Source organism: Juglans microcarpa x Juglans regia, chromosome 4D (assembly GCF_004785595.1).
Source record: "Juglans microcarpa x Juglans regia isolate MS1-56 chromosome 4D, Jm3101_v1.0, whole genome shotgun sequence".
Taxonomy (NCBI): domain Eukaryota; kingdom Viridiplantae; phylum Streptophyta; class Magnoliopsida; order Fagales; family Juglandaceae; genus Juglans; species Juglans microcarpa x Juglans regia.
The window spans coordinates 19,841,793-19,913,881 of NC_054600.1; the positions used below are offsets into that span (position 1 = coordinate 19,841,793).

General features: G+C 37.1%; 2 protein-coding genes and 1 non-coding gene across 5 annotated transcripts; 2 read left to right on the forward strand and 1 right to left on the reverse strand.

Annotated features, from left to right (window-relative positions):
* The first annotated feature begins 30,925 nt into the window (after positions 1–30,925).
* On the forward strand, positions 30,926–34,594 carry LOC121260763 (EKC/KEOPS complex subunit TP53RK). Its single transcript, XM_041162775.1, has 7 exons — positions 30,926–31,159; positions 32,450–32,519; positions 32,857–32,970; positions 33,077–33,355; positions 33,484–33,597; positions 34,154–34,226; positions 34,351–34,594. Exons 2-7 carry the CDS (start codon positions 32,457–32,459, stop codon positions 34,386–34,388), a joined length of 681 nt encoding a protein of 226 aa, XP_041018709.1. The 5' UTR covers positions 30,926–31,159; positions 32,450–32,456; the 3' UTR covers positions 34,389–34,594.
* Positions 34,595–37,046: 2,452 nt separating this feature from the next.
* Positions 37,047–37,888, forward strand: LOC121259078 (CST complex subunit STN1). 3 transcript variants are annotated; one of them, XM_041160566.1, is made up of 2 exons: positions 37,047–37,177; positions 37,222–37,888. In XM_041160566.1, exons 1-2 carry the CDS (start codon positions 37,118–37,120, stop codon positions 37,729–37,731), a joined length of 570 nt encoding a protein of 189 aa, XP_041016500.1. In that variant the 5' UTR covers positions 37,047–37,117; the 3' UTR covers positions 37,732–37,888. The 3 variants fall into 3 exon arrangements, with proteins under 3 accessions (XP_041016500.1, XP_041016503.1, XP_041016502.1); XM_041160569.1 differs by having other exon boundaries at positions 37,054–37,181; XM_041160568.1 differs by having other exon boundaries at positions 37,100–37,888.
* A 7,067-nt stretch (positions 37,889–44,955) lies between these two features.
* Positions 44,956–45,062, reverse strand: LOC121261767. The gene has a single exon (XR_005939988.1). It is a non-coding gene; the product is annotated as a small nucleolar RNA R71 (small nucleolar RNA).
* Positions 45,063–72,089: the final 27,027 nt, after the last annotated feature.

Consider the following 72,089-nt stretch of genomic DNA (forward strand, 5'->3'; position numbering starts at 1 on the left):
TCAAATAATATTTTTGCTTGGAGTGAGAAACTAATATTTTAATATTTACCTGAAGTGAGAAATTAGTATTTTAATATTTGGTGAATTAATTATAGTTCTCCATCTTTGACCAACTACTATAGTAAAAATCTAAATTATTTTAGATTTGTCAAATTCAATGTTAGATTTTTTTTACATAAATAATGTAAATTTTAACCAACCTTATCATTTGGCAAGCCAATAAGGATGCTCTAAAATATGTCGCTTGAAAGTGCTTTTTAGTCCTTTTTTATTTTTTGATTTTTTTCCTTTTAATGTTAAAAAACACACACAAATTCATTAGTGGTAATTCTTTTAAACATTAAAAAAGATAAAGATTAAAAAATAAAATAAAATGCACTAAGGAGCACATGGGTACTACCCTATTACTACTCATCTATTACCTTAGTACACTTCAAGTTTTTTTTTTTTAATTTTTTTATCATTTTTTTAAGTATTTTTTAACATCCTTAATCACTAAGAAAAAATTAAAAAAATATATAACTTTACTAATATTCACTTCCTTAATCATTAAGTAAAATTAAAAAATAAAAAAAATCAAATACAAATTAAATAATAGATAGATAGTAATAAAGTAATAATCCTATCATTATTCGAAACACATTTGGAGAACACTCGCATTTTTCACAAGAGAATTGATCGTTTTCAGTCGCAATCAGCCATTTATGTGGCAGTCATTTTTGTATTTTCTATTAAAAATTAAAAAGAAAATACAAACACAAAAGGGATAGAAAAACTAAACTTTCAATTTTTCTCTTTTTATATTTTTGGATGCGGTTTTAGTTTGAATATGTATTTTGTATTTTTTTTCAGTTTTTAATAAACCTTGTGGCACTATATGGTGGTGTTACGTAAAAAAAGTCATCAATTTACTCAGAGATATAAGAAGGTTGATATGTGAATTTAGAGATATTCAGATTTTTTATGTCAATAGATTGGGAAACTCAACTACTCATCTCTTAGCAAGGCATGTATGGAGACAGAAGATATTGAAATATGGTGAGAGGGTGTCCTTTTGTATCACAAGCTATTTGCCTTGATAGCAACGATACGGTGTAAGAACAATTGTTTTGTTTGAATAAAAAAAAAAAAAAAAACCTAAAAACAGTACAATTTATCTTTAGTTACGTTGAGTCGATTGAATTAAAAATTGGATATAGTTGTTAACTCGGCTATAAATTCTGAGCACTATATTTACCGTAAAAGTTTAATTCACAATTGAAATGATGGCAAAGGATTAAAAATTTTGTACGAAATTGAATTAAGAGACCATGCTTTCCAACCTTTGTAGTACTTCAACCAAAACTTAAGTGATTAAGTATTTTTTTTTTCCCCAAAATTTTCAGGATTTCTCAATAGATCAAAGAATTCTTCAAAATCAACATATTGTATTACTTGTATTGGGTTTGTGGAGCCTGATTCATTCTTGTAGCGACCCGATTTGATAATCCGACCTGATAAGGATTCATTACGATATTTTGGTAGAGTTTCAATAAGGCTTGGGCTGATATTTTTTACTCAATTTGTGACTCAAGAATCACCAGATAGAAAGTTTGCTCGATGTTAGCATGACAGATCGCTCGAACTAAGCTCAGACAAAGAGTTCACTCAACAATCACTCGACATATCGCTCAAACAAACATTAGACAGAGAGTTTGCTCGAGTGAATAATGCGATAATAGTGAAATTAGGACTTCCACCATACAACTCTATCAATATGATTATTATGAACAGTATGACCATTCTGAGCATTGTAATTTTGGCCGCAGTGCACTTTGATATTTCTAAAGAGAATAAAATCATCTACAACTCCATGAATATAGGCACGTTGTCAAACCACATAAATCTATGTCATATGATTACTTTCTTGTTTTATTTACTTTTCTGTTATCGTTTTTCATGACAACTTGACTTTCAATGATCGGTACCCAACCATATAGAGCAAATGAAACTCGAAAAATTGTAAGGAAAAAGGTCATGGTTTATAATCGAAAAATCTACCAAAAACCAACAATTCAAGCAACCTCATAACCCCTTGAACCTAACAACTAGAAAATCAAGCATCTTGAACAACCCAATAAAATGTACATTCCGAAGATCTTGAATAGATTTCTTATGAGAAATCTGGAAACACCTAGAACTAATGCTCCATAACATATGGCAGACTTGGACCAGATTTCATATGCTTTGCAACATGTCTAAATACTGGTGGAAAATGAAGTTGTGTTAAAAGCCATTTGTTCATGATTTAAAAAACAAAACCTATTTTGTCCACAACACATGTTCACAAAAATCCAAGAAGAGTCATTCGAATCGAAGTGGTGTCAACAGACACCAAAATCCAGGCAACCCCACAACACCCATGAACCTAACAAGCGAGAATCATGAGAGGAAGCCCAAAATTCAATCCATATGTACATCCCAAAATCTCATCTCAGCATTAGACAAGGAACAAAAAAAGATTTTATACCTTTTGTCCGATGTAACTTGTAGGTCGTCAGAACTTCTCCATCGATTCTTATCATAGTGCTATCGGGCAGAAGAGGAAGAGAGATGGAGAAACATCTGGAACTAAAGTGAAGAGAAATAAAAGACAAGACTGAGTTCAAGTTGACATTGAACATAGGGTGCATGGGCCATTCCATGTTTATTTTGTTATTTCCATTACATGTTGAGTTCTGGTCTTTTAATTGGATTTTAGTTATAGCGGGTTAATGGCTTGGGCCCTTAGAGTACTTTTTCATTATAGTTTATTGTTTTAATATTTCTTTTAGTCCAGGCCCATGTGAGGGATAGCTTATTAACCCACTATCCCTCACATGGGCCATATGTACTAAGCCATGGGGGCTCTATGAAAAATCATATAGAAAGTAATAGAAGCTTCATTTTTTCCTCCTTCACTATCTCTATTCTTCTTGGAGGATTCTCACCCTCAGACTGAGCTATTGTTACATATCTTAAGGGAATTGTTACATTTGGAATTAGAGAGACACCAGCCTCAAATCACTATGGCTACGGGCACCTGATTGAACCAGTTATAGGATGGATTGACTGCTTTGAAAAAGTCGACTGATTCCCAATAACGGAACCTTAAAATAGAGAGATGGCCTTGAAAAGACAAAATGACTCAGTGATGCAGCAGTTGGTAGCTTTAACTTTAAAGACATAAAAGAAAAATCAAATACCTAACCTTGGCAAATTGTCCTCTAGTGGTCCAGACTAGAGATGATGGGAACAACTCCTATGGTGGAGAGGTTCATACTAGATCTGTGAGATTGGATTTTTTAGTGTTCTATGGAGAAGATCCCATGGGATGGCTATATATGGTACATCAATTTTTTGCTTACCACAAAACTTTACTACATCATTGTATTAGATTATCTTCCTTTCTCTTGGAGGGACAAACCCTCATTTGGTTCCAAAAATTAAGAGAAACTGGGGTATCGGACTGATTGGGACTCTTTTGTGAGGACCCCACCTAACACAAAAGGGGACATGCCATTTCTTGAGTTAAGTGGAAAGAAAGCACGAGAACCCCTCCATTGGTCTAAGGAATTAGCAGTGGGTGATACAGAGTACAACTAGTCTAACATCTGGGCAAGCAAGCACCTTGTAGGAGGTCCGACTGACATATCCCAGAGTGAGGTGGAGATGAGTCTCTCAACCATTCCATGTGAGCTAGAAAAGTCACTCACTGTGAGGATGAGAACGAGGAGCTGAAGAGGCAGGTGAACTTGAACGCAATACGAGTTACACACCTAAGGAGAGATAGGACTACTTTCCCAGAACGAGTGACGATCAAGGATTAACCAAACCAGACATAGGAACTTTCTGAGATAACATGAAATGGCTCGAAAAAGTGATAGTGTCGTACGCAGAAGCCCAACCTCCATCTGACAGGACACATCTGGAGTGGCTTTGCAATGAAATGTGAAGGCTTGATGAGTCACGTCAGCTGACGTAGCATTACGACTTAAGCCGTGCTTAAGGAAAGTTAGAGGACCAAGCGTGCAGGTCATGCTTGGTAGTCTGTCTCTGTCATCCTACAGTGTGATAGAAGAGGATTAAAGGAAATCCTTACTGCAGATTTAGAGTCAGAGATCCTTCAAAATGGACATTTGATAATCCAACTCTATTTAAAAGGATCTGGACATGGGACAAAATCTCACTTTTGAGACTTTATTCACCAAGAGTTTGTGAAGGCACAATTGTTTCAGAAAACAAGGAGAAGAAAGGCAACAAAAAAACTTTCAACGCATGAAGGTAGGTTAGCTTCTAAGACAGTACTGGGTAATATGTGATGAATGTGTGTAAAGGCATTGCATATTTCTATAACTTCTCCCATCATTCTACAAGGATGAATAAGATTTCAATTATTATGTTTATATCTATATTTAGTCACTGATTTACCATGCTTTCAATGTTTTCTATATTTTAACTGTTTTCAATACCTGGCGTTGAAACCATGTGTGGTAACCCTTGATCTTGGTGTGAGTGTGTATGTCTATGTGTGAAAATCCAATAGCGTAAATCTATACTAATGGTACGGGAAAGAGAATGCCTTAGGATTATTCCACGAAATGTTACCACGTACATCACACGATAAGGATTATGCATTGTCGGGAGTGGGATGGAATTGTGTCATACTTGGCCATACCTGATAGTTAGGATGTGGGATCCCTCAGCACATAACGTGTTAGTGTCTTGAGTTGGTTGGTAGGGTAGAGAAGCATCCCTGGAACAAGAAGTTTCTCTGTGTGAGAGGTCTGTGTGATGAAGGAATTCTTGTTTGGCGAATGAATGAATGTGTGGCGAATATCTATGTGATGAGCACATGTGTGGTGGAAGATTGTTACTGGGTTGAAATAGGTCGACTATTAAATTTTATAGGTTTTATACTTATATGGGGATAGATTATTTCTTTCCATAATATTACTAATGTGTTTTTTTTTTTTCTATTTTGCATAAAGAAAGGGAAACATCTTGAGATGGTGATTCCTTGTCAGGTCTATGTATATAAGTTTTAACTACGATGATGATTCCTCGCCAGGCTTGAGGATGCACATAGCTATAAGAGAGATGATGATTCCTTGCCTCACATATATGTGTCCATCCAGTATTTATATAAAAAGTTTTCACAGCATCTTTGGTAGCATTATCACTCATTAGTAATCTTGTCATAGCTATCTAACATGCATATGGTTTCATTCTCGAGACCATAGACTTTGATGCAGGTTCAGACCCCGGTATGGTGCTTGAGTAAGAAGAGTCAATCCTACCCGAGTTCTAAATTACGGAGACAAGAACCCACCTTAACATCAGTACCTGTCATAACTACCTTATGCCTCCGTTAGGATGCCCAGTAATAACTCTGGCGACTCTTTGTAATTAGTCCACCATCTCATGGTGGCTAATCTTTTATACGATTGTGTAATATTTTGAGGTTTTAGTGAAGGGCGAGAAGCCCCTTATTCATAAAGTTTTGTGTTATGGTACTTAATTGTAAACGTTGTCACCGCAACGTGTTCTACTTAAATTCTGCTGTGATTTCAGCTAAACATCTTACACGTGTACTTCACTCTGAAAAATTGCACGCCTATTCAATCCCCTCTTGGGTGTTGACAGATTGGCCAGAATCCTTGGCACCACAGATCCTCGCCTAGACTTTCATGAGAAATGGGATGCCACACCTTTGTGAAGGCTCTATTAGTTAGGTTTGGTCCTAATGCCTATGATGATCCTATGGAATCATTGACTAGATTGAGGCAAATGGGTATGTGGAAGAGTACAAGGCTCAGTTTGAGACCTTGTCCAATAGGTTACGAGGACTTTCAAACCCTTAAAAGTTAAGTTACTTCCAAAGTGGGTTGAAGAATGAGGTAAGACTTCTATTGAGAATGTTTAATCCCTCTAATTTGACAACAACTTATAGCCTAACTAAGATTCAGGCAGAAAATGTGAACTTGTCCAAAAAATACCACAAACCACCCAAATCCTATTCAACCCAATTTGGACTACTGAAAAATTCAACTCCTCAAAAATCCACCTTACCTGTCCAAAGAATCAACCAAACACAAATGAAGAAAATGAGAGAAAAATGAGTTATGTTACTATTGTGATGCTAAATGGAACCTTAGATATAGGTATCAAAATCCAAAATTATATCGATTAGAAGAAGTTTTACCTGAAAATAAGGTTGAAAATGAGCACAAGACAGTTCCACCCGAGAAGGAAGGAGAGGGAAAATTGGTAGAGTTAAACACTGCCAAGGAAAATCTTGAGATTTTTCCACATGCTCTAATAGGGTCTTACAGTCCTAAGACCATGAGGGTCAAGGGAGCAATAGGGTCAACCTGGGTTACTATCCTTATTAATATTGGATCCATTCATAATTTTTTTAGATCCAGCAGTGGTTGAAAAATCTAGACTCCCCAAGATTTTATTGAAAAGGTGAAAGTTGAAGTAGCCAATGAGGATTTTACTTCCTAGTGAATGAAGAGTGAAGGGGTCAAGATAAAAATATTGAAAACCAAATTTTCCTTGGATATTCATATTCTATTACTAGCTGGATATTGCATGGTTATGAGAATTCAATAGCTCAGGGAACTAGGACCCATCCTCTGGAATTTTAAGGGATTGACCATGAAATTCACTTATGGAGGGCAATAGAATTAAAAGGGTTAGCTCTAGCTCAATTAATTGAATAAGGCTCCCTTAACCAATGCAATAAATTTGAGAAAAATGGGATATTGTTACAAGTGCTAGATGGTGAAGGTAATATTGAGTAGATAGAAAAAGGTGAGCACTCAGTAGCTATTCAGTCCCTATAGGAGCTTTATAAAGATGTTTTTCAAGAATCAAAGGGTTTATCTCCATTCCAAACCAAAGACCATGCTATAGGTCCTTATTCCTCCCCTGTCCTCTTGGTGAGGAAGGCAGATGGCACGTGGAGACTATGTGTGGATTATAGATGGCTTCACCAAGTTACTATCAAAAACAAATTTCTTATTCCAATGGTGGAGGAGTTAATAGATTAGTTACATGGAGCAGTGATATTTTTCAAGCTAGACTTGAGATCTGGGTACCACCAAATCAGAGTCAGACTTGATTTTAGAACCTATAATTGGCACTATGAGTTTCTGGTAATGCCCTTTAGGCTTACTAATGCTCATTCCACCTTCCAAAGTTTAATAAATGAGGTATTTAGGCCCCATCTTAGAAGATTTATCTTGATATTTTTTTACGATATTAGATATTATGATGTTCAATAAAAGTGAATAGGAGCATCGGGAGCATCTAAAAGTAACCTTAGAGACCCTAAGGCAGAACCAACTATATGCAAAATAGAGCAAATGCAGATTTGGGTGTAGTGAAGGTGCATACCTTGGCCATTAAATTTCAACTCAAGGAGTAAGGGCCGACCGAGATAAGCTGTTAACTATGAGATAGTGGCCCCTTAATAATTCCTTGAAGGCTTTAAGGAGTTTCCTTGAACTGACAGGATATTATAGGATATTCATCAAGGGGTATGGAGAAGTTGCAACCCCACTCACTGAGATGCTTAAAAAAAATTCTATGGATAGAAGGATTTAAGACTACCTTCCATCAATTGAAAGAGGCTATTATGCAACCCCCAATGTTGGTCTTACCCGACTTCTCCACTCTTTTTACTATTGAATGTGATGCATCGAGAACTATTGTGTGAGCTATGTTGATGCAAAATGGAATACCTTTGACTTCTTACAACCAGGCACTGAAGGGAAGGACTAAGGAGATGTCTACCTACGAAAGGTAACTTTTTGCCCTTATTTTAGCTGTACTCAAGTGGAGTCCATACTTACTTGCATAATCCTTTATGATCAAGACTGGCCAACAAAGTTTAAAGTACTTGCTGGACAAGAAGGTGGGCACCCTTGTAAAAAAAAAAAATTGGATTACCAAACTCTTAGGCTATGAATTTATAGTGTAGTATAAGAAAGGGTTTGAAAACAAGGTGACTGATGCCCTGTCCAGAAGGGAGATTGAAGAGAAGTATTCCCTATCATTGATTTTCTTTCCTATCTTGAGTTGGATGGATGAATTGTGGGTTGCTTACGCTAATAATGAAAATTTACAAAAACACATATACCAATTTTGAGACAATAAGTTGTCTCTTGCATACTCTATGAGAAATGGAGTTACTCTTGTACAAGAATAAACTTTATATCCCCACACAGGAAATTTTAAGTCCAAGTTACTTGAGCTGATGCACAGCAACCCATGAGGGGACACTCCAGGTATAATAAAACCATTCATGGGATAAGAAATGAGTTCTAATGGCCTAGCCTGAAGATATATGTTATACAGTTCATCAGGGGTTGTGATCTATGTCGGAGAGTCAAGAGTGATAACACCATGTCGACTGGGTTATTACAACCACTCCCAATGCCCCAATAGCCATGGACTCACATCACTATGGGCTTCTTTGAGGATCTTCCCAACTCCAATGGTTTCAACAGCTTGTAGGTTGTGGTGGAAAGGCTTATTAAATATGCCTATTTCACTACTCTCAAACATCCTCACACAGCCCAGACAGTGGCCGAGCTCTTCCTAACAAATATGTTCAAATTCCACACCCTACCCATCTTAATTGTATCAAATTGAGACAACACTTTCACTGATTAGTTTTGGCAAGAAGTTTTCACTTTCCAAGGGATTCAGATGGACATGAGCAAAGCCTACCACCCCCAAACTGATGGATAGTCAGAAACAATCAATAAGGATGTGGAAAAAACTACCTAAGGTGTTTCACGGGTGATTGACCAAAAGATTGATCTGTTTGGGTCTCCTTAGCCAGGGGTGGACCCACGTTAGGCTTAAACCCCCCCTAAAAAAAAAGTTTTTGAAATTTCAAAATATCCCCTAACTTTTATTCATAATTCTATAAATATAGAGAATTCCCCCTCCCCCAAATTTATAATCTCTATATGCTTTCTAAAATTTTCTAAAATTTCAAAATACCTAAAAATGAATCTTTCTAAAATTTTGGAGAGATGCATAATATATAATGCACTGTAAATTTAATACTCAAAATTGTAATGTTGATGATCTTTATAAAAAATAGTTGAAATGTTTTATCTTCTAGGCTTCATTGAGCTAGAAAAAATTTATTTAAGGTCTCAATCATCATTATATGTTTAATGTGACACGAAAATATATCGATTTTACATGAAACTTGATAAACTAACTTACACACTAGAATAAAACATGACATTCTAAAAGATCACTTAATAATTTCTATGAAAATAATAAATTTTAAATATTTTATTACAAAATACTAATAGAGTAATATTATTCCAAGAAACATTATCACCAAAAATCTAAAACATATATTAAATTATGTTTTTAAAATTTTATTTCTACATGTATGTAACAAATTATCAAGATTTAGTTTTACAATGGCTATGTTTGTATGATTTTATCTCTTTTCTATTTTACGTAAATGAGTAATACGATGAAAAAGTTGGCCCCAACTAAATAGAATTGTTGGTTCCGCCACTGTCCCCTGTCAAATGGTGGTACAACTACACCTAACAAAACTAAACAAAATTCATCCCCTTTGAAGCTCCTCGGTTATGTCCCTTGTCAAATTGTTGGTTACACCTAACAAGGCTCCTCGGTTATGTCCCAGTCACTGCTCACTTGGAAGCTGTGGAAGCCAACCTCCAGACTAGAGACCAAATACTCTAGGTCTTGTGTCATAACTTGTGCAAAGCCCGGGAACACGAGAAAAAAATATACGGATTCAAGGAGAAAAGAACAAGAATATCAGGTTGGAGAATGGGTATGCCTGCGCCAGCAACCCTATCGACAGAACTCAATCTCCCACCACCGAAGTCTCAAGCTAGCACCACGGTACTTCATGCCCTTCCAGATATTACAAAAGGTTGGCTCCGTTGCATACAAACTCGATCTACCATCCACTGCCCGAATACACTCCACATTCTGTGTCTCGAAACTCAAATGAAAATTGGGGGCTAGGTTTACAGTAGTACCGATGCTTCCACTGGTGGATTCCATGGGAACCGAGCATAGGGGGAGCTTCTCATTCGGTGGCAGGGACAAGGCGTAGACAAGGCTACTTGGGAATCACATTTCTAGCTCAAAGAGTCATATCCTCACTTTATGGGAAATGTGTTGTGAAAATGGAGGGTTTGTCATAGTGCTATTGGTTAGAAGCGGGAGAGAGAGAAGGAGAAATATCTTGAACTGAAGTGAAGAAAAGTAAAAGACAAGTCGAGTTCAAGTTGACATCAACCGTAGGGTCCATGGGTCATTCCATGTTTATTTCGTTAATTCATTACATGTTGGGTTCTTGTTGTTTTAATTGGATTCTAGTTGTAACGGGTTAATGGGCTTGGGCCCTTAGGTTCTATTTGGATGTTGAAGTGAGTTGAGTTGAGTTGAGTTGAGTTGAGATGATAAAATATTGTTAGAATATTATTTTTTTAATATTATTATTATTTTGAAATTTGAAAAAGTTGAATTGTTTATTATATTTTGTATTGGAATTTGAAAAATGTTGTAATGATGAGTTGAGATGAGTTGAGATAGGTTGATGATCCAAACGAAGCCTTAGAGTACGTTTCCATTACAGTCTTCTGTTTTAGGTCTCATTTGTATTCAAAATTCACTTCAACTCATCTCAATTCATCTCATCTAATCATTATAACATTTTCAAATTTACACACAAAATATAATAAATAATTCAACTTTTTCAAATCCCAAAACAGCTTTCCTAAATCTCCACACAAAATATAATAAATAATTCAACTTTTTTTCTACTATTTACAAACCATCTCAACCCATCTTAACTCATCTCTAAATCTAAACCACTCCTATCTTTCTTTTAGTTTGGGCCTATGTGAGGGATAGCTCGATTAGAACATTACACTATATGTACTGAGCCATAGGGCCTCTATAAAAAATTGTCCAGAAAGTAATAGAAGTTTCTTTTTCCTTCTCTATTCTCTTTATTGTTCTTGGAGGATTCTCACCCTCAAAGTGAGCTACTTTATATTTCTTAATGGCATGTTACCTTTCGTATCAGAGAGACACCGGTCTCTGTACATAAAATCAAATCAATATGGCTGAGGGCACCCGATTGAACTAGTTTGGTTTATGAGTCAAGTTGATTTTGACATAGTTTACTAAAAGTTTTAACTACCATAATTCAAACACGACACATTCATTTTGTAGAATATTCGATGCGCTCGGTTTGAATAATAAAATATATACTTATGATCAAAGAGCCAGTCTGGCTTGCCTTGATGTTGTGGTTTTTTTGTAGCTGTGTAGACTAAAATACCTTCATAGTGATTATGTTATTTGCTATAAGAGAAGCACTTCAAATCGGTCTAGCTATTAATCCCACAAAAACTGCCTTCCATTCAACTCAAGACACGTAAGAAAAAACATTGAAAGAGAAATACGCTAGACCATAGAGAATCAAGCTAGCCCCTTTCTCATCTATTCATCTTCCCTCTTCCACCAAAGCCCCCAACCCCAGGAATTCCCCTACCCAACCTGTGCGACGGAGATCGACCAAGGGTTGCAACGGAGCTCGACTTCATGGTGCAGCAGGAACTCGACCTCGAGCATGTTTCTCACGGTGCAGCAGGTCATCCCCTTTTCTTCTTCCCTCTTCCACTGAAGCCCCATCCCCAGAAACTCCCCTACCCAACCCGTGCGACGAAGATCCACTATTTGCACCCCCACCATCGATTCAGTTCCAAATCTGGAAGTCGAAGACCTTTATACCAATGATTTTTCTTTTTTTTTTCTTTTTTATACCAACGATTCTCATTCTTCATCTTTGGTTTGTTCAATCTACTTTTGTAAGATTTTATCTCAAACGAATCGATTATTCACAGCAGCAACAATGAAAAAATATTTTCTTAAAATCAAATACATTTGACAGATTGTGGTTTGAGGAGAAGGGTCAACATCGGTGGACTGGTGGATGGGCTCTGGATTTCGTGAGGGCACGAGGAGAAGATTTGGGAGTTGAGATTCAGGGGAGTTCTCATTCAGGTTGAGATTTGACGGAGTCAACGCGATTCTTGGAGAGTTCCTTCGAGTTGAGATTAGATGAAGGGGGGTGCGAGGGGAGTTCCTTCGGGTTGAAATCGCGCAGAAGAGAGGTGGCCCTTTTTTTATGTTTACTGGTTTAGAATAAGTGTGGTGGAAGTTATACATGTAACTATGTGATTGGCAGGCTGTTATTTGGCTAATAACAACCAGACCGGTCGTAAGAAATAAATTTCATTTTATTATGTAGTATCGATATCCCTCGTGTCAGCACTTATAAGACAAAATCACCTTTTCCATTTTGGGATGAGAGCACTTTCCTAAAAAGAAGATAGGAAGAAAATATAGAGATATGATGGAAAAATGAAGATAGGACTGAAAAAAGAAGATATGATAGAAACGTGAAGATAGTATGAAAAAAAAGATGTGACGGAAAAATGGAGATAAGCCGGAAAAAATGGATAGGACGGACAAAAGGAGATAGGATGGAAAAATGCAGTTACGATGGGAAAATGGAAATAGGATGGAAAAATGCAATAAGACGGACAAATGCAATAGGATGGAAAATTAAATGGTACAAAAAACTCAATAGAAAGGAAAAATGCCAGGGATACGAGCACTAATTCAATCATGCAAATCAACTCGCAAACCCATTAATGGATCTGAATACCCAATTAGAATTATATTATATAATTGTATCATATTTGGATTGATTCAAATTCATCCAAATTCAATTTATCTATAATCTTATTATTTTGCATAAAATCCATATTGAATTCAATCATGTCAAACATTATAAGTTCTATGTGGATGAGAGTCGAGCTCCCTCTTATGAGTCCTATTTCCACTAAATAGGTTATACTTGGGCATGGGTTTGGCCACTCAGCAACCCAAAGGAGAGAAAAGTGACATTTTTTTAGACTTGAAATTGAGGGGCAAGGTTTTTCCCCCAGTATTTCCAGTTTGGGGGGCTTTTCTTTTCTTTGCTCCGTGGTGCTGACTTTCGGGTTTTCCCTGTTCTTTTTTCCTTGCCAGCAAAAGAAAGATGGCCTCTCTACTCGTCTTTGTTAATCTCTGATATAGAGTCCTGATATGGCATTTTTTATTCTTCCTTAGCATATTGATCTCATTTTGGAGCATGTCTTTTTGTAACAAACCTTCTTGTAGGTCAAGAATGTTACGTAAATTCGTAACCTTAAAGCCCGGCAAAGAGATTCAACATCATAATAATACCTTATTTATTGAATCATATACTAGATTGGTAGCAAAGTTTTCTAAAATAAAATAAAAACATAATCATGTAAGCATAAACTAATCATATGCGAAAATAACACAAATTCGAAGGTCTAGGACTCCGACAAATAAATCTACTCCTGACTAGGGGTGTAACGGGTCCAGTTCGATTCGATTTTTGGTGTATTTTAGAACCGAATCGGTATACACCGGTTTTTAAAATTGAAGAACTGATACTGGACCAATTCACCTTCAAAACTAGTACTTCCGATTTTATCAGTTTTCCAGATGAACTACAAGGTTGGGTGCTTAGGAAGTCAAGCTTTGAACAACAAAACAATAAATTAAAAAAAGAATTGTCTAAATATAAAAATGATACGCAACAAAAATAAGAATTATAGTAAAACTATTATAGTGTACATATATTATTTATAAGAATCATATATGTCAGTGATAATATGATGGTTACATAAAATTAAAATTAAAATATTTTATGTTATATTAATTTTATGTTATTAGATTATTATACATGAATTTTAAGATTTTAAAATTTTATGTTATATTAATTAGAAATTTAGCATATAATATATATAATATAAATAAATCATATAACAAGTTATTTATATTTAATAATAATATATATATGAACCGGTCCGGTCCGGTGTAAGAAAAATAAAAACTAGAACCGAACTAGTTTAGAATCGATTTTGAAAATTTGAAACTAGTATCGGACCAAACCAGTTTTGCATCTGACTGAATACACCGATTCAGGCCTGATTTTTATTTTCAACCCTACTCTTGCGTCTAGCCATCATCATTTGAGATATTAAAACATTAAAAAAAAAACCAAAAAATTAGTTGAAGACTCAATAATAGTACGTCATACTCTAAATATAATTTAACTTGACCTTAAGGTTTGTTTTGAAAACTTTCATGCATAATCACACATATACACACACACATATGTATATATATATTTATATTTATATATATAGCACATGGGTTATTCAACAATAATTTAGCTAGAATTTAAGAAGTGATCATGGCAATTCATATAACATGGATTGATTGATGACTTCATGCATCTAACATGTTTCACGCATGACTCGTTAATCTTATTTTTCATTTGAATAACAGCCATCATAACATATATGCATTGGTCTGATTGTCATTGATTGCATAAATCATAGCATAACATATGATGGACCACACTTAGGTCTATGGCCTACATATCCACCCATAACATAAGACCAAGCATTGAACCTTACTTATCATTCACATGACTTCTTTCTTATCTTATTATGATGCATGTGAACATGTTGTCTTCATGATGTTCATGATTGTCATACTCATAGGCATAATCAAGTGGTTTCAGCCAGTGATGATTTAAAGAGTAATGCTAGATACAAGTCTTAAATAGACAAGTGTCATACAAGCCTTTTGTAAAATAATGGGTCCCACTAATAAATAATAGTTTTTTTACACTTTTCTAAGGTGGGGTCATTTTTTTACAAAGGCTTCTATGGGCTTGTCTATTTGGGGCTTGTACAAATCATTTGTTTGATTTTTAAAACAAAAATCTTAACCGATTACATTTATCATTTTAATAATAATAATAATCCGAATTAAAAATGCACAGCTCATTAACGAAATAGAAATTGATAAAACTCATAATAATAACAATATAGAATGTTTATGATAATATTTCAAAATATAAATAAATAAACAAAATCTCTTTTATGGCCTAATTTAGGATCCATATGTTACATATATTTAGTTCAGTTTTTTCAATGTTGTTCGTATTATAGTGGCACTTGCAAAATTTATATTTGAATGGTGTTAGTATTCTATATTATATAAAGAGAAATGATAGTTGTAGTCGTGAGTGCGCAATCGTCGTGCAATCACTTTGAAAAAAGTGAATAAATACGATATCTATATGAAAAAATAATAATTTTTTAATAGTGAACCCAATTCTTTTTCAAAACAATTGTACAACGCTTACGCACTTCACAACTGCATGTAGCATTACTCTTATATAAAAGTCTATTATATAGTATGTTCTGCCAGAAGTAGGGGTGGACAGTGGGGCCCCGCCCCCCGCTACCCCTCCCCCGTCTGCCCTAGCCAGAAGAAATTGAAAGCATGTAATCTCTTTGATTTCCTCCATGACTTGAAGTCCCCGATCAGGCAACCGAGTTAAAGTTGAAGTGTAAATCCAAACAAAAGTTAATGAGAGCTCTCGAATTCCATGGTTTACATCCAGTTATAAGGTTTAATTAGTCCTTATACTATGTGCAAAGTCTTTCTTAATGTATTATGGGTTCATTGTGATCAGCTTGAACTTGAGCATGGTTCTTAGCGATCCCGCATTCCAGTCAGATCCCTTTGCCGCCACTCTTCAACACCTACAAACCACACAACCCATTGTAGATCATGAGAAGCCAAAGAAAAGGAGTGACAAAGAATTAAAGAAAGGCCTTTAATTTGATGTAAGCATGATTTGGTTTCCAAGTCAGTCTGAATATTGTTTGGCAGACAAACCTCTACTCAATTTTGACTGTAAGAAAATGTTTAAAATTGCTTTGGGCAATGCTCAAGGCCTCTATCTTATGAGCAGTGCTACATCGATGTAGCACGAGAATGGCTCCCGACAAGACCATTAGGTCTTTTTTATTTTTTTATTTTTCATTCATTTTTTCGTATCCTTGAATATTTAAAAAAAAATCATAATATCATTAAAAAATACTTCTTTAATTACTAAGTAAAAAAAAATAAAAAATAAAAAAAATTTGTATTGGGACCCATCCTCGGGATGGATCCTCGGTGGGTTTAGCTTTTCTCCTATCTTATTTGTATAAAGTGTTTGGAGTTTTTCTCCGCGATGTCAAATCTTTCAATTTATTTTGAATAGTTAAAGAAATTGTTAAGATATAAAATAAATAATAAAATCTACTTCTTCTCATTAGTTTAAACTTTTGAGACAAGCAGTGATTTCACATAATATCAGAGCAGAGGTCTTGAGTTCAAATCCTGACTCTACGCTCTAACCAATTTAATTAAATATTCTACGTTTTTTACCACCTATCGAGGGAGAGTATATAATTTGTATACTTAACTAAACTTAATTTTTTTTCGTGATTCTAAACTAGTATAATGTGTACAATTAAGGTTCTTAATTTTAAAACTTTGGCTTTTTGTATATTTTTTGCTAATTAGGCGTGCAATACATGGTTAAAATGTATCAACTTATTAAAAAAAAAAAAAACCAACCCATAATACTTGTATTCCCGTATGGACCCTGCTATAAGGACCGATGCATCGGATCGATTAGGGCTGAAAAACCGACCGGTCGGTTCGGTTTTGGGCCCAAACCGAGACCGACCGGTCGGTTTGTTAGAGCCTCAAAACCGGCCGAAACCGACCGAATGAGGGTATGAAAATCGACCGGTTCGGTTACCGGCCGGTTCACGGTCGGTTTGTCGGGTTTGGGCCGGTTTGGGCCACTGTGTTTGGGCCGGTTTTGGCACTGTTTGGGCCATTTTAAGACCCAATTCAACCTCTTTTTCAGCTCATTTTGTTATTCAAAATCATCTACTACAAAGACTTTTTTTTTTCCAAAATTTTTAAAATTAATTAATTAAATTAATTTCTTTTTAATTTTAATCATGCCATGCATATATTATTAGTAACTAATAACTATTAACTAGTAACTACTACATATATACTACTTATATTTTATAGTCTTATTATCTTATATACTAAATTATTAATTACTAGATAAATAAAAAAAACTCCACTAGATGTTTAATACACATTACAAACAAAATTAAATTGTCTTAAGCAACAAATAACAATTGTTTTTGAATAAAACTCAAAAAATCTTCATTCTTCAGTCTGCAGTCTTCGACTCTTCAATCATCAATAGTTGTGATGTATGATGCTCCTAACTCTATAAGAAAACACCAAATAATCAAATTATCAATATTAATAAATTAGGATAATGAAAACAAATTAAATTAAATAATAAAAATAAATGAATATGGAATTGAATGAGAAAAAGTTAAAAACACATTACCAGATTCTACTACAAAGCTCTCAACATTATCCATGGAGTCTCGAATATCAATTGGCGTTGACGGATGTCGCAACCAATTCTGAGTACAAATAAGTGCCTCAACAGTTCTTGGAGCCAAGGAACTCCGAAAAGGATCAAGTACCCGACCTCCCGTACTAAATGCGGACTCTGATGCAACCGTGGAAACAGGCATGGCTAACACGTCTCGTGCAATTCTCGCAAGTATAGGATAGTTAGGCTCATTCACTTTCCACCAATTCAACAAATCAAAAGATTGACTGAATGCCTCACAACCATTTGATAAATACTGATCAATCTCTGTTTTGGTAGATGTAGATCCAGAGGCAGTCGATGCTTGCAACCACTCATAAAAAAGTTGTGACTCAAGATTGTCTTCAACATCATCTGGAGGTGCAGATGACGGAGGGGAAACATGTTCTCTGCTACTCGAGGAAGAACCGAACGTAGCATTATACTCCTCATACATGTCTGATAATAATTGTCTCACCCTCGACAATAAATCTTCAACCCAATTATGATCATAAATTTTTTTCAAGTGAAAAGTAAGAAGCCCCAACTTACTACGTGGATCAAGGAGAACTGCAATCAACAACAACAAATTCAGTCTATCCAATGAACCCCAATACTTATCAAATTTCATTCTCATGCTTATGGCCATGCTCATCAAACAAGTATTCTGACTCTCACACAGTCTAACCAACTCTTTTTGGAGCCTACAAATCTCTAAAAAACTTGTGTTTGCCGTGACATGTAAAGAACCAGAAAATCGACAAGTGGCATCATAAACATTTTCAAAAATTTTACAAAAACCCGCACTGTCTCCCACTCGTCAGCTCTAGGAGGCCCAATGTTTCCATCCTTAAAGTAAGAAAGAAAATTGTAGTCCTCACTCTCCATTCGCCTAAAAGCCTTTTTAAATTTCTCAGCAGCCTCCAACATCATGTAAGTTGAATTCCATCGGGTTTGTACATCAAGGCACAACATTTTTTTACAATCAATTTTTTCCTTTTCTGCACATCTCTTAAACTTGTCTAATCTTGCAGGGGAGGAGCGCACATATCTAACAGCATTTCTAACCATTGTAATGGCATCATCACACTCCTTAAGACCCTCATTCACGACAAGATTTAGAATATGAGCACAACATCTCATGTGCATATACTTCCCTTCCAACATATTCTCCGTCAAAAAATGTCTCAAATATGCAATTGCAGTATCATTTGAGCTAGCATTATCAACAGTAACAGTAAATATCTTATCAATGCCCCAATGAAGGAGGTACGATTCAACATATTTTCCAATGGTATCCCCTCGATGATTAGGGATTAAACAAAAATTTATAATTTTCTTCTGTAATTTCCAATCACTATCAATGAAATGGGCAGTTAAACACATATAATTAAGATTTTGTACCGATGTCCACGTATCGGTAGTTAATGAAATCCTCATTCCCCCATCTTTGAATAACTTTTTAAGTTTGGCTTTTTCAGATGCAAATAGTTTCATACAATCTCTTGCAACCGTCACTCGACATGGCACTTTAAATCTAGGTTCAAGCAACCAAACCATCTTCTTAAATCCTTGCCCTTCAACAATTCTAAATGGTAATTCATCGAGAATTACCATCTCCGCAAGCGCCATCCTCACAGCCTCCTCACTATATTTATGAGTTACAAGATTTCTTAAAGAATTATCACTCTCTCCAAACCCCTCCGAGGATACCTCACCTGCCAATGTTGTTTGGTATTTATCTAAAGGCCCACGCTTATGAGGATTTTTGAGACATGAAGGTAGATGGTTTTGCATAGTTGAAGTTCCGTTCCTCTTCGAGTGGCAAGCGTATATCTTGCCACAATAATTGCACTTGGCCTTAGGATCATCTACGGAACAACCCTCAACTTTTGTAAAATGATCCCAAACAATTGACGGATCCTTCCCCTTCCGTTTCTTAGGAAGTGGACAATTACTACTATTAGGGGCACTTGAAGTCGAGAGTTTTGGTATTTGGGAGTTCGAATCAAGATCAATTGGACTTGACGAAGAATCCATCTAACATGTAAAAACAAGAAAGAACAAAAAATCACCCCAATTGTTAATTACACAGCAGCTAGTTTGCAACGTGGCAAACATCACAAATCTAAGATTCTAATCTACATTTTAGATCGCTCATAAATCTCACAAATTATTTTACTTTCAATAAACATCACAAATTATTTATAACATAAAATTCATAAATTTTACTTTCAATAAACATCACAAATTATTTATAACATAAACATTCATAAATTTTACTTTCAATAAACATCACAAATTATTTTTTTTCAACAAAATTACATCCAAATTCCAATCCGTGAATGGCAATGCACACTGCGAAATCAATCAAAATTCTTCATCAAAATGATATTCACTATTTCAATCATCTCAAACAAAGCAAACACAATCCCTAACCCTAGATTGAAATACCAAATCAGAAAACAAAAACCCTAATCCAAAAATTGATCCTCGGATTCTAAATAAAAAAATAAAAAATACTTATAAATAAATAAATATGAAAATCATACCTAAAATGCTAAAAACAACAATGGAGAGTCGGTTTGCCGGAGGAAGTCTCGCCGCTGCTGGATGGTGGACTGCTGGGCGTCGGTGAGCCGTGAGTGGCTGGAGTCGTGGATGGCGTCGTGGCGATGCGGCGTCACGGCTCGAACTCGAAGTCGTTGAAGTCGTTGAAACCGAAGGTCCGAAACGGCGAAGCCGCGAAATCGTTAGCTGAGAGAGAGAGAGAGAGAGAGAGAGAGAGGGAGGCGGAAAGAGAGTGAGCTGTGAGAGTGAGTCTGTGAGCTGGGGGTTGGGGGCGAAGCCGCGAAGGGACAAAATATGCCCTAGGGCTGAACGGCGCCGTTCCGTATAATTTTTTTTTTCTAACTTTAAGAATTAAACGACGTCGTTTCACTTATTTAAGTAAAACGGCGTCGTTTAATAAATTAATATATTTAAAAATATATATATATACGGCGTCGGCCGGTTTTTCGGTTTTTGGTTGGTTCAAACCGCAACCGAACCGGCCGACGCCGGTTTTGATGATTTATCACCGACGACCGACTGGTTCCCTACCGGTTTCGGCCGGTTCCGAGCTCCGGCGGTCGGTCTGAGTCGGTCTCGGCCGGTTTTACAATTTTCTGTACAGCCCTAGGATCGATGGTGCATTTTCATTTCGTATTTTTTTTTTCATTTTTTTAATATATATATTTTTTTATTTTGTATTTTTTTAAAAAAAAAAAAAAAAGCAAAATGCACTATCAGTCCGATAAGCGTTTACCTTCCCGTATTTTTTTACTGTATTTACCTTCTCGTATTGAATGGGAAGGAACGGCTCCCTACTCGCTTGCTAAGTTGCTATAGTCGTAGAGTTAGTTGTATTGGATAATAGAATTTGGCTACTTCTTATCTCTACACAATACATACCATTTTTTTTTTAATTTTAGTTTTATTCTTCTTAAACTAATTGAATTATTCTATTTATTATCTATTATACCACATATTGGGTAAAAGAAAAAAAAATATAGTGTATAGTGTGTAGAGATGATTAATAGAATTTTTCCAGATGATATAATGTGATAATAGTTAAATTGTATATAATTTTACTATTTTAAATAAAACATTATCACAACTATGTACATTTACTTCTTATATTTTTATTAATCTTGAAATATTTGTTTCTTTTACAAAAATAGTAAAAAAAAAAAAAAACTTTGACAAAAGTGAGAAGAATGTCATAAATGAAAAATAAAGAATGAAAAAGGGAAAGGGCTGGATGTGCAAAGGGAACGTGGCTGGTAGGGGTGTTACGTATGGTGTGGGGTAGCCCCTCCCCACCCCCCATCTCACATGGGCCGAGGGTGGGGTTTTCTCTCCCACCCTCCACCCCGCATGTCGGGGGGCGGGGTGAACTTCCAATCCGTCCTACCTCCCGCTCACTTTAATAATGGATTACATTCTATTAGATTAAAAAATCATTCTTAAGTCTAAAAGTGATCAAAAACACATTTAGAGACTCAAATTGTAAATTTAAATTTACAAATATGACTATAGAGTTTTTAAATTTGCTAGTACAAATTTTGTGTAAGTTGTAGTGTAATACAAGAGTCTCACATTGCTTAAGTGTGAGACTTGTATTGTCAAGGCAATATATAAAATGGTCACCATATTACATTACAACTTACATAAAGTATTAAATAAAAATTTTACTTAATATATATTGCTATATTTATATATAGTAAAAATAATAAATATTTATATATTTATATTAAAAAAAAAAGGTGCGGGACGGGGTTGGACCTTACCCACTCCCTGCCCTTGCTAGGAGGCCAGATGCAGGGTGGGGTTGCTCGCCCTGCCATGTGGGGGTGAGGCAGCAGGGTGCGGGCCCTGCTACCCACCCCTAGTGGCTAGGACATGGAACAAGAAATGATAACATGAAAAAAAATGGAAAGAACAAAAAATATAAAATAAACGTGTATGAGAATTGTCTCCTCCAATGTATACGAGAAAAATGGAAATTTTCTATAGATAGAAAAGATTGAGGTCCTGTTTGATACAAAAACACTCTCAATCCATCTCATTTTATTATTATAATTTTTTCAAATTCTCATAATAAATATAATAAACACTTCAACTTTTTCAAATTTTAAAATAATAATAGTATTAAAAAATAATATTTTATTCAACTCATTTAAAATCATCTCATCTTACTATCTAAACAAGTCTTGACTCCGTGAATTCAAGAGAGAAAAGAAAAGAAAATGATGTTATGTCGTTTGAGCTTGTCTCTTTAATTTAATTGTCCATGTATTTTATTTTATTTTAATTTTTTTTTTTTACTTAGTGTTTAAGGAAGTGACTATTAGTATATTGGTAATTTTTTATTTTTAAAAAATGTTTAAAGATGTTTAAAAAATATTTTTTAAAAAAATGTAATTTGCCCTAAGGGCACGCCTAATGGTCAAACCTGGGCGGTATAGTAACACTACTCAAAAAGAAAATAAGGAAGGGGCAGGTGATTGAAGAAGAAAAACTGGAATTCTACCTCAGATTTTACAGCTATGTTTATGCTTTGAAAGTACTGTAATTTTTATTTTTCTTCAGTCTCTTTTAAATATTATGTTAATGTTCATTTACATTCAGATTTTGGAGTTTATTTTTGTCAACATGTCTAGCTAAATTTCCAACTAAGGTTGAGGATGAAACCTCATTGAAGATTAGTAATATTATTTATGAGATTAATTTGTCCCTATTATTTATGCATTTAATGATCTATTGTTCTTACTTCATATCAATTGAGAGAAATAGAATTCTTGATATGTGTTCAATCACGTTTTTCTCATAATCTAAAATAATCTTAATCAGTTGAAACCTAATTCATAATTTTGTTAAAAATAAAATCTTATATTTTTTATGATTTATTTTAACATAGAAAATTGATGATTTGATTTTATATCTTTTGAGTAAAGAAGAACATGCTTTAGATATTTTATTAAAAAAAGGTTTCAACGATGATATTTTTCATGTTAACAAGATTGATTTATGGGTTATCATGTAGATGTGCGGTAAGAATCAATGATCATAAATATATTATTATGAATTAATGAGGTGAATTCCAAGACCTTAGTTCATTCTCCATTAATAATTTATTCCTTGTTTAGCTTAGTTTGCATATTTAGAATTTATTCTAGCTCTTTTATTGTGATTAGTTTAGTAAATTAATTATTTCTTGTTTTGGTTAATTCATTGTTTAGTTTTGGTTAGTTTTTTTTATTTTATATTACAACTCATCTATTTGAACTAGATTATAATTTATTTAGTTTATTTAAATGATTTCCTATGCTTTTACAAGCTTTTATAGATTCGATCTCGCTCTTGCTAAAACTATAGTTCAGTACGATTTGTGCACTTGCAGATATAATTAAAATTTCACAATATAATGAGATGTGTCGAGTCAACTCATCCAATTAGATAGCTACATATCAATAGTATAATGTGCTTAAAGAATAAAGATGCTTGATTTTCCCTTCAAGTTATGTTTTTTTTTTTTTTCCTTTTATGGTAAAACTAATTCGGTTATACAAATCAACTTGCAAACCCACTAATGGATCCGAATGCCGGAATGTGTATACATCCAATTATATTATATAATTGTGTAATGAGTTCTACTAGGGAGCAGTCATATTTTTAACACACTGGCCAATTTGTACAGTGACATGGTTTTAAATAAATAAAACACAATTTTTTTATTCTGCTGTCCATCTTCGAGAAAGAGCAAAAGCTTTTCTGAAAGCCATAGTAGAAGCCATAACAGCTCTTCTTCGACCAAGATCTAGTCTTCCTCAAATGTGGCATCTATTCTTATCAACGACGACGGGAAAGGATTTGTTCTTCCAACGAAATTCTGTTCTTCCTCAAACTGTAGACTCCTCAAGTAGACCCCCTGCTTTGTTTCACTTCTCGATGGTGACGAGAAAGGATCTGGCCTTCTGACTTACCTAGCCTTCCTCAAACCATGGTATATAATGTGCATTCTCAAATGTTTGAAATCAAATATGAACTTAGGGGTACTACCTGCGGGGTAGCCCCCTCCCCGCCCCCCACCCCCGGGATGCGAGGGCAGGGTATCTCGCCCCTCACCCACTTCAATAATGGATTACAGTCCACTAGGCCAAAAAATTATTTCTGGGTTCAAAAGTGATCAAAAATATATTTTTGGACTCAAATTGTAAATTTAAGTTTGTAAATATGACTATAATTTAAAAAATTAGTTTTAAAATTTGGTCATGCATATTTTGTGTAAGTTGTAGTGTAATACAAGAGTCTCACATTGCTTAAGAGTGAGACTTATATCGTCAAGAAAATCTATAAAAGGGTCACCTTACTATACTATAACTTACACAAATTATTAAGTAAAAGTTCTATTTAATACATATTAATATATTTCTATATAGTAAAAATAATAAATATTTATATAAAAAAATTGGGTGTAGCGCTGGGGACAGGACAGGGCAATATCGCCCCCTGCCTGCCTCCTACCCGTGCCAATGTTTTGCCCTGCAGGGCGCGGGGGGGGGGGGGGGGGGGGGGGGGGGAGGGAGATAATGCAAATCTATTGTTGCAAATCTTACATACAAATATATTGGTGGCCAATAGGGTTTTGGGGGATAATGCAATCACTTCAGAATCTGGGTCTGAAATAAATGTTTTGAATATTGTTTCGGTCGAGACATTGAAATGAGATATTTCGGTAATAGTATCATTTTAGATAAAGTTTCGAAATAGTCTATATATGAATAAATTATATATAGATTATTAGGAGTTCAAAAATGAGCTTGCAGTTTGAAGAAATGAAAAAAACGTAAAGGTGAAATCTGTATATCGGCCGGAATTTTGACCGGTATGAAACTATATCCTTCTCTGTATCTGCTACCTGGCCGATACAGCATATTTCAACCGTATCGGCTTGTACGAAACGAAATTAAAAACCTTGTCTAAAACACCTTCAAGCATTTAGAACATAAGACAAATCTAGTTACAAAATTGAGAAGACATGAAAAAAGATCTTACCTGGGTTTCTAGGCAGGCTTCTCTTTTCTTGATCTTTTGTGACTGTTGTGGAGAAATAGTTGAAAGTATATTGAATTTAACCCACCAAACTTCTAAACTCTAGTACCAGAAGAAACACTAGCTTCTACAAAGAAGTTGAATTGGACATAGCTGCAAGAAACATGTGCCTTTGGTGAAAACTCTAAAAGAGAGAAACAAGAAAAATCCCAATAATATGATCTCTTAATTTGTTTGTTTGAAAATCTTCCGTCAGTGTATTCTTTCTTCAAGTTACCCACTTTTACACCTTTCTTCAAGTTAGCCACCGAAAGACATCATTCATTAGTTTGGCAAAAGCAAAAGCAGCCAAAAAACAGGTGGGTTAGTTATCTTTTCGCTGTAGCTGAGGCCATGCTTGAGGAGAACCGGGTTTGACTTTTGAGAAAAGCTAGGTCACGGAAAGGCAAGTCATTTCCCTCTCATTTAGAGTTTTTGGTCATTTTAGTCATTTTTCTCTCTAGTCAGCGTGGAGGTGTGGCCGGTGTGTTAAAAAAGAGAAACACTTCAGAACAGTTGGGCTGCTAATAGGGGAAGAGCAGCCCTCCATTCAGACATCGACACGTAGGAAAAAAATACAATAAGCTCCTTCGACTTCACTACACAGAATCACAATAGGCAAGATGTTGCACCGCCAGTCATCGTCTCTTTGCACTGCCCCCCAAGACGAAGACGTTGCCTTCCTCCAGTCGCCGAACACAGAAAATATGATGAAAAATCGAAGTAAACAAACTCCGATGATTTTCTATGGCAGCGTCGATCATCCACGACTCCACCTCCAATGCGACTCCACCGCTCTCTGGCTCGAATCCATTTTTCCCCAATTTGTAAAGAAAAGCCTAACTTTCACAAATCACTGAACACTACACCGGTATAATTCAAAGGCAGTAGAAACAATAAATAAAGCCCCTATTTTGTACAAAATTATTGAGAAAACCCCAAAGCATATCAGTCAGCGGACCCTAACATGCAAGATTGATTGAATGAGAGAGCCCCAAATATGCACCGGTTTGATAAATTCTCTCTCTCTCTCTCTCTCTCTCACACACACACACATTTTCTTCTTTTTCTTCTCTCCCCTAATGCCCCCCCTCCAAAAAAAAAAAACATTTCAGAGGAAAAAATTCTAAAAACTTGCTTAGTCTCTAAAAAATCACCTAAAAAACAAGTCTGTTTCTCAAGCTCATGCACAAGTTAAAAAAAAAAAAATCTAATCTTTGTAAGTAGCTCGATCTGATCTGGTCTGGAACTACACGAAGAGGGGGATGTTTTGCTTCATATTTTCTTCATCTGAGGGGTGGGGGAGGGGAGAAGATTTCTAGGGGTAATATTTCTGTTATCGTAAGTGGTGCGGTTCAGTAATGATAAAATGGAACTTATGCGTTGCATGTTTTTGTTGGAGAGCTGTTATTTAAAGAAAAATAGATGGACCAGTTATAAGTATTTCTTGTTAAAAAATAGACCGAAGAATAGAATCCCTGTATTTGGATCGACTCAAATTCTGTTGGGAGTGCTCCTTTGGAGTCCCACATCGGTGGGAGAGAATTGAGGAGCAGGCCTCAAGGCTTATAAATATGGTGCTTGGCCTCTTAGTTAATTACACCAAGTCATAAGCTTAATTAGTAACTTGTGACTCTAAGAAAAGTCCTCTATTAGCTTTTTCTTGTAAAAATGAAAGAGGTGAGAGTTAAAGTTTTACTAGTGGGAAAGCTTTGTGGGTGTCATTTGGGTGAGGAGAAAAATTATGTGATTGTAATAATTTTTCACATAGTGTATTTTCTTCTCTGGGTCTAGTGATTTTTCTCCTGTTTTTGGGAGTTTCCACGTAAATTCTTGTGTTGTTATTATTTCTCTGGTTTTCTTCATATTTCACCAAAAAGTAGATCCTGAGGGTAAATTTGGTAGGTCCAAATTTCTAATGAGTGGTATCAGAGATACTAGGTTCTTTTTGGTGGGTGGAGCTTTGGTGTGGTAGTGTGAATACGTACAGTCTAAGGAGGTTCTGTCTAGGAGATTGGTATTTAAGTGGTCCAGTGTGACCCTCCAATCTTTCCTGGGAACCTTGAAGTTCTGTCTAGGAAAGAATAATCTTTCCTGAGAACTTACTTAGTGAGTACTATTCATTTCTACGGTAAAAATTCATCGAAGCAATGTCAGGAAGTAAGGCTTCAAATTCTATCAGATATGAGGTGGATAAATTTGATGGGAGAATCAATTTTGGCTTGTGGCAAGTTCAAGTCAAGGATATTTTGATTCAATCAGGATTAAACAAGGCGTTGAAGGGCAGACCAATCCCTGAAGTCAACAGTGATACTAGCGTGACTGATGAAACAAAGAGCAGATCTGTAATGAGCAATAAAGATTGGGAGGATCTGGATTTGAGAGCAGCAAGTGCGATACGTCTGTGTTTGGCCAAGAATGTTCTTGCAAATATTCATGGAATATCTATGGCAAAAGAACTCTAGGAAAAACTCGAAGAGTTGTATCAAACAAAGGGCGTCTCAAATCGGGTGTACCTGAAGGAACAGTTTCATACACTGCAGATGAGTGAAGGTACGGCTATTTCAGATCATTTAAGTGTTCTCAATGGCATTGTCTCTGAGCTAGAATCTATTGGAGTTAGAATTGATGATGAGGATCAAGCCTTGAGGCTCATCTGGTCTCTTCCATCTTCCTATGAGCATATGAAGCCTATTTTGATACATGGGAAGGAGAAAATAATTTTTTCAAAAGTTACCAGTAAACTCTTTTCTGAAGAGAGAAGACTAGGTGGTGGAAGAAATGGTTCACCTGGAAACTTAGCATTGGTAGTAGCTGGTAATGGGAAGAGGAAGAGCTCCATGAAGATGAAAGTAGTCTGCTGGGGGTGTGGACAATATGGGCACGTCAAGAAAAATTGTCCAAGAGCAGGAGCAGGTTCGGCAAGTGGTTCCAAGTCAGTAAATGGAGATACTGGTAATGAAACTAATGTTGTGTCTCTCTCCATGGAAGACGATGTCTGTTAAAGGGACATGTACATCCTCGTGGCATGCCGCTAATTCTCAAAGTTGCCATGATAGAGGATGTGTTAATGTTAGTGGGTCCACAAGTTTGCACACAGGCATTGGTTTAGCATTAATGCAGAGTGTGTGGTGGAAATTTATGTTGATGGCTGATGAACTTCCAGGAAAGCCAAACGTGGAAGTTGCACCATAATTTTTCAGTAAGGTTATTTTCGACATAGGCCGAAATTGAAATACTTGAAATTGGTTTATTCTGAGTGGGTATGCTTCTATGGTGGAGCATGATAGCAAAATCTATGAAGATCTTCGTTGCAGTGGAGCGTGGCTGTGGGACCAGCCAAAGTCGCAAGGTGGAGATTGTTGGGTTTGCTCCTTTGGAGTCCCACATGGGTGGGAGAGAATTGAGGAGCAGGCCTCAAGGCCTATAAATATGGTGTTTGGCCTCTTAGTTAATTACACCAAGTCATAAGCTTAATTAGTAACTTGTGACTCTAAGAAAAGTTATCTATTAACTTTTTCTTGTAAAAAGGAAAGAAGTGAGAGTTAAAATTTTACTAGTGGGAAAGCTTTGTGGGTGTCATTTGGGTGAGGAGAAAAATTATGTGATTGTAATAATTTTTCACATAGTGTATTTTCTTCTCTGGGTCTTATGATTTTTCTCCTGTTTTTGGGAGTTTCCACGTAAATTCTTGTGTTGTTATTATTTTTCTGGTTTTCTTCATATTTCACCAAAAAGTGGATCCTGGGGGTAAATTTGGTAGGTCCAAATTTCTAATGAGGATCCAAATTCAATTTATCTATAATATTTTTATTCCATGTCAAATCCATATTGAATTCAATTGTGTACATTATAAGTTCTATGTGAATTGGTAGTCGGGATCCCTCTTTTGAGTCCTGTTTTCACTAAATAGGTTGTACTAGACATGGATTCGGACACTTGGCAACTCAAAGGAGAAAAAAGCAATTGTCATTTTTTAAATTTAAAATTAGGAATGACAATGTGTGTGACACACCCATGAACCCAACATGAAATTAGCGATTTTATGTTTGATATAAATGGACTCGAATTAAAATGGATTCGAATTAAAATGAATTGACTTGTTAAGACACAATTAATGAACATATCAATAACGAATCAAACTACATAATCCAAAATCAAACTATATAAGCCATTTAAATTTTATGTTCAAATTATAATTAAATTAAAATTTTATTATTCCGTGTCAAATCTATATTGAATTCAATTATATCAAACATTATGAGTTCTATGCAAATGGGGAGCCAATGCTCCCTTTTTGAGTCTTGTTTCCTTATAGGTTGTACTTGGGCATGAGTTTGGCCACTTGACAACTCAAATAAGAGAAAATCGGCGTCATTTTTTAGACCAAAAATTAAGAATAACAATGTGTGACACAATTCATAAATCCAACATGAATATAATATGAAATTAGTGGCTTTCTATTTAGGAAAAAACTCAAGATTGATCGAGTGTCTTCACCTTTTTTATACCAGCCAATAACATCTCAACAAATATGAGATTTATGTGATTTATGATATAAGCTAGTGTATTGAATAACTAATCCTCCTTTCTCTCTCCCCCGCGCACTCTCCCTTCTCCTTTCTCCTCTCCCCTCTTCTTTCTCCTTTCCCATTTTTCCCTTTCTCTCTCCCCAACGCCATCTACCGATTTCCTCTCCCCAGTGCCAAAACAAAAACATTATGATAATCTCTTGTTTGCTAGTGTTTTTCCTTTTCATCATTCCAAGACAAAACATTCTAATCATATGTGCTCAAATCCTCAACAATACAACAAATCTTCTGCTAACACCCAATAAAAGCAAATCTTCAACAATCAATATAGCATTGAATCTTCATGGTTTCTCTTAAAATCTCGTACTAACATCCAGCCAGCCACCCACACACACGCACAGTGTACTGGTACTGCTCAAATAACCATGGAAATGGTCTATTTCTTCTCTGTAAAATCGTGACAACAAGCGATGTGTTGTCACTGAAAGTTACTATATTACTAATGCCTGTGAACTCAGGTGCAGGTATCAAAAGAAAAACCCAATTTCAAGTGCAGGTATCAATTTCAGGGCGTCTTGAGTTTTACCATTACATTATTAGTTAGTACAAAATCATACTATATGACATATCAGGCTCATGAATTTTCCACATTTTCTCAACAGCAAAACAGAAATTAAAAGGCAACAAAATCAAGATCTGATATGAGTCTGATTGAGAGGGCAACAATTGGAGGAGAGGGAAGGAGAGAAGGGGGTTTCGAAGTAGAGAGTATTTAAAGAGGAGAGAGAGGGGAAAGGGGGAAGAGATCGGGCAAGGAGAAAACAAATAATGCGATTACCTGCATGTAGCTTATTCTCTACTTTGCTGCAACCCATACATGTCAATATCTTATTCGGGGGTGTAAAAGATGTTTGTTACCTGACCGATTAGTAGCTTCTCCCTTGTATTTAATATAAATGATTTTGAATCAAAATAAATTGAGCCATTAAAATATAATTAATAAATAGATCAATAAAAAATCAATCGTATAATTTAAAAGAGAAGTGCTATATAATATCTATTGTAGTGATGCATATAATATATACACTATAATCCATTAATTTTTTCTTTTCAAATAGATGGCTGGAATGATGCCACATGTAAAGTGACTACTCTTAAATAGTAACTTTTCTCAAAATTATTTCAATCCAAAACCCAATCCTTGAAATTTTATTTTAAAATCCCATAAAAAAATATATTTTAAAATTACAATTATACCCTAACGTTATCACCATCTCTCGCTCTCAGACTCCTCACGGACCCTAAACACTATAACTCGGCCGCCCGCAACCTCCCCCCCCCCCCCGTAACCCCTCTGAGTCTCCCTCTCTCTCGGTCTCCTTCTCCGTCGGCTCCGTCGTCGTCTCCATCGGTCTCTGAAGTCCTTCTGTCTCATCTCTCTGTCTCCGTCGTCTGTCTCTGTCGCATCAGCCGCCCCGCCTCTGTGTCTCTCAAAGTGCCCCTCTCTGAGTCTCTCTGTCTCACGGTATCCCTCTCTAAAAGGTTAGAACTTCTTACATTTTCTTCATCTTTTCATTTCATATAGAATGTTAAGTGCAGTTTTCTTATCAAACGCATTCGAATTCCTGTTTGTTGGTTTGCGATTGGTACGTCACGTTGACGGTCACTGCTTATGATTATTATTGTTTTGTTGTAATATTAATATTTCTCAATATATTTATGTTTTTTAATGTTGGAATTGTATTATTGGACTATAATATGCTCATATTTGTTTTTTTTAAACATATTTGTTATTGTTGGGTTTCTTATATTTGATTTTTTTTTTTTTTGATAAAATACCAAACTTCATTCAAACAACTACTGTTGGCCAGTAGCCATTACATCACTAAGTTCTAATATTTGATTTTATTATAGGTTAAATTTGGAAAGTATTGATATTTTTTGTTTGTACATAGTCTTATTATTGGTTTTTAGATACTGTGGATACTAATAAATATAGATTTTAACTTTCATCTGAAACTATGTTAATCATGTCAAATAGATTATGTGGGCCAATTCAACTCATTTACTTAAAATGGATTGAAATGGGTTGAAATGGGCCATGTCGTGTTGGCCCATTCTAATTAATTACCAAACAAGTTATGCTGGTCGTGTTGTGTCACAATTTATTTAAATAGGTCGTGTTAGAGTCTGAAGGTCTGATCCGTTTAAGTAAACGGGTTGTGTTCGGGTTGGCTTATATAATTGAATGTCCATGACTTGATATGACACGAATACAATCCGCGAACACGAATTGTCACCCCTACCTAAAATCAAGGAGCAAGGGTTTTGCCCCCAGCATTTCCAGTTGGGAGGTTTTTCTATTCTTTGCTCCATGGCGCCAACTTTCAAGTTTTCCCCATTCCTTTTTCCTGGCCAGCAAAAGAAGGGTACTCTCTTTGCTCATCTTCGTCGATTACTCTGATATTGAAATTCTGGTATGGTATTTCGATTCTTCGTTAGCATCTTGATGTCATTTCCGGAGCATGACTTTTGTGCGCTAGTAGTGGCACTACTCTGGTTGCTAAATTGAGAGGCAGAAGCGAGTTTAGTGTTTTTCACTGAAATTTGACCTTAGATTAGTGCTTCCCATGAATTAGAATCTCTTATTGTGATCGTTTATGGTGTTGTGTAAAAGATAGAAAGGAAAAAATTACAGAAATTTTTTTGTCAGCATGTCTGTTCTACATCATCTTTGGTATAACGCTTTTCGTTGCATAGTTTCCCTCTCTCTTCTACCTCACTACCTGAAAATTTTGATTGAATATCAACTTGCACTGGGTACAATAGGTTCTTCATTAATGGAGATCCAGACAGATGAGAAAGAAGGCTCTCTTATTCTGCTGAAACAAGGAGCTGAAGCTGTGAGTGCATTTACAATTTGAACTTTAAAATTCCCTCTTTTAGCTGCTTTGAGTTCTTATTGAAAATCTTTCAGAAATTATATACTTTTTATCCTTTATCTCTTTCTATATATGTTGGAAGTGTATATATTCGTTTTTGAACCTCCATGTGCACTCTTCCATGTTGGGTCAAGGGTAAAGTTCAATTACAAGTCATAACTAGCTGGCCCGAATTAATTTTGAAAATAAACATTAATTAATAGCTGGCCTAAATTTTCAGTTTGGCATAAGCCACTATACAGAAATGTTGACCACTGCAGTTTATAACTTTTATACTGATCTTAATATTCCCTTTCAGAGAATTTTTGAGTCGGATTTTGTGGGAAGGAGGTCCATTGTCAAGGAACGCTTCTCAAAGAAGTATCGACATCCAACTTTGGATTCTAAACTTACTCTTAAGCGCTTAAATGCTGTAAGTTTTTTGTCGTTAAACTGGCTTTCTGATTTTCACACCATAATTGATGAAGCAAGTCTTTGCTTCTTGTCTGATGTCTCTGTAAGCTGATTGTTGAGAACAGGAGGCCAGGTGCATGACAAAAGCAAGACGACTTGGAGTTGCTACTCCTGTGTTGTATTCTGTGGACCCTGTGCTTCATACTCTTACATTTGAGTATGTAGAGGGTCCTTCTGTCAAAGATGTGTTACTTGAATTTGGGTCACATGGTGTTGTTGAAGAACGATTAAATGATATTGCTTCACAAATTGGGGATGCAATTGGAAAATTACATGATGGCGGCCTCATCCATGGTGACTTGACCACATCAAACATGTTACTCAAAAGTGGTACCAATCAGCTCGTGAGTTCCCTCCCTTTTTCTTTTTCTTTTGGTGGGTGCGAGTGGAGGTTTCTCATCTTCCTACCATTATTCTCATGATTAGAAGTTATTATCAACCTACATTACAGTCAGTCAATATCTTTCCATAGGTCCTCATTGACTTTGGTCTGAGCTTCACTTCAACCCTTCCGGAAGATAAAGCTGTCGATTTATATGTACTTGAACGAGCACTTCTTTCCATGCATTCTTCGTGTGGGAATGTGGTAAGCCAAGTGATTTTCCTTCCCTTAACAACAGTTTACTTGTCCATTTTTATTGTAGAGAGAAAATAAGGAAGAATTGGAAGTCGGACTCTTATTTAACTGGTTGGAGTTTAAAACATTGTCTTTCATATTAATTTTCCTTTTCAATTGAAATATCTTGCTTTATCGTGTTTAGAATGATTCAATGAAATTGGATATTAAACTTTCTTCTTGTAAAAAAATGAAATTGGATATTAAACTACATCTCTGAGACTTTGTTTCTAAGATTTTGATAATTTCCAAAAATCCTTGAGACCCAAAATAGCCAGAACTTCTAAGACCATTACATTTACTGCATTCATATTTATTAAATCTTGTGCACCTATGTTACCTGGTCGCACAACCCCGCCCCATTATGTTGGAAATGATTTCATGTTATTATGAACACCAGCGTATGGAATTTTATGAGAGAAACAATACAATTTTCGTTATGCTACTTCACTTCTGGAATTTTTTGTTATTTTGCCGATGCTTTTCTGAGCAGAGCTTGATTTCCTCATTATTGCACCTTGGGTAGATGGACCGGATACTTGCTGCCTATCGGAAATCATCAAAACAGTGGTCATCCACATTTAACAAGCTTGCTCAAGGTTCAATCCCCATCTCCCCTCTTTTTTGGTTTTCTTCTTAATTCGGAATGTAAAATATTATTCTCTGGGTATCTTTGTTCCTTGTTGCATTTCCTGTTTACAAACTTCTTTTGCACCTTCACAGTGCGTCAAAGAGGACGAAAACGGACCATGGTTGGATGAGCTGTTTTCAAATATCTTTACCCATTAAGGTAAAAGAAGAGAATATTCTAGTGGACAGACTTGTTTTAAGATATTTGTTAATGTATCTACACGTTTGTGCATTGGCACAACGATTTAACGAAATGCAGATGCTCTGAACCTCTGAGTGCTCAAGACGTGAAAATTTTCTCGTCTACAATTAAATAGGTTGCTATGCACCTGTAAAACTGTGCTACAACGTTTTTTTGTTTATTCTTCACTGTCATGGGTTACATTTTTAAGAGGATGACTACTATTATGTGGCTGACATGGAATTCAGCCACATGCTGTGAAATGGATCTGACTACTATTACGTGGCTGAGAAGTATTGATATGAATTTTAGTTAGTTTGCCATTTCAAACCCCTAGGGTTTGGCTCAAGTGGTAAAGGTCTTGTCTTGGTGGCATGCTCCCTCCAATATTCAAGGTTCGAATACCATGGGTACAAATAATCTCAGGGGCTATCGGTTGGGAGATTTTTTCCTTGAATTACCCGATATGTACTTGTAGGAAACTCTTTTTTGAGGGCCTTAGCACCCCCTGGGATTAGTTGGGATGCTGTTCTCGGACACCCGGTACCAATAAAAACAAAAAAAAGTTAGTTTGCCCTTTCGGAAATGGAGGCTCTGGAAAATCCTAATTTTCATCAGTATTTTTTTCTTTTTGGGTGAAACTTTGCTGTACTAGATACAATGTACCGTAGAAAAAATGATTATTCTTCTGATCATATGTAATTTCTCAGATTGTTGTCCAAACTTGCTAGGAAGTGACCACATTTTTTGTTACCTAAAACTGCCCTCTAGATTTGTTTTTCCATTGATGCGATGCAATTATTTACCTCGGCATTATGTTTGCACGACTTTTCCCTTGGAGCTTATTATTACTCAGGATTATCATCCCTATGTCCTTCTTGAGTCTCTTGACTATTCAGATTTTATGCTTTAAAAACTATGATCCTTTATGAAAATCTTATGGTTCATTCATTCATGTTGGAAATGCAACCATGATTAGAGATATCATTTGCAAATTTACTTTCATATGATCTGCACGACTCTTTTTTCATAGAACAATTGAAAAAGAGCTGCCTTTAGGCTTATGGCCACTGTCCTTTTAACTGAGTATGTGATCCGTTCTTAAAATGGCCATCTTAATGTGTTACAGAAGTTCATCTGCCTACTTCTCGTCCTACGCATTTCCAGCAATGATTTTACAGACTAGTCTAGTCTATCTTGGACTAAAGATTAGATTAGTGGTTAATTATGGGGCACCGGAGACAGCCAACTGTTAGTTTATAGCTATCTCAGCTTAATATGCCTCTTTCATACTTCTATAATACGGTATTATTGTTATAGCCAGAGACGTTGTGCTGGTGCCAACATATTAGTGGAATAACTGGGGCTCTGCTTGCATGATTCTGAACTGGCTCGCCCCCCATTTAGCTGAAGCATGTTGCCCATGTGATGAAACAAAGTAAAGCGAGCCCTACGACTTGATTTTTCACGAATGATAGTTTCGAGTGATACTTTCAGTCAACGAAACGCCCTTTTAAGTTAATATTGGGGGTTCTGTTCACTAATGTTTATGATACGAACGATCGTAACTGTCTGTATTCTGTACATATATAGAGCAAGCTACTAGATCTTGTTCGGCCTCATAGTTTCGGGTGTCAAAACCTCAAAATGCACACCAACCAAGGCAGTGGGGTTTTCAGATCGTGTTCGTGTCGTGTCAAGTTATGAACATTAGACTATATAAGTCAATTTGAAGGTTATGAATCCAACCTGTTAAGTTAAACGTGTCAAACTTTCAAATACTAACCCAACCTGTATAGATAACGGGGTGTGTTGTGTTATCCGTTTTGATCCGTTTAATAATTAATTAAAAATATGTTAACACCACACGACTTATTTAAACCTGTTTGTTTCATATAAATGGGTTGAATTAATACGCATAACTCATTTGATCTGATTAATATAATTTTATATAAAAGTTAAAATTTATATTATTAATAACCACAATATTTTGTAATGTCAATATTTTTTAAATTTTAACATATAATAAAACTAATATTACAAATCATACAATAATAAATATGAGCATAGCTCTAAAATTATAATCCCAACAATAAAAATAATAAAACATAAGAATACTGAGAAATACCAATATTACAACTTAATAATAATAAAATTTTAATTTTGAAATAAATTCTAAAGGGTAAAAATGGGTTGATTTCGTGTTAAACAGGTTGATCCGTTGTTGATTCATTTATAAATCATGTCTCAACAGGTCAACTCGTTTTGATCCGAACCCATTAACAACAGACATAAATCTGCTAATTTTATATTATGTTCGTGTTAAATTTACATATCGTGTCACATATTGCTAATTCTAAATTTAACTTAGATTTAAATTTAGGAGTAATGGTAGGGACAAATATACAAGTCATCAAAAAGTTAATTTTTTTTTTTTTTTTTTATGATGAGGTTTTCTTGATTAGAAAACTTTTAATTATCATATCTGATACCATATACTAATATATGATTTGTTATTTTTATCTTTATAATTAAACATACATATTTTTGCCCTACAAGAGACCTACACGAAACTCATTTTAGACTTTTACTTATCGTTCTTCTAAAACTAGAACTAGCACAATTATCCCATTTTATAGTTTTAATATTCTTCGAATTTTTCTACTTTAACCTCGGACCATGCCCCAGGAAACCATTTACTCCCCAAAAGAAAGTCTACCTCTCTCTCTCTCTCTCTCTCTCTCTCGCTCTCTCTCTCTCTCTCTCCCTCCCTCCCTCCCTCCCTCATGGATCATAATCATAACCGCCGACGACTGTACAATACCCACGTAAAACTACTGGCCTTCGACCTCCTCTCTCTCTCGCAAACCCCCTCTCATTCTTCCTCAGACCCCATTTCTTTTTCTCGCAAAGGCGCCCTTCTTTCCCGCGCCGAAACCGTGGGCACCGTCACCTCCCGCGACCTCAAACCCAGCAAGTTCCTCAAATTCACCATCGACGATGGCACCGGTTGCGTCGGATGCGTTCTCTGGCTCAACCACCTAGCCTCCCCCTTCTTCGCTTCCCGCAGCCCGCCAGATGTTCGACTTATTGCCGAAGCCGCGAACCGCTTCGCTGCGGAGATTAGGCTTGGAGTCGTGGCGAGAGTGCGCGGGAGGATCACCAGCTACCGCGGCACTGTGCAGATCACGGTGTCAGATGTGGTGGTCGAGAGGGACCCGAATGCGGAGACCTTGCATTGTTTGGAATGCATGAATTTGGCGCGCAAGTGTTACGATGCGTCGGGACTCTAATCATGCAGTTTTGTTCATACTGATGTCCATTGCAGAGTGTAGTACCATGTGTTCTTGAGTTTGGCGAGTTGGATTCGGTTTTGAAATTGAAATGAGATCCTACATCATCTTTGGATTGGGGTTTGATTCCAAGCTTCGTTTACGAGTATAATTCAGCGAATTCATGATCCTAAGCAAGGAAATAAAAATAATAAAAGTTTATCTTCGATCTGGGATTACTACTAGTCTTCGTCTTTTAAGTCCTTTAAGGTTGACACATCGATTTTTTGTTTGATTTATCTTCAATCCGGAAGTAAGTTTGGAAGGTTGGATCGGAGGATCAATTTCGGAAGAAAAATTCTATTCAGCAGCATTTTTTTAAGAATTTTTTATTTTTTATTTTTATTAATTGAAAAAGTGATTTTTTTTAATTTTTTTTAATTTAATTTAATTTTTTATTTTTTGGTGGGGAGTCAAATGGGACAGTAGAAAGATCTATCTTAAAATTTATATACGAAATTAAATCTTAAAATTCAGGAAAAAAAAAAAAAAGAAAACTTATGAAGAATCCGGATTCTTTAATTTGGACCATTAACCTGAAACCACGAGTATCTTCCCCATAATATGATTCAGTTTCCGTTCTTTATTTCTCTTTTTTCCTTTCCATTCTTTCTACGGGTATAAAAAAAAAAATGGAAAAATTGGTTGAACCAAACCGGTGGATTCGGTTTGTAACCGGTCCGGTCTAGTATTCGTTTTTTAGAACAAAAAATTGATCCTAAACTGGTTCGGAACAAATTTTTATATTATATTATATATATATTATACGCTAAATTATTAATTAATATAACATAAAATTTTAATCTTATTATTCTAGTCTATTAATCTTATAACATAAAATTAATATAATATTTTATATAAGTTAGACATTTTTTTTTTTTTGATTTTTATAAACAAACTTCCATTAGAAACACATTACAGTGAAATCTTATCAAACTATAAGGCTTGATGAACAAAAGCAGGAACATGCTCCCACCATACTCAGATACATTCCAAGCATGTCTTGCCAAAGTATGGGGCCACCCCATTACCATCTAGAGACATGTACAACTTGAACTTGTTGGAATCGAGACAGCAACTACCTAGCCTCTGTAATCAAGTTTCCATTTGGTGCATAGGAGTCCTCTCCACGTGCATTAGCTTGGAGTTGCTGAACTAAAGGCAAACAATCAGACTCCACCACTAAATTAGGTATTCCCAAAGGCAAGCATGATTGTAAGCCCCTCAGAACTGCAATCAGTTTAATTGTAGCAGGTCCTTCTACTTTAGATTCAACTTTAGTAGCTGCCATCACTATCTCACCATGAGTATCCCTTAGCACTGCACCAACACCAGCCTTTCTCTTGTCACTAAAAATTGCACTATCCATAGGGGTAACCCTTCTGACATCAGAAAAGGCCTTATGAAGAGATAAAAGCATGGCCTGCACTATCCATAGGGTCTAACACCATCTGTTTCATTTGCATTTTATTATATCTAAACCAAATACCCCAACTTAATGCAAACAACAAAGTGAAATCAGATTTTGTACCAAATTGCATAATAGATCTGACTGTACCCAAAAAATTCATAGGCACAAAATAGTTCTACAGAAAGGGAAGGTACCTTTTCCATATTGCTTGGATAGAGGGACAATGCAAAAGTGCATGAGAAACATCTACCACAGGTTCCATACAAAAGCAACACCCATCCGCCACCACTACTTTTTTCTTTCTCAAATTAATAAGTGTTGGAAGTATATCTTTGCATGTCTTCCAAGCAAATGTTTTAATTTTTCTAGGTACTTGCATATGCCACAACCACTTCCATAACTTTTTATCTTGCATCATTGCTGAGCTATCACCACACATGTTGGCATTTTGCGACTGAATCAGCCTATAAACACTCCTAATAGAAAACCTTCCACTAGATTCTACACCCCATATCCACCTATCATTGGCTGGCAGTGCTGATAATCTGATCTTGAGGATATTATCAACCACAATTGGATTGAAAAGAGCTCGGATAGATTGTCTTTTCCAAGAATTAGTAGAGAAATCTACAATAGTATCAACTGTAGCAGTCTCATCAACATCCACCCGCCTATTTCTATGAATCTCAGGTTTTAAAATACTGAAACCTGGAACCCAAGAATCTTTCCAAATTCGAATCTGCTCACCTGAACCTACTTTGGATCTGCATCCCTCTTTAAGCCATTTCTTGCCTGCATAAATCCCCCTCCATACATATGAAGGATTAACTCCCAATTTTGACTCCAAGAAAGAATCATTTGATAGTATTTTGCCTTGAAAGTTTTCTGCAATTAAGAATTTTCACCCTAAACAGTCTCCATCCTTGTTTAGCTAATAGAGACATATTAAAAGCATGCAACTCCTTGAATCCCATCCCCCTTCTGAATTTAGACACACATAGCTTTTGCCAACTCAACCAATGGACCTTTTTCTCATTACTTCGTTGTCCCCACTAGAGTCTAGCCATCATCCCTTCAAGATCATGGCATAATCTCAAAGGAAGCATGAAGCAACTCATTGCATAAGTGGGAATAGAAATGGCAACTGCCTTAATTAGAATTTCTCTCCCTCCTTGTGAGAGTAGTTTTCTTTCCAACTCTAAAGCTTATTCCAAACTCTTTTTTTAATATTTTCAAAAGCTTTGGTTTTACACCTCCCAACAAGATTAGGCAAACCCAAATATATATCATATTGCTGGTATCTTCTCACCCCCCACAAATCCAACTCTCTTTGCTTAGACGCTACTACATTCTTTGAAAATACCATAGTTGTTTTGTCTCTATTAATTTTCTGTCCAGAAGCAACCTCATATTTTTCCAAAACACATTGCAGATACCTAGTAGTTTCTCCATCAGCTTTGCAGAAAATGATACTATCATCCGCAAAAAGTAAGTGTGTAATCATGGGGCTCCTCTACACACTCTAATCCCTCTTAACAACTGCTCACGTTCAGCCTCTTTGAGAAGAGCAATTAACCCCTCAGTACATAGAAGAAAAAGGTAAGAGGATAGTGGATCCCCTTGCCTTAGTCCTCTACTAGGAATTATAGGATCATGAGTAGCACCATTGATCAAGATAGAAAAGGATACAGTTTTAACACAAGTCATAATTAAGTTCACAAAAGTGTTAGTGAAGCCCATTTTCTTTATTATTTTCTCCAAGAAAATCTACTCCACTCTATCGAATACCTTGCTCATATCTAACTTCAGTGACATATACCCCTTCCAACCATATCTTTTAGTCCTCAAATAATTAACCAACTCATAGGCTAACAATACATTATCAGTGATCAAACGACCCTTCACAAATGCACACTGAGATTATGATATAACAGAAGCCAAGAAGACTTTCAATCTGTTCACAATGACTTTAAAGACCAACTTATAAATTACATTGCATTTCATAGTAATTTAAGTGCAATGCCATACAAAATGGGATTCTGTAGTCAATGGGTGGAGATGGTGATGAAGTGCATTGAATCTGTCTCTAATGAAATTTTGGTGAATGGAGATCCTCAAAAAGCTTTCCATCCAACTAGGGGTATAAGACAATGTGATCCTCTTTCACCCTATCTTTTTATCTTGTGTGCTGAAGCTCTGAGTAATCTGATTGGAAAGGCTGAGGAGAATGGTTTGATTCATGGTGTTCCAGTTGCAAGAGATCAGCTTAGAATCTCTCATATTTTCTTTACGGATGATAGCCTTTTATTTTGTAAGGCTAATTTTATTGAATAGGGAAGGTTGTTTAGTCTTTTGAGAGTGTATGAGACAGCTTCAGGACAAATATTAAATCTTGAGAAGACCTCTATTATTTTTAGCAGAAATATAGCCAAGGTTACTAAAAATTACATCCTATCTATTGTTGGGATGAGGACTGCCATGTCATATGAAAAATATCTTAGGTTGCCATATGTAGTGGGAAGGAATGGAACCAAGTCTTTCAAATGAATCTTGGATAATATCAAGATGAGGCTTAGTAATCAAAGAGTTAAGATATTATCTCAAGTAGGGAAGGAAATATATATAAAAGTTGTGGTTCAAGCTCCCCCCACCTACACTATGTGTGTTTTTAAGCTGCCTAACTACTTGTTGAAATCCATTAATAGTGTAATCTAGAATTTTTCGTGGGGGCAATAAGAAAAAGAGCATAAAATTCACTGGGTACCATAAAAACTGATGGGGAAGCCAAAATCAGTTGGGGGCATGGGTTTTAGGGACCTCGAGTGCTTTAACAAAGCAATACTTAGTAAGCAGTGTTGGGGAGGTGATCCAAGAACCTGATTCTCTTGCAGGTAAGGTGATGAAAGCCAAATACTATTAAGGCTCCACATTTCGGAAGGAAAAACACTCTAAACCATCATATGTGTGGAGAAGCTTTCTTGCAGCTAGGCATATAGTGGAAGCATGTTCTTTTTGGAGGATTGGTACTGGGAGTGATATCTATATTTGGCGGGATAAATGGCTAGATCATTCTAATCCTAGTAAGGTGCTAAGCCCTGTCAAGGTGCTGGACATCAAAGCCACAGTGGCAGATTTGATTGAGCCTAAGTCTAAGCAATGGAAGTCTGATTTGGTGCAGCAGATTTTTGAGCAGGGGGAAGCTAATATTATTTTGAAAACTCCAATTAGTATTTTGGAAGCAAATATGGCAAATCAATGTGCAACCTAGAGACAAGGTTTTCTTGTGGAGGGCCTGTCTGGAGGATCTTCCTACCCAATCCAATTTATTCAAAAAGAATGTAGTTGATCACCCATTATGCCCTATCTGTGTATGGAAGAAGAGAATAGGATACATGCTATATAGAGGCATGAGTCTGCTAGGGATTTCTGGAGTCAATGTTCTAAAAGATTGCATAAATGCTGCCTACCTCAATCCCTTATGTTGTAGCTTTTTGAAGCACTAACAGGTTTTATGGACAGTCGAGATAAATGTGATTTTTATGTGATTTTTATTACTCTTTTATTTATGAAAAGTGTCAGTTTTCCTTCAATTCTATTTATTTTGTTTTATTTCTATATATTTTTCTTTATTTTCTCGGATTTGAATGAATGAAAAGATTTAGTGCGAAGAGAGAACATCTTGGTACAAAAGAGAAGACTACAGATTCAGACTGACAAGATATGAAGAGAGCCGAGGAGATTTAGGCTAGGAGACCCAATGGCGACTAGAATTAGCGACAAGAGTTAGGTGATGAGCGAGATGTTTTACCTCTTGAGCGAAAAGACTTGGCGACAAGGCTCCCATTGCTTACATTGGGCGACCAGTCTAAACGACTAATTTAAAAGACAACCTAAACAACAACATGGGCAACAAGCAGATTTACCGATCGGTAGGATGGCGAGAGGAGGTTTTCATCTCGGTCAGGAACCTTACATCTTGGCCATTGAGCGATGAGACCAGTTATATTCAGCACACATGACATCTACCCGATGGGACCCTTTCAAGTTCCGTAACCAATCTGCTGACCACCAAATCCTCTCGAACTCCACAAATCAAGCCGCTTATTACTGAATCTTCCATTTTAGATAATTCCGTTGTTCTTCGGATAATTTTCTTTTATGTTAATATTTATCTTTAGAAACTATTTTCCAGATCTTTAGACTAGATTGTAGCCGCATTTATCTTATCTTTGGATTTGAATTTTGACATCTATTTAAACCCGACTTGTGGGATGAATAGAGGGAGTATGAGTTTTAGAGTCCAATAGTCTAGAGATTATTCTTTAAGTTTCTTTCAAGGAGGCGAATCTGGAGGGCAGACGTGAGAGCTGCATGTTTCATCAATCGACTCCAACGAAGAATACTAGTTTTATTCTTTTTCTTTTAAATTTCATTATGAGCTAATTTTATTTTCTAGAACTTTGATGCAGTCTAGCATTGAACACACAATTTATATTCTAAGTTATTTTATTTCTAATATTTCCATGATTGAGTGTTTATTCCTTGTTCTTAATGCTTGTAATTTTCTAACTAATTATTATTTGATTTATCGAACTGCAATGAGACCGAGAGGTGATTTGTGATTAGAGTTCTAGGATTAAAGACCATTAGTTGAGCAAAAGTATAGATACTTCACCACGATTAGTGTGATTTTTAAGAAAAATACAAAAAACTTAATGAATCTCCAATTAATTAAATTCACATAGAGATATGAAGTTACTAATTGGAGATATTTTTAATATTGTTCGAGATAAAATATTGAATAGTTAATGGATTCTTATCATCAACTTGGGATAATTGAAATTCTATAATAAGGAAGAATAAATTATGTGGGATTCGCTAGGTGAAATCAAATGCTCTAGATCTATTCTTATTATCTTTGAAATCTTAATTTTAATGCTCTTTTCTTCAGTTTAATTTATATAATATATTTTTTAAATTTCAATTTTTCAAATACTAATTAATTTAGTAAATTTCAGTACTCAATAGCATAATTTTTGTGGGTTCGACATCCGTTTTCTTTAAAACACTTTACTACTTGTTACAATTCTATACACTTGCAGATATTTTCAGCACAACAAGTTTTTGATGCCGATGCCAGGGATTGATTATTTGTTATTGGTATTGATACTTGTTAGATTGTTAGTAATTTATATTTTATTTTGTTTATTGTTAAAAGTTGTTAAAATATACCTCATTTTTGCTTTTCTTTTATTTCTATTTCAGGATTTAGAAGTGTATGCCCCGATCTAACCCATTAGAGCCTACACTTTTTGATCCCGAGATTGAAAGAACTTTATGTAGAATCAATAAAAAGAAGAAGCAAGAGGCTATTGCATCTGCATTCACCATGGCCGATCAAAATAATAAAGCTTTGAGGGACTATGCTATGCCCTTTGTCAATGGGGCAACATCAAGTATAAGGTGGCCAGCTATACAAGCCAATAACTTTGAGATCAAGCCTGCCGTCATTCAAATAATTCATCAAACCCTCCAGTTTGGGGGGCTGTCACAAGAGGATCCTAATGTCCATATTGCAAATTTTTTTAAAAATTTGTGATATTTTTAAACACAATGGAGTGATAGATGATACAATTCGTTTGAGTTTTTTCCCTTTCTCACTTGGGGAAAAAGCAAAAGGTTGGTTGAACTCTTTGCCGCCTGGCTTCATCACCACCTGGGAAGAGTTGGTACAAAAAATTTTAGCAAAATAATTTCCTTCGACGAAGATAGCTAAGTTAAGGAATGCTATTACTACCTTCATCGAATGTGAGGGCGAATCATTATATGAGGCATGAGAGAGATACAATGATTTATTGCAAAAGTGTCCTCATCTTGACCTTCTAGCATGGCTTCAAGTCCAAACATTCTACAATGGTTTGGGAGCTACAAACAGGTCCATGGTTGATGCAGCAGCTGGAGGGGCTTTAATGAGTAAAACTCATGAAGCAACTTATGAACTTTTGGAGGAATTGGCACCAATAACTATCAATGGCTTTCGGAGAGAGCAATGCCAAGAAAGGCGGCTGGAGTTTTTGAACTTAATTTTATTACTATATTGGCGGCACAAATGAAAACTTTATCTAAACAATTAGGTAAGATGAGTGTTAGTACTATTCAAACTAATATTGTTTGTGATCATTGTGTAGGAAATCATTTAAGTGTAAATTACCAAGTGGTAGGGGTGTAACCGGTCCGGTCTAGTCCGGTTTTGGACAAAATCTAGGACCGAACAGGTATGTACTAGTTTTGTATTTTTTAAAACCGATTATGCACCGGTTATCCTCCTAAACCGGTACTTCCGGTTTTACCGGTTTTCGGTCCGATCCGGTCCGGTTTTTTCAGTTTTTTTAAAATGTAAGTTTCACATATTGATATTTAGGTCCAATTAATATGAGTTGAATGATACCAGGATAGTGTACGAGTTACTATAAGGCTCAGACGTAGGATATTTAGGTCCAATTCATTTTCTCGTAGATTGATAGTTCCTGGGTTTGGACCTCTTAAGTAGATTCCAACTTTTGTTTTTGGTTGGCTATTAGTTCAGCCAGGGACTTGAGCTTGTGATAGACCGAGCATGCTAAAACATGGGTTCATCACACGTACAAAATACGCACATATAGAAATTCAAATAGAGAATACACACGACGCAAGAAAACATTGTAATGATTGAAGAACACACAAGAAAACCAAACCAGTAGAATCACTGATTGACATCCATGCGACCCAATCACAAAGCCCTAATATCACAAATATAATAATAAACACAATCACAAAAAATCCTAAATTTTGGATTCAAAAACCCTACCCTTATATCACAAAACCCAATCGACAATCACAGATTCACAAAAATCCCAATATCACAAAACCCAATCACAAAACCTCTAATATCACAAAACCCAATCACAAAAATCATAGTAGGCTAGTATGTAATTTCAAGAAAAAAAAAAAAAAAAAACACTTACCTTGGGGGCAGATTGGCAGAGAGACTGAGACAGGGGCCGAGAGAGTTGAGAGAAGAGAGATTGAGAGGCGATGTCACGACAGACGAGAGAGTGAGAGGCTCCCAGTTGAGAGTGAGAGACGAGAGAGTTGAGACTGAGAGCGAGAGACGAGAGCGTGAGAGACGAGAGCAGAGTCAGTCACAACTCACAGGCACGAGAGAGTGAGCCATTGAGCACACGACGACACGAGAGACGAAGAGAGCGAGAGGCGAGAGGCATAGTGCTGTGTAGGTCTGAGAAGTGAGAAGTGAGAGACGAGAACAACTATATTAAATATATAGTCTATAACTATTAGTTATAGACTTATATATTAGTATAGCTAAATAATATATTAGACTATATAATAGTAATAATATTAAACTATTGGTATAGTTATAAGTTATATATTAGTATTAGTTATAAATTATATATTTAATATTAGTATTAGTTATAAACGTATAAACTTTTAGTATTAATTATAAGTATAACTATAGTCATTAGTCTATATTAGACTATTAGTATTAGAATATTAGTTATAAACTTTTAGTGATTTAGTATTAACATTTTATATAATAATTTATAAATTATAATAAGAAATTATTTCATATATGAATATATATAATTATATATATTATATGTAAAAATTTCACATAAAAGTTTATAATTATACATAATATATAAAACTTATATATATTAATATATATATATAATATTTTGTATAAAACTTATATATACAATAATACAAATATTATTATTTTTATATATTTTTTTATCAACCAGTCCGGTCCGGTCCCAAAAATTCTAAAACCGGAACCGGCCAGTTTTCACATTCTAAGAACCGGTCCGGTTTGGACCCTTTTTCCGGTTTGAATTTTCACCGCTAAAAAGTGGGGAATCCTTTTGCCCAATCAAGTTATGAATAAGCCCATTAGGTGTCCAATTTCCAACATCAAAACAATCCTTATTCAAATATGTTCAATCCCGGATGGAGAAATTACCTAACTTTTCATGGAGCAATAATCAAGGGCCGGCTAGACCATCTCAACAGTTTTCACAGCAATAGAAGAAACCGACACTTGAGGATATGTTTATGCAGTACATGCAAAAGACTGATATGATGATCCAAAATAACTCGGCTTCAATCTGCAATCTTGAGGCACAAATTGGTTAGTTCTCAAACATGCTTACCGAGAGGACATCATGGACTTTACCGAGCAATAATGTGACCAAACTGAAGGAACATGTCAAAGCAATAACACTGACAAGTGGGCGGTTATATGACCAGTCGCAAATAGTATGTACCGAGTGAGATGTAGAAGCTGCCGAAAACGTGGAGTCTAAGAAGAAGGAAGTCAAGTCCGAGGTGAAAGAAGCAGAGCGGGATGCGGCTGGCCAGCAAGCTGAGAAGACTAAAGAGAATAAAGGGGCTTCAAAACCCAAGAAATCTAGGGAGTTTATATATAAAACGTATTCTCCTTCAATTTATGACCCACCAATTTATTTCCAGCAAAGATTAAGAAAAAATAAGATTGATAATCAGTTCTCTAAATTTCTAAGTGTATTTAAGCAACTGCATATTAATATTCCTCTCATTAAAACTTTAGAGAAAATGCCTGAATATGCAAAATTTTTGAAGAATATATTATCAAACAAGCGTAAGTTGGAGGAGCATGAGACTATAATGCTGATCGAGGAGAGTAGTGTAATTTTACAAAAGAAGCTACCACCTAAATTGAAAGATCCGGGGAGTTTCACGATCCCTTGTACTATAGGAAATTCCTATTTTGGTAAAGCTTTATGCGACTTAGGGGCAAGTATTAATCTAATGCCTATCTCTATTTTCAAGAAACTAGATCTTGGAGAAGCAAAGCCAACCACCATTTCTCTACAGTTGGCGGATAGATCTATTAAATACTCGAGTGGACTCATTGAAGACGTACTGATGAAAGTTGATAAGTTCATCTTTCTGGCCGACTTCATTGTAATAGATATGGAAGAGGATGATGAAATACCTTTAATTTTGGGGCAACCTTTTCTTGCGATGAGGAGAACCTTAATTGATGTTCAGCAAGGAAAACTCATTTTGAGGGTCGACAAGGAGCATGTCACTTTTGATGTATTTAAATCTATGAAATTTCCTTCCGAGGCACATTCTTGTTTTTAAATAAGTGTCCAAGACATGGACATGACCGACGAGACTTATGGAGCCGAATTTCCAAAGTTATCACTTAAGGTATGTCTTACTCACTCTACGTCTATTGAATCCGAAGATGAAGAGGTTAGGGAGTGTGAGAGATATTTGGAAGTTACACCATCATTTTCTCATTCAATAAAACCAAAAGTGGAAGAGCTAAACTCACCTCGGTCGACATCTCCAAGTAAGGAACCACCCAAGCTTGAACTCAAACTGCTTCCATCAAATTTAAGGTACGCTTTCTTAGGCCAAGACTCTACTATTTCAGTTATTATTAACAGTTCCTTGAGTGATGTAGAGGAGGAAAAGTTTCTAAGAGTTTTAAGGGAGCATAAGATGGCTTTGGGATGGACAATCTCGGATATCAAGGGAATTAATCCTTCGATTTGTATGCATAAGATTTTAATGGAGGATAGTTTCAAGCCAATAGTTCAACCGCAATGGAGCATAAAGATGTATTGAAAATTTTAGATGCTGGAATTATCTATCCAATCTCGAATAGTGCATGGGTGAGTCCGGTTCAAGTGGTACCAAAGAAAGGAGGGATAACCGTGATCAAGAATGAAAACAACAAACTCATACTGACGAGTATGTATAGGCTATCGAAGACTTAATGATACAACTTGGAAAGTCCATTTTCCCATACCTTTTATTGATCAAATGCTAGAAAGACTTGCCGGCCACGCTTACTACTATTTTCTAGATGGATATTCCGGTTACAATCAAATAGTCATTGCACCAAAGAATCAAGAGAAGACCACTTTCACTTGTCCTTATGACACTTTTGTATATAGGCGCATGCCTTTTGGTATTTGTAATGCGTCAACCACTTTCCAAATATGCATGATGTCTATCTTCTCGAACATGGTGGAAAATTTTTAGAAGTCTTCATGGATGACTTTTCGGTTTTTGGATACTCTTTTGATAATTGTTTATCTAATTTATCTTTGATTTTGCAGAGATGTAAGGAGACAAATCTTGTTTTAAATTGACAAAAATGCCACTTCATGGTCGAGGAGGGAATAGTACTCAGCCACCGCATTTCCTTCAAGGGAATTGAGGTCGACTGAGCAAAGATAGAAGTTATGACAAACTCCCACCACTGACCAATGTGAAGGGCGTGAGAAGCTTCTAGGGTCACGCTGGGTTCTATCGTCGATTTATTAAGGATTTTTCCCAAATTACTAAACCTATTTGCAATCTTATATATATATATATATATATATATATATATATATATTAGCAATGATGCAAGTAATATGCCATATGCATCTTAATTCAAGTATAGTGTCATTCACAAAATAAATTCAATAGAGTTTACTCTTATTTGCAACAATCACTATGGATGGTCACACCTCATAAGATCATCAATGTCAAAGTTTACGTGAATGTGTGAGTGAGCAAACTTATATAGATTAGTAACTTTTTATTTCTTTTTCTTTTCAATATATTTTTGTTAATATTACTCATGAGTGTTCTCTTCTTATAGATGCTCCTAACAGTTTGTCACTCACTTCAAAAGTCAAAATTTATGCTAGGGCCTAGATTCATGAGTACTCCTCCAAACACTATTTTGCACGACCCCTTTCATGTCCATTTTTGTTGCTCATCTTTTTTCCCAATGATTTGAGCCACAATTCCATCTATAAGGAGTTAAGAGATAGATCCGTATAAGGTGTTTGTCTTTTTCCGCAATGATGTAACACCGACTTTTTCTGTATAGATCAACTATTTGTGTTTGTCAATGAAAAATCTCTTTATTATTGTACTAAGTTCAACTAGTATTTGTCAATTTAAGGTATGAAATCCCTCTATGGTGAGCATCTTAATTAACCATATAAACTTTAGTTATAAGATGCATGCATATAAGTTGCTCATAGTGCTTTGTAAATAAACTTTGCCAAGATGACTCATAGGGTTAGTATGCATAAGGTGAATTGCACAAAGTAGAGAGGTGTATAAGTTCAAGAATTTATTAAGTGAAAAACACACATAAAATTTTGACACATCAAACATGCTCTTAAAAAGAAGCTTAAGCCAACCAAAATGAAATCTTTATATTACATTTTTCTTATTTAAAACTGAAAATAAAAAATAAAAAATAAAAAATAAAAAATAGGGAGATAAAAAAATAAAACAGAAAAATAAAATGTATGTCCTAGACTAATGAAATTCCTCTAACTTGATATCACATACACCAATTGCTTTTCTTAAGAACTCAAACCTTAGACCATCTAAAGGTTTAGTAAACAAGTTAGCTAATTGATGTTCAATAGGCACATGTTCCAAAGATACTATTTTAGACTCAACCAAATCTCTAATAAAATGATGTCTAATGTCAATATGCTTGGTTCTTGAGTATTGAATAGGATTTTTTGAAATACTTATTACACTAGAATTCTCACAATAAATCGTCATAGTATCTTGAGATAAACCATAATCTTCAAACACATTTTTCATCTACAAAAGTTGTGTACAACAACTCCCTGCAACTATATGTTCGGCTTCAGCAGTAGATAAAGAGATCGAGTTTGGCTTTTTACTTACCCAAGCGACAATATCCCTCCTACATAGAAACATCCACCAGTAGTGCTCTTCCTATCATCAGCATTCCTAGCCCAATCAACACCCAAATAACCAACAAATATTAGATTAGTGTCTTTAGAATCCCATATCCCATAATCAATAGTTGCATTAAGATATTTTATGATTATTTTTACTGTTGTAAGATGGGATTCTTTAGGATTAGATTGAAATCTAGCACACACACCAACACTAAAGGCTATATCAAGTCTACTTATTGTGATATATAATAGACTTCCTATAATGTTTCTGTAAAGTGTAGGATCAATATTTTTACCTGTAGGATCATTGCTGATTTTAACTGATGTGCTCATGGGAGTGTGAGCATTGCTTTTTCCTTCCATTCCAAACTTCTTAACAAGGACTCTAGCATACTTAGATTGTGAGATAAAAATACCTTCTTTACGTTGTTTTACTTGAATACCCAAGAAAAAGTTTAACTCACCAATCATACTCATTTCAAATTCAGATTTCATTTCATCAGCAAAGTTATATGCAAGAGACTCAAGTGTTGCTTCAAATATGATATCATCAACATAGATTTGACCAATGAAAAGTTCTTACCTGATCTTCTTATGAACAAAGTTCTATCGGCTTGTCCTCTAATGAAACTATGATCAAATAAATAGGCTGTCAATCTTTCCTACCAAGCACGAGGTGCTTGTTTTAGTTCGTAAATGGCCTTCTTTAACTTGTATACATATTCAAGATAAAGGTGATTAATAAACCCTTTAGGTTGTTCAACATATATCTCTTCTTGTAGTAGAACATTTAGGAAGGCACTTTTGACATCCATTTGATATAATTTGAAATTTAGATGACAAGCAAATGCAAGGAGAATGCGGACAGATTCCAGACGAGCTACAGGGGCAAATGTTTCATCAAAATCAATCCCCTCTACTTGTGTGTATCATTGTGCAACCAGCCTTGCTTTATTTCTCACAATAATGCCATGCTCATCGGACTTCTTTTGAAGATCCACTTAATCCCAATAATGTTGTAATTTTCTGGTCTAGGGAGTAACTCCCATACATCATTTCTAGTGAATTGATGGAGTTCTTCATGCATGGTGTTGACCCAACTTTAATCATTCAACGCTTCCTCAACTCTCTTGGGTTCAACTTGTGACAAAGAACACACAAAAGAAATCTGATGTAATACTCTTTTTTCTAAGTCTCATACGTTCATCTAGCTCACCAAGAATATTCTCCTTTGGATGATTTTGAATAACCCTTGATGAGGGTTCTTTGACTTGTAAATTTTCTGGTGTTTTCTCTATGTGATCTCCTTCATTTTGCACTTGTGAGTCCTCTTCACTAGCTTGCACCCACTCCTTCATATTTTCAAGTTCTCTCATAGTAGTCTTGGCTGAATTGTCATCCACAACCACATTAATTGATTCCATAACAAATTTTATGCGTAAGTTGTAAACTCCATAGGTCTTATTATTTGAAGAATAACCAACAAACAGTCCTTCATCACTCTTGCTCTCAAATTTATGATTGTTTTCTTGGTCTCTTAAGATGTAACATTTGCTACCAAAAACTCTAAAGTACTTTACCGTGGGTTTTTTTGTTTTTCCACAAATCATAAGGAGTATGTTTGGTGTAGGGTCTTAGGACTACTCGATTTAGGATGTGATTTGTTGTGTTTACAGCTTCTCCTAAAAAATATAGCGCGATCTTCTTGTTGCTTAACACATAGTTTGAGCCATTTCTTGAATTGCTCTATTTTTCCTTTGCACCACTCCATTTTGTTGTGGAGTGATAGGTGCAAAAAATTCCTGATATATGCCCTATTCATCACAGAAAGAAGTGAAATTAGAATTCTCAAATTCTCTACCATGATCATTACTATATTTTAGAGATAGAAACTTCATTTTCTATTTGTAGTTTCTTGAATAGATTCTTGGCAAGGTCAAAATCTTCAGATTTCTCTCTCAAAAGGATGGTCCATGTATATCTCGAACAATCATACACAATTACTATGATATACTTCTTTCCACCAAGACTCTCGGTTTGTGTTGGACCCATCAAGTCTATATGAAATTGGTCAAGTGGCCGAGAGGTGAGAATATGAGAAACTTTCTTGTGTTGAGCTCTAGTTTGCTTTCCTTCTTGGCATGCTCCACAATAATGACAACTAGGAATAAATTTACCTTCATACTTACCTTTCTTCATCATTTTTGTGGCTGATTTTCCTTGCCAATTTTTTGAATAAACTAACTTAGGTACAACATGATTTTGAACTTTTATACCTTGACTTCCTTTAACAAAAACAATACCTTTAGATTTAGTGGCAGCGAATGATGAGTCTTGTTTTCCTTTCCCTTTGAAAGTCGTATACCCTAGGCCAGTTCTATCACTACTTAATTTTTGAAAACTCAACATTTTTTCTAATTTTTGTGTTGCAGTTTTTTTGTTTGCACTCCTGAAAATTTTCCAATTCTTTTTCTAGTGCAACCTTTTGATCCTTTAATCGTGATACTTCAACATCAGAAATTTTTAATGCCTCCAAAAGGTTATTTTTCTCATTCTCCACAGTAGTAAGTTTATTGTACAGCTTCTTATTGAGTTTCTTTAGTTTGACCACTTCTTCACACAAATCATTGTATGCTTCTTGTATACTCAGTTCTTGGTTAGCATCAACAAGTACTGCATCTGAATCACTTTTTATTTTTATTTTTTTTAAGAAGAGCAGGAAGTCACATGACCAGTAGTGACCCCTCCCAAATTTATTAATAATGCTCTCACTTATGGCAGAGGCATACCGTGGTTACAAAAAAGGATCATGGGAAGACCCATCAGGCCCGCAACCAAGAATAACAAATCTAAGACAAACTTATTTATTGACTATTAGAACAAAACCACAAAAACCAGAATAAGCTAAACTCTTAGAGATTGAAGGCCTAAGAAATCCAAACGGAGCAAACTACATCTGAATCACTATCATCACTTTTACTTCCAAATTTTGTTAGTGTAATATCTCAGGAAAATTATTCACAACAGTAGAAAAAGCCATAAAAGATTTTAAATCATCTGATGATGAATTTGAGCTTTCAGAATCTGAACTATCACTAAGTGTGACATTCAATGCTTTTCCTTTACCTTTCTTGAAATCTGAACATTCAATTCTTATATGATCATAACCAGAACATTCATGATATTTTGCTTTGTCATTTTTCTCAACTTTATCTTTATTCCAATTTTCAGACTCATTTTTTTTAGCAGAAAATTCTTTTCCTCGTTTTTGTTTACCACTAGTCTTTTTATTAAACATAAATTTTCTGAACTTTCTCGCAATGAAAGTTATGTTCTCATCGTTCAGATTTTCTTTATCAGAAAAATCCTCATGAGTTTCTTTTACTGTTTTTAAAGTCATAGACATACATTTCTTTGCTTGAGGAAGTGATGATTTATACGTTTGTAAAGAACCAACTAACTCTTCAACTCTTATTGCATCCAAATCTTTACTTTCCTCAATAGCAGTCACTTTGGGCCGAAAGCTTTTAGGTAGTGGCTTCAAAATCTTCCGCACAACTCTTGAGTCTTCGACTTTTTCACCAAGATTAAACCTGAAATTTACAATGTCATTTAGCTTAGCATAAAAATCATTAAAATTCTCATCTTCCTGCATCTTAATCTCTTCAAAATTTGAGGTTAACAATTGTAATTTAGAGTTTTTCTCACAATTTTTGTTCCCTCATGTGTAACCTCCAAGATGTCCCATGTCTCTTTAGCAATCTCGCACATGGAGATTCTCTTAAATTCTTCCGGAGATATAGCCATGAAGATAGTATTTAGTCCCTTGCTATTCCAACTACAATTGTTAGCCTCATCCCTCGTCCAAGCATCAATATTTGCTTCGATTTTTGTCTATCCTTGTTCAACGGAGTACCATACTCGTTCATCCAACGATTTGAGGAAGGCTCTCATGCGTACTTTCCAATATGCATAATTCTGACCATTGAAGTGCGGCGGGGCAGCCAATGATGACATATTCAACAGGGGCACGGATCACACTCGGATGAGTGAACCACGCTCTGATGCCAATTGGAATTTCCAATGTACCCCTGTGTATTCACATGATTGTGTACCAATTCACTTGAACAACTTGGTTAGTTCTCAATCTTGTAACTATTTAAACAATCAAAATACTGGAAGTAAATATATAAATTTGCATAGCTCAAGGATTGGTTACGAAAGGAAACCCTTTGAAGAACTCATCAAAGGTAAAACCTTACGGGGCAGCCAAACCCATAAAAAACAATTTTATTATTTGAAAATCAAATTAAAAATAAGTTTTCAATTACAAAACCTTTATATCGACTCTTTTATTTGACCAGACAAACGACCCGTTTGCCTTCTACCACATTAGCGGCCAGAACCTCTGGCAATCTTCAAATATTGCCTTTTCTCCTAGAAGTTCAGTGGCTTAAAACCAATCAACGATCCTCCAAATTTGGAACACGATCACACTCAGGTTGACGAGTCTCATCCCCTACAACACGTTCCATCTTGTTCCCTCGGTAGCCATTCTCAAGTCTGTTGGGACTGAGGGGGGAAAATCCCCTTGCAGTTATCCCGCTAATTCTTACTGGACGAGTACAGTAGGAATTATTACTTCTTGAACCCTCCTTATTGTTGAGGTCGAGATACCTTTGCTGACGTGCAAGCGGCTCCAAAGCTTGGGGAGGTTCCTATCGTTTGGCTATCCTAGTAACGTTTCCCTTCCATTCTTGTTGGCTCGTCTTTGGATAATTCTGATCGTCTTTTCAGTTATATCAATGTCGAGGGCGTCAGGCTGCTTTTCGCCTTCGCTTCGCTTCGTGGAGCACATTTCCTAGGATTCGAAACTTCACATACTTCTCCTCTCTACCCCGTGGTGTGGGAGATCAACCGTTGCCTTTCCCTTATATAAATACGATCAGGGTTAGAGTTCTCTTTCCTTTCATCGCACCGTAGCTCTCTTGCCATCCCTGTTCTTCCAACTTTTTCTCCCTTTGCCTATTCTCCTTCCTTTACTACATTATACTTCTGTGTCGATGGCCTCTGAGAAATCCACTAAACCCATGGCTTCCGGTGGGGGAGATACCGACGTTGGGCCATATTTTGGGGGTTGCAGTTGGCATTCCAATGCTCATGCGGCAATGCTGGCTTCACTGGCCCTAACTTTCCAAGTGCCGGAATCGGTGTTCTTCGAGGTCCCTGGTCCATAATAGGGTGTCGTCGAGGTTGAGGGTCACTCTACTCGAGTTGCTCTATTTCCTTCCATGCTTTTGTGTGGCTTGAGTCTCTCTTTCCTTCGCCTTGTTCGCAACTTGCTGGGGTCTAGCCCTCTCTCAACTGCATCTGAATGCTTGGAGGCTTTTGATTTGTTGTAGCATCATCTGGCGGCGTGCTTTGTTGGAATCAGACCCTGACGACACTGACCTCACCAGCCGTGAGTTCCTCCTCACTCACAAGGTGCTATGGCAGAAGGGGAACATCTGGAGCTTCAGGAAAATACATGCCCTCGTTAACCTTGAGCCGAGGTATTGTAAGGTGAAGGAATGGTGTATGAATTTCTTCTTTGTGTTTGGCCGTGGGTGGGAGTTCCCTATGGGTCAGGTGAGTTGTCGCGAGTTTCCCATCTAGACGAATTGGGGAAGGGTTTCGGAGAACAAGGCGGTGCGCCCTACGGCCACTGCTACTGAGTTGCGGCGCATCACAATTGTTCGAGACTGGGTGTAGAAGAACTCCACTAGCGTCTTTTCGGAAGTTCTCCTTTCCCAGGAGAGTGGGGTTCTTAAGAGTTGGACACTATTTGACGACAGGGTGACTGTTGCCCAGCCCCGGGTTGCTCTTGCCTGAAAGCGCCCCTCAAACCATTCTCTATTAGGCAAGGTGAAGAACCCTCGCTTAGAGGGTATCCGAGATGACAATAGGCCCCCTTCATGAGCCTTGATTCCTCCAAGGTGGGAGTCAGCTATTCTCGCGGTTTGCCATCCTGTCATCCTGGCGATGCTGATGGAGGTGCCGGTAAGGCCCTTTTCCTCGGAGTCCTCGGATGCCCCGGTGGGAGGCCTTTCTGCTTATGTTCCCTCTGTGATGCCCCTACCTACTGGTGCTGCTGATGTGCTCCTAGTTGCAAGTGAAATAGATGTTTTACTCCAGGGAGTTTTTAAGATCGATATCCCAGGGCGAGTTCTTGAGGAGCATTGTACTCCGGGGGTTTCTCGTCTTTCTTCAGGTTGTTCTGTTGTCGATAGTCACTCCCTCGGTGATGAGGTCGAGGCTTGCTCGGGGGGTGTGGACACCATAAATGAGGGGATGACAGTTGCTACTTCCAACAACAGTGTCAAGGAGGCGAGGCATAGCGCGAAAGGTGACTTCCTTCTGGATGTTGTAGTCAGCTCAGGTTCAAGAAGTCCGCGCGATGACTTGCCTACCCAAACCCCAAACTGAGCACCAAGTGGAGGGCGATTCCTTTCCAAATGTTGTAGTCGGCTCGGGTCTGAGAAGTTCGCACGACGACCAGCCTACCAAGGCAAAGCACCAAATGGAAGGTGATTCCCTTTTGGATGTTGTAGTTGTCTCCAGTCCGAGAGCTCCTTGCGAAGATTCGCCCACTCAGAAGGGAGCGCATGCTGACGAGGTTGTCGAAAAAGTTCATTGGGCTGAGGCAGTTGCACAAATGTTCAAGGCCAAGGGCTTAGTAGAAGTTATCCCTCTTTTGTCCCACCTGTAAACAAGAGGGAGCCATGCAGAGACTATCAGCCAAGTCACCAAATGTTTATCCAGCTTTTTCTATGAGGTTCGGCCATTTCTTTCTTTGTCCTTTCCTTTCTCTTGTTATTTTCTAGTTTTCCTTTACTGATCGTTGCATGTCGGTCCCTCTTGTTGTTAGGGTTCCTCTCAACTGGTGACCTTTATTATGGACGGCCAGGAGGTCATTGAGCAAGAGAACCAGGACCTTCGTACAATGACCCAAGCCATCCTTCACTATGCTCACAGTGAGAGGGAAGAGTGGGAGCAACTGGAGCGAGAGCTGAAGTTGGTACAACTTGCCTTGAAGGAGGAGTGCAGGAAAACCAAGAAACTTGATCACCACCGGACGAGGCTCAAGAGGAAGGTGAGGGAAGCGAGGAAGGATGGCCAGCAGTTGGAGTGACTTTTTACAGGCCTTCGAGACTACTTGTCTCGAGTGCAAGAGGTCGCCTCCCACCTGGACAGGCAGCTGAAGTTGGTCTCAGGCATTTGCGATCAAGCGTGGGTGTGCCGAGGGTCGTAGGTGGATGCAGTACCACCTCTTGGGGAGTCCACAGTTGTGTTCGAGGACTTTCGTGGAATGTTTGCAAGGCCTCGACCTTGTCGGTATTTCTGTTGATAGGGTGACTTTTGCATTCGTTTGTGAGTTGGGAAGGAAAGAGATCCCTGATGCTTTCCTGAGTCCTGTCGTTTTGACCGGGCCTAAGCCTGCTGCTCTAGATCAGGGGATCTTGCTCCCGACATTCCTGAGGTTGGTGCTCCCAGCTCCGAGGCCTAACGTTGCCATGCCCTAGCCCCTAGTGTCGCAGCAACTCTTTTTATTTTGCTCTTCCCTTTCTTTTCTTTTTGCCGAATGTATATACCTATATGTTGTCGCCCTGCGACTTGTATATAACTTTGATTATTGAAATTATTTCACACTTTTGACGTGCCGGGCTGCTTGTCTTCATTGTGTTTTCCTTTCTTTATTTTACTTCTCTTTTCTCCTTTTTATTTGGCTTGCCTGAGGGGTTTTTTCGTAGGAAATTACAAGATTCTTGACTACCCTACTAGCCGTCCGTTCATCCTTTTGCACTGTGTTTGTTTGCCCTTATTGGGTAGTCGTCCTCTCGGGACCTCCATGCGATTTTACTTGATGAGGCTTTGGTTTGTTGTGCCTCCCAATTGTCTATCCTGCTCAGCTTGCTTCAGTTGTGTATCGTTGCACTTAGACGTTTTATGTTGTACCTTGCTCTTCGTAAATCTGCGGCCTCATGATGCTGCTGTCAATGATTAATGACATTACCTTTATTGATTGTGTCCAGCTGTATATCTTTGCGCATTTTTCTCCGTTGTTTCATTTTTCTCTCTTTTGTGGCCGGCCTAGGGTTTTGTCTGCAAGGATTTGCCATATAGGGCCTTACGGTCCACTCCGCCAGTGTCCGGCCTATGCCTGACGATCCTGCTAGCCGACAAATTTCTTGTTCATGCTGTTTTCGTCTGCCTTTGTTGTGTAGTTGTTCTCCTAAGACCTTGGCGACTTTTTTCGACGAGGCCAACGTTTCTCTGCATTTTCCTTATGCCAATTTCCTTTTTTCGCCATTCGCCTTTTGGTTGGGCTTTACCTATTTTCTTCGCATACTTTCTGCTGCAATGATGGCCGAGGTCCAGTCTTCGGGTAGCTGTGGGGCTGATCCCGCTCTCCATTGTGGGGAGACAAGGAGGCCTCTGGCTCAACCTGTCTCCTTGGCCCACAAGGAGGTAAGCTGTCCTGGTAGTTTGATTTTGATCCTTGATTGGAAAACAAGGATGCTATCACCATTTTGTCTTTAGGGGCAAGAGTTAATTTCTCAAACTTGGGCCTCCTTGCCTATGTCGTGATGTGCTCGTTGTTTTTGAACATGCCACTAATGTTTGTATTTTTTGGTGCGGTATTTAGGCGGCCAAAGGACCTGGCCCGCTCTCCATCGAGGAGAGGTCAGGATGCCTTTGGTCGACCTGCCCCTTTGACCCTGAGGAGGTAACTTCTTTCGGCAGCCGTGGGCTGATTTGCTCTTTATTGCGATGAGAGTTGGGGTAAGTATTTGAATAGCCTAAAGGCTGGACCCGCTCTCCCTTGCGAGAGGGTCAGAGCGGCTTCTAGCTCAGCTTGTCCTTATTACCCTGCGGGGAGGTAATTTGTTCGAGTAGTTTGCGACTGAACCCGCTTCCTCTCGTTGACACAGTGTAGCTCCCACACTCCATTAGGGAGAGGTCGGGATGTTTCAAGTGAAATTCGTCCCTTTGATTCCCTAAGGAGGTAACTTCTTCGAACGATTGTGGGGCTGGTCTGCTTTTTGATTCCCTAAGGAGGTCGAGATGTTTCAAGTCAAACTCGCCCCAATGCCTGGAGAATTTTGATGGCTTGTTGGGTGAAGGGTACTGGAACCTGTGGGTGATGAGTATCCTAACCTAACAACTCGTGAATTTTTGTTTGTACATGGGTTTAGGCATTTGGAGGGGAACCTTTGTAGTTTTAGATCCGGTAGTAAACTAGTTGACTTAGAGCGCAAGTATTCTCATGTGAAAGAATGGGGGAACAAATTTTTCTTGCTCTTTGGCTCAGATTGGAAATTCCCTGATGATGAAGCTTCTACTTGGAAATTTCTTATTAGGCTTGTTGGTCTCTATTCCCGATGGGGATGACTTTGAGGTTCTTTTTTCCCCCTTTGAGGTAGGATGGATTGAGGAGGACTGCATGTCGTTCTAAGCCAAACTCGAGAGGGGATTAAGGTTGCTGAGGCCACAATCATCCTGGGGAGAACTCGAGGGAGGATCGACTGAGGTTATGATTTGTCCCGAGGCAAACTTGAGGGAGTATAGGGCAGGGTCGCAATTTGCGCCAATGTAAACTCAAGAGAGGACTAGGGTTGTTGACATTGCGATTGTCATGGGCAAACTTGAGAGAGGATTGGGTGAAGCTATGGATCTTTTAGAGGAAAACTCTAGGGAAAAATGGGCAAGCCCATAAGTCACCCCGAGGCATACTCAAGGGGGATTTGGGCTGCTAAGGCCACAATCGTCTTGAAGCAAACTCAAGGAAGGATCGAGATAGGCCGTGGGTCATCCTTAGGCAGGCTCAAGGGTGGATTGGGCAAGGTCACAATTCGCCTTGAGGCATACTCGAGGGGGAATTGTGGTTGCATGGGCCATGATCATCTTGTGGCTCGTGGGAGACTAGGATTGTTAAGTCTGCCATCGTCCTAAGACAAACTCGAAGGAGAGAGAGCGAGAGAGAGAGAGAGTTCTTTCACTTTAATTAAGTTGAGTATAGAAATCTTGCTACTTACAAGCTTGATACATTGTAACATTATTTACAGAAATCTTATTTATTTAATATTTTTCAATATTTCAAAAAACCTTTTCACTTAAGAAATACTTTAACCTAAAAAATGGGTTCTTAAAAAAAATAATTTAATGAAGAAATTATAAATTAACAATTTAACTCAAAAACTCTCCTTCACGGAGAGTAGTTTTCAGGTAATTGAACTTTCGAATTTATTTAATTTTTCAAAGTCTTTTAGGTTTTAGTTGAACCGTTTTTGTCCTTTTAATTCTTAGTTAACTAATTTTTCAGAATTCTCTTATTTACACAGATATTGTAAGTTAAATTAATTAAAAATAAAAATATTTATTTAACTTTTTTCAAAAGGATTATTAGTTAAACTGAATTTTTAAATCTTGTTTAGATAAATAGCTTTTTATAATTCTTTTAGTTAAGCAGGTGTTTTTGATAATTATATATTTATATATATATTTTTCTTGGAGTGACAATTGATACGGGTGTGTTTACTGTTTATATGTACTGTTTGGATAATGAGATAAGACGAGATGATTTTATATGAAAGTCAAAAGTTGAATAAAATATTATTAGAATATTATTTTTAATATTATTATTGTTTTGAGATTTGAAAAAGTTGAATTATTTATTATATTTTGTGTGAAAATTAAAAAAAAAATTATAATGATGAGATAGATAAAACACTTTTACTATCCAAAGTGGCCTAACTTGAGCACTCTGAAAAGAAAAGAAAAATGGTAAATAGGCTTACTATAGAATATTTACAGACTCAAAATGTAATCTGCAGTAAAAAAGACAATGGATCCAAAATTTCAAAACATGGTGAGGAATTCCAAACGGTAAATCTTGTTGAAGAAAAACTTTTTAGAGGGTTATTTGAGTACTCTGCAGTTCCTCTGGTGCCTCTCACCTGTGTTTCATCTTCTTCATCCGCAAATAAACGGTAAATTTGTGTTTTGTTTGAGAGTTTAAAATATTATGTTTTAATATTATTATCATTTTGAGATTTGAAAAATGTGAATTGAGATTTGAAAAAGTTGAATTGTTTATTATATTTTGTATGATGATTTGAAAAAGATGTAATGATGAAATAAGATGGAATGAGAATTTTGTGTCTCATCCACCTCCCAAACCTGCCCGAGTCTTTGCTTCTCTGTCATTGGCTTTCACTGAAGTCATTTAGTGTAACAATTAGTTCTTGATTCACATCATCTCTAAAAAAATCAAATTCTATATATATGTTCATGTTTTATTCCCGTTGGCATCTTTCCATCTTCTTCTATGCTAAGCAAACTTTTAAGCCTGCAAGACGAACTGGTTCGAAACCTGTGATGTTAACCTCAAATCCCAAAACCAACCCTTTTGGCGACGACGAGGATGGTGATGGTAATCTTGCTCATGAGAAATTCTTAAGTGCGAAACTCAGGAAATGGATAGTGATGTAGTTGTTAATGTAATTGAACCTTTTTTTATATCCTGCCTAGCTTTGACTTCGACTATCTATGCTTGATGGTGATGGTGGAAACTTTATAATCTGAAAAGTAGAACACTCGAGAACATTTTGCAATTCATACCTATGAAATAGAGCATGAATGTTCTTCTTGTGGAAAAATAACGTAAAAGCTGGTTTGCATATCAAACTGCTTGAACCGAATATTTATAGGGATGCAGATGATTTCAAATGTTGGCATGCATCTTCAATGAGAGGTGATATGTAATACTTTTTTACGGGTTGATAAGTGTTAAATAAGCATGTCAGAATTAATCTGGCGAAGAAGATATCCATGTACGAAGCTAGAACTAGCTTTATTTAACCTTAAATTCACAAGGAAACTTTAGTGGAAGGTCTCAATGTACCTGATGTTTTAAGTTCTGTTTAAATATATTAGATTAATGCTTCGAATTGATGATCCTTTTGCTTTACATAAAAAGTGGTGTCAATCTTGGAAATCGTCCAAAACCACCTCATTGCTGTCTTTAGATACTATATATATGGTAATAATAACATCCAAAGCCAAGCTTATATATTTCTTGTCTAGCTATAAAGTGTAGTAATTACTCTTGTAGATCCTTTTGCTTTCTTGTCTAGCATGCTTGTAGAACTTGTAGATGTTAAAGTTGAGTTCCTCCTACATACAATTTCAATTGAATACCACACACAAGCTCACAACTAGATGCACACCAACCACCCACCCACACACACCCAAAACCAAAGCAAAATGAGGAGGAAGAGAAGGTGAAGAAATGAGAGTAAAGAGTAGGAGTAGGAGTACGAGTCAGGGGAGGAGGAGGACGAGGAAGAGTAGAAGTAGAGGAAGGTTGAGCAGGAGATGCGTAGAAGAGGGAGAAGGGAGTTAGAGTAGGCGTAGGAGTAGGAGTAGGAGTAGGAGTTGGAGGAGGAGGAGGAGGAGGAGGAGGAGGAGGAGTGGAAGGAAAAGAAGTAAAAGAAAAAGTAGAAGAAGAAGAAGATGAAGACGACGATAACGATGACAACGGAAAATAAGAGACGATGAGAAAACTGAAGAAAATAATTATAATTTTTAAATTAATAAAATAAATGTAAATTGTACCTAGTACTAAAACAGTGAGTACGTTATACTAAAAAAATATAATTTCAAAAGTAAACATTGATAAATAAATTATACCCTGCACATGCACTCACACTCACACCCACACCCACACCTACACCCACCCAAAACCAAAACAAAATGAAGAGGAGGAGGGAAATGCAAAGAAATGAGAGTAGGCAATTGGAGCAAGAGTAGGAGGAGGAGGAGCTGGTGGAAGAATGAGAAGAAGATGAAGAGAATGCGTAGAAGAGTGAGAACCCCCTGCCCAACCTCTTCCCTCCGTAGTCCACTTCTCCTCCACACCATGAGCCCTTCCCCATAGCTCAACTGTGCAGCACCTGAACCACTGCCACAAATGAGCCAAGCCCATAACGCAACACGGTACATCCCGTGGCGCCGCTGCACAGATCACCCACTGCACCGTAGTGCAACGCGAAGATAGCCGCGCAACACTTTAGCCACTGCCACGATCGAGCCCAGCCAGAAACACTCGAACCACATCCAGCATGGAGTAGGAGTTGGAGTAGGAGTAGGAGGAGGAGGAGGAGGAGGAGGAGAAGGAGGAGGATGAGTAGAAGATTAAGAGCGTAGAGGAGGAGGGAGAAGGGAGAAGGGAGTTGAAGTAAGCGTAGCAGTCGGAGTTGAAGTTGGAGTTGCAATCGGAGTAGAATGAGGATGAGGAAGGAGGAGGAGAAGCATTAGCAAGAGTAGATGATGAAAATGAAGATGACGACGACGACGAAGAATGGGAGAAGATGAGAAAAATGAAGGAGAAAATTTATAATTTTTAGGTTAATAAAATAAATTTAAATAGTCCCTCCTAGTAAATGAAAATTTACTGAAGCAATGAGTACGTTATACTAAAAAAGAACATAATTTTAAAAGTAAACATTGATAAATAAATTATACTTTATTGAAGCCTTCAAAATGTTGGACGTGATTGCTATAGTAAAATACATGCACAAAGCTTCTTATATGATTGAACATAGGTGAAAAAATATGTTCATTGTCATAGATATTGCCTGTAATGCAAAAAACAAACCAAAAAAAAAAAAATTGCTATGCAAAGTAGTGAACATGTATTAAAAAAACACCTATAGAGCCTGGTGACCACTAATTGGAGTTCCTCCAAGATACAATTTCAACCAAGTGAATAATACACATATAGATAAATAAAGAGAGAAAATGATGAAGCATCACTAAATAGTAATAGACATTATCTTGCATGCTTGTAGAACTTGTTAAAGGCCAAGCTGAGCTCCCCTACATACAATTTCAATCGAATACCATACACAAGCACAACCACGCGCCCACACGAACAAGGACGCACACCCACCCATTGACCCACTGACCCACTAACCCACACGCACACTCACCCCTTGCACATGAACGCATAACCACACCCACACCCATGCGCACCCAAAGCAAAGCAAATTGAAAAGGAGGAGGGGAATGCGAAGAAATGAGAGTAAGGAGTTGGAGCAGGTGTAGGAGCAGGAGGAGGAAGAGGAGGAGAAGGTGGAAGAATGAGAAGAAGATGAAGAGAATGCGTGGAAGAGTGAGAAGGGAGTTGGAGTAGGAGGAAGTGGAGGGAGGAGGACGAGGAGGAAGGAGGAAAGAGGAAGAATGTGGTGGAAGGATTTGAAAAAGATGAAGAGAATGTGTAGAAGAGCGAGAAAGGGGTTGGAGTATGAATAAGAGTAGGAGGAGGAGGAAGAGGAGGAGGAGAAGAGAAAGGATGAGAAGAAGATGAAGGGTGTAGAGGAGAGAGAATGGAGTTGGAGTAAGCATAGCAGTCAGAGCCGAAATCGGAGTTGAAGCCGAAGTTGGAGTCGAAGTCGGAGTTGGAGTAGAAGGAAGATAAGGAAGGAGGAGAAGAAGAAGTAGAAGTAGAAGGAGAAAAAGTAAAGGAGAAGTAGAAGAAGATGATAAAAATGAAGACAACGACAACGATGGAGAATGAGAGAAGATGAGAAAAATGAAAGAGAAAATTTATAATTTTTACATTAATAACATAAATATAAATATTTCCTAGTAATTGAAAAATTATTGATGCAGACTACATTATACCAAAAAAGAACATAATTTTAAAAATAACATTGATAAATAAATTCCTTATTGAAGCCATCAGAATGTTGGTCTAGCAAAATTCATACACCTTCTTATATAATGGAACAAATGCCAAAAAATATGTTCCTTGTCATTATTGTCTGTAATGGAAAACAAAAACAAAAAAACAATTGCCTTGGAGTTGGAGAATGCGTAGAAGATGAAGAGAATGCGTAGAGAGTTGGAGTAGGAGTAGGGGTATGAGCAGAAGTAGAAGTAGGAGTAAGAGTTGAAGGAGGAGGAGGAGAAGAAGATGATGATGACAACAGTGAAAAATGGGAGAAGATGAGAAAAATGAAGGAAAATTTAAATTTTTAGATTAATAACATAAATAGAAATATTCCCTAGTAAATGAAAAATTATTGACGCAGACTAAGTTATACCAAAAAAGAACATAATTTCAAAAAGAACATTGATAAATAAATTATACTTTATTGAAGCCATCAGAATGTTGGACAAGTCACTCTAGCAAAATTCATGCGCCTTCTTATATGATGGAGCAAAGGCTAACAAATAACTGAGGTTGTTTTCAAAATTTCGTTTCATAACAAAACATGCACATTTTTAAAATTGACCTCAAACTATTTTATTTTTATGCAAAGTCTAGCATAGGAACCCCGCTTACCTGGACTTTTTCGCTTTCCGGAATTTTCCTCAAAAATGCCGAATCGACTATAAATCGTCACCTATAAAAATAATCACGTAATTTTCGTAAGTTTTCAATCAATCATGGATTTCGATATTTAAGCCTAAGCATATGAAATAACCTATTTTAATTCCTCAAAACTTAAAACCCTCATAATCTCAAAATATATCATCACTTCCTAAAACCACCAATATCCACCATAACCAACGTCAAAGTCAAAACACCAATATTTAAACCCGAAACAGCCAACAAATCTAATAGCATAAACCAATCACACAAACAACTCCATCATCCAATCCAACCGACCCCCTTACTCCTCGGATTCAGTCTGGCACAATCAACTAATTCACAGTAAATGAGTTAGCGTAAAAATACATTTAAATCTCAAAAATTCTTTGGAAAAATACTTACAATGCTATAATATAATTTTTGAAAGATCACGGAGGTGCAAGAGGTGGCAACACAGCAACAGAACAGTGCAAAATGCACTGTGGCCATGGGTCTCAAAAACCCACTTTTGAACGAGGGCAAACTAAGACCTGAGATTGATAGGGAAGGGCTTCGGGATGTTGGTGAAGCCAATGGTGGTGGTGGTTGGCCATGGATGGCGGCGTGGGAGGTGTTTGGAGGCCAAAATGCTCAAAATGGAAATGTGGATTGTGGAGCTTCACCGGTGGAAGATTGGAGCTGGGGATGGGTGGGTTAGGTTGCTAGGAGGTCAATGAAGATGTGGTGAAGAAATGGTGGCCGGACGTGGCGCGATGGCGGTGCGCGAGCTCAAAGGGCGCAACGGCTTGTTGTCGTGCGTGGGGGCTCACGGCGGCGAGGGAGGAGCTGAAAACCAGAGGGGCAGGTCACCGGCCAGAGAGGAAGAGAACGGGAGGGGCGGTGCCGACCATGGTGGCGCGCAGCGGTAGAGGCTGGAGGATGACGCACGGATGGGGAGGGAGGTGTTAGGGACCACGGTCAAGTCCCTAAACACTAAGTTCTCCTCGCCAAAGGTGGCCTTGTGATGACCGAATCCTTGTTCTTCTCTTGCTTGGTTCTCGAACAATTGTGGTCAAGATGACCACTTGGGTATGGTGAGGTTATGTGTTTAGGCTAGGATGAGTGTATTGAGTGGTGGTAAGGGTCAAGGAGTTGTGTAGGGTTCAATGAATGTGGCCGCACGGCACTAGAGTGAACTAGGGTTGGCGCCACTTGGAAGATGGAATTTTAGGGTTTGGAAGTGGTATGATGGACAGCTAGGATTTAGGTTAAGTGTATGGAAGATGAGAATGTATGTGGTCGGCTAAGGTTGGCCGACAATGCTAGGGAGAGATTTTAGGAAGTTGTTCCTAAAATCTAGGGACTCAATTAGGAAGGAGTTGGCCGAGTATGGGAGAATTGATTGAGTCAACTAGGGTTCCTAAATTATAGGAACCTAGTTTGGTAAGTGGAATGTTCGGTTAAGGCAATTCAAATTAGGCAAGTCGTTGCCGAATTTTGAATTCAAATATGGAAGTAGGGTTCGGTTAGGGCAACAAGATGAAGCCAACAATTTATGGTAAGTTGACTAACACAAGGGTTGGTCGACTTTGATGACAGGAATGGATTGGAAGAGCAACTTATGAAGAATACCAAGAATAAAATGAAGAACACTCAAGAACTCAAGCAATACTTATGAACTTGAATGAGTAAAAACATAAACAATGATAATTCAAGACTTGATTCACGTATTGCACAAGTAATGAATAAACATCATATATTGATAAGATCAACTTGGATTCACGAATTGCACCAAGTTGCAAATAACAAGATAAATGAATTACACTTATTCAAAGAATTGCAAAGTGTGATTCTCTCTTTGGGATTCACGAATTTCACCCAAAAAGCCCAAGTGCAATGGCACCGGTTTGTGATCTCTCAAACAATAGTCTTCCCTCTAGGAGTTTTGCTAAAAGATTCTAAAGCAAATGAAAGATGTCCTATTTATAAGCAATACAAAGTGGAAACCCCCAATAGGTCACTTGAAAATAAATAATTAAATCCAATTAATTAAATTAAATAAATAACAAGATAGTGGTCATGGACCAAGGCTAGCCGTGGCATGCATGGCTCATGATGGCTAGGTTGCAGCATGGTGGTCTTCGGTTGGACCATGGTCATGTGGTGCGGCATGGCTTGTTGATGGTGAGCCAAGGTGGTGCACGACATGGCCTAGGTTGGTGGCCTAGGTGTTGAGTCTGCAGGGCATGGGCTGGGGCCATGCGCTGGATGGCATGCCTGGTGGGCATGCCATTGGCCTGCTCTGCACGTCACGGGCTGGAGCCGTGCACTGGTTGGCATGCCATGAGGAATGCCACCAACCTCGCTGGGATGCTGCATGGCTAGGCAGGTGCGCGCGCGCGCGCATTGGATGGACTAACAGTGTGGTGCAAGGCCTTGCGCTGCATGGGTGCGCGCAAGGGCCGCGCGGCCCATCGCCAAGCGCATGGGCCTACACACAATAACTTGTAGGCGCGCGTGGCGCGCTGAGGTCTGTATGGCCGTGCGCATGCACACTTGGTCAAGAGCTGCGCGCCTGGCAGCCGCATGAGCGTGCGTCTCATGCCTGTGCGTCTTGCTGCTTGCAGGGGCGTGCGCGTTGCCACGCGCATGGGCGTACGGCGCATCGCTGCGTGCGCAGACTGGTCTTGACTAACCTCGCTAGCCCTCATGCTGGGCGCCCCGTGTAGATCAGCGCGCGGGCCAAGACATGTATGCATGCTGGGCGCCCCGCACACCTCACCCCACGAGCCAAGGCATGGTTGTGGGTCAGCCAAGGTGTTTGTTCCCACCATGACTAAGGCATGTGCGGCCTCACTAGAGGCAACTCGACGTGAGGGTCTAACAGGAGGGCTGTGCGTGCGCGGGAGAGAGGAGAGAGAGAGGATAAAAGAAATGGGAGAAAAGAAAAGGGGAAGAAAAGAAAAAGAGGAAAAGAAAAAAGTGAAGGAAAGAAATGAGGTTCAATCCTCACATTTTGGGTCACAAAATGATCCAACGAAAATTATTTCAAAATAATAATTTAAATAAAATAATTTAAACACAAAGACTACGTAAAATAAATAATTAAATCCAACAACACAATAATTTAAAACCCACAAACAAATAATTTAAATTAAAGAACAATTTAAATGCAAAACAATATTTAATATGAAGAAAGCACACCAAAATAGATTTCACAACTTAAAGAAATTATGAAATAAACCAACGAGAAACCCAATAAATTTTAAAACAAGAGAATCAATATTTAAATTAATTAAAATAATCATTTAGTTAAAATACACTAAAATACGGGGTATCACACACAAACACGCGCACACGCGAAAAGGCACGCATACTCACCCACCCACCCACATGTACATAAACACAAACCCCTGCACATGCACTCACACCCACACCCACACACACCCAAAACCAAAGCAAATGAATAAGTGGAGGAGAATGTGAAGAAATGAGAGTAGGGAATTGGAGCAGGAGTGGTGGTGGAAGGTTGAGAAAAAGATGAAGAGAATGCGTAGAAAAGTGAGAAGGGAGTTGGAGTTGGAGTTGGAGTAGGAGTAGGAGGAAGAGGAAGAGGAAGAGGAGGGAGGAGCAAGAGGAAAGAGGAAAGAGGAAGGAGGAGCAGAAGCAGAAGCAGAAGCGGAAGGAGAAGAAGTGGGAGGAAGAAGATGACGACGACAACAACGGTGGATAATATGAAAATATGAGAAAAATGAAGGAAAAAATTATAACTTTTAGGTTAATGATATAAATATAAATATTCCATAGTAAATGGAAAGTTACTGAAACAGAGAGTACGTTATACTAAAAAGAAACATAATTTAAAAAATAAACATTAATAAATAAATTATACATTATTAAAGCCATTATGATGTTGGACGCAACTGTTATAGTAAAACTCAAGCACCTTCTTGTATGATGGAACAAAGGCAAAAAATATATTCCTTGTCATAGATATTGCTTGTCATGCAAAAAACTAACAAAAAAAAAAAAAAAAAAGAAAAAAAAAAAAGAAAGCAATTGCCTTGCAAAGTAGTGCATATATTAAAAAAACACCTATAAAGCCTGTTGACAACTAATTGGAGTTCCTCCAAGATATAGTTCTAAGCAAATAAATAATACTCATGAAGATAAATAGAGAAAGAAAATGAGAAAGCACTGTTGAAATGAAAGACATCCCTTTGCATGCTTGTAGAACTTGTAGATGTCTAAGTTGAGTTCCTCCTACATATAATTTCAATCGAATACTATAAACACGCACACAATTACGTGCACAAGCAAATAAATACACACACTTACCCACCACGAACACGCACTCGTGCACTTGCATGCACACCCATACCCATACCCATACGCACCCACAACCAAACACACACACGCCCGCCCACCCTCACATACACAACCAAATGCACGCACAACCACACACACCCACAACCAAATGCAGACACGCCCTTCCCCTGCAGACACACACAACCACACTCCCATCCACGCATGCATAGCCTCTCACACCCACATTCTTTGAAATCATATATGCTACCCTAAATTAAGTTCAGAGCTTCATACGTTCTTTTTCCCCGAGAAATGAATTGCAAAAGGTTCTCAAGTGTTGTAGTTCAAGCCTAGATATTCAAAGTCAAAGATGGGCAGGACATCAAAAAGGTTCGATTACATTAACCATCACATCACAAACCTTTCCTGGGTGTCACACTTAAGAATGAAGTTCTCTTGAGCAAGAATATAAATAAGCTTACCTGACTCAAATCCTTTTCAATATCGACATTCATCGTGTGGGTCCTAGTGATTTGCTCACCCTGATGAAGCAACTTCTCAAGGGTCCTTCTAGCATCTTCCCTATTGTCCTCTGCAATCTTCAGGCAGTTGTTAATAACATGATTCTCCAGTTCTTGACACTGTTTCTGCAATCCTCCCGAATCACGAAAATTATTTCTATATATCTCTTGCCAATGCAGAACTAGAATACGAGGATGACGATGAAGAAGGCCCTCCTCTTCCATCATCATCGTCCTCCTCGTCAAAAGGGTTGGTATTAGAATTTAGGGTTATCGGCACATGTTCCGGAGCAGTTCGTCTTGCAGGCTTAGCATCAGATTTGTTATCAGAATCAAAAGGGGTTACTTATAACTAGAAGAAGATGGAAACCCAGAATCCGTCGTTTTCTACTTAGAAACCCTATTGGCAGGCGATTTCAAAATTCCAACATTGTGACAACAAAATAAGATTCCTATATCAACACAAATATTGCTTCGTTCAAGGTCTCTAAATCAAAAGAATCTGCCTTTCATTCAAGTGTTGTACCGAGAAACATGGAATTTTTCAGTCAGTAAGAAAGCTGTGGATCTCTTTGATGGTTCAACTATGCTCTAATCTGAAAGAATGATATTATACGATAATTTTGTAAATGCCACAATTGACTATTCATATAACGTGTTCTTCACGAGCAAAAGACCTTTAATGGCGAACAGCTTGGAGCGACAACCAGAATGCCATCACATATGTCTACTCAATTTTTTTTCCTTCGATAAGTACTTTGAACTTTTAATTATTATAAGAACGAAAACCCGGATGTACCAGAAGTAAACATGGAATTTGACAGATTTTTACTCAAATCATGCCAGTACGAATAAAACATGGCAGAGATAGAATTTGACCTTTTCAGAGACGATGTCTA

What these genes read in the sequence shown, in the direction of transcription:
- LOC121260763 (XM_041162775.1), top strand. Translation starts at nt 32,457, where the DNA reads ATGGAGATCCAGACAGATGAGAAAGAAGGCTCTCTTATTCTGCTGAAA. An exon ending in AAAGTGGTACCAATCAGCTC is followed by an intron (nt 33,356 to 33,483) that starts GTGAGTTCCCTC and finishes ATCTTTCCATAG; the next exon opens with GTCCTCATTGACTTTGGTCT. An exon ending in ATTCTTCGTGTGGGAATGTG is followed by an intron (nt 33,598 to 34,153) that starts GTAAGCCAAGTG and finishes CACCTTGGGTAG; the next exon opens with ATGGACCGGATACTTGCTGC.
- LOC121259078 (XM_041160566.1), top strand. Translation starts at nt 37,118, where the DNA reads ATGCCCCAGGAAACCATTTACTCCCCAAAAGAAAGTCTACCTCTCTCT. An exon ending in CTCTCTCTCTCTCTCTCTCT is followed by an intron (nt 37,178 to 37,221) that starts CTCTCTCGCTCT and finishes CTCCCTCCCTCC; the next exon opens with CTCATGGATCATAATCATAA.